This window comes from Ciconia boyciana, chromosome 2 (assembly GCF_034638445.1).
Source record: "Ciconia boyciana chromosome 2, ASM3463844v1, whole genome shotgun sequence".
In the NCBI taxonomy this organism is placed as follows: Eukaryota; Metazoa; Chordata; class Aves; order Ciconiiformes; family Ciconiidae; genus Ciconia; species Ciconia boyciana.
The window spans coordinates 115,248,678-115,320,766 of NC_132935.1; the positions used below are offsets into that span (position 1 = coordinate 115,248,678).

Genomic DNA, 72,089 nt, shown 5'->3' on the forward strand with positions numbered 1-72,089 from the left:
GGGGGAGATACAATTTCTCAGTGGCTCTTGGAAGAAAGCTCTTTCGTGATGAAATTTTTACTTAAGAAAAGCTCCTAAATCAATTGCTCCCAGGCGAGGAGGGGAGGAGGGAGGATGAGGGGGGCTGCGTTTTCTCCACTCAGCAGTTTCCCATCGCCCTCCTCTCCTCTCTCCCCTCCCCATCAGCAGGTTGCAGGCAGCACCCTGGGCCAAAAAAAGAGCTGGTCCCACAGTGAGGCACCTCGGGGTGCTTGGACAGGCAGCAAGGGCCCTGGCTGGTGATGCCAAAACACGTAGTGCTGGTCCCTTTCCACCATGTTTCCTTCCAGCAAAGCGAGAGCAAGGCTCCCATATCAGTTTAGCATACCAGAGATTTAGAGGGGCTTACCAGGCTGCTCTGTTTAGGGGATAAAAGATGGGAGCTTGGCAGGAATAAACATGTCACTCGGGGAGCCTGCTCCGCGGGGCCTGATTTCCCTCTCGTGTCGGCTTGCCGCTGGCGCAGCTCTCCAGATGCCGCAGCACTAATCCTGATTTATGCTGAGTTTTGGTGGGTGCGGGACCAGCCCCTGCGTAGCCCCCCAGGCACGCTGCTCCCCCTTGCCTGGGCACTCGCTGGCACTCAGGAGGAGGGAAAATGTGTCCTCCTTGTGCTGGCAGGAACAAAATGCGTAATTAAAGCAATTTTCTATCTTCTTGCGTGGGGCGCATGGCTTTGCACGTGTTTGTGAAGCATCGTTTAACACTGCTGGGACTCAATGCATGTGGCAGGGAGCCTGGCGATCCCAGTGTTCACTGGGATTGGGAACCGTGGGGGTGAGCTCTGCTCCTCTGCCGCTTCCCCTGAGGTTAGGTTAGCAAAATCAGCCGTGATTTTGAAGCATCCCTGGCTAGAAACATCTACAGGGCATGCTCTTTGTTGGCACTTTCTGCCAGTGAGGTAGCTCACGGTGGCTGCACCATCCCTGAGATGCACACCGTCTTGCGAAGTGAGCGGAGGACTGCTCACGTACATTCCTGACGGGAATATTGGAAGAACGAGGTCATTTATTTATGGCGGCTCTGAGATGCTCGTAGGAGAGATAACACAGCATCGAGCTGGCCCTTAGCAATATGTTTGCTTTCAAATCGCTAACTTTCCATTTACAAAGGGAAGGCTGGCACCGGTGTTTCCATGTTGTTTTTTTCACCGCTTTTGGCCTTTTGGTCTTTCCCTAAAGAGAAAAGCAGGGGAAAAAAATTCCCAAGACTTTACAAAGGGTCTTCGCAGGCTTCCCAAACATGTCTGCTCAACAGGACCAGTGGTCCTTCACCACCAGCCTGAGGTAGCTAGGTGCACAGAAACAACACTTCATCCTGCCGTCTCCATCGCACAATGCACAGAGCAGTGTCTCCCCCAGATCTTGACGGGAATTCTACCAAGGGCAAAGCCCTCCTGGAGTTTTTTTTGGAGGGAAGTTATCACTCTCTCCTTTCCCCACCCCTTCCCTCTGCTTGGTCGTGTCGGCGTGATTCAGCTTGAGCCCGTGCTCCCCGAGAAACTGCAAGGTCCCTCACAGATGTTTGGTAACACATCAACGGCACAGCCCAACACAATGTAATGAAATTCTCCCTCAATCTCCCCCAGACATTACCTAATTGATAAAGTGGCCGCCCCGCGCCGCAGCAGCTCCCTCCCCAGCTCGTGCGACACAGCCAGGCTCTGTTCCCTTTCGCCATGACATCATGCCGGCACTCACCGCCCATGCATCATGCTGCCTGCAAGCTTCCTCTTCCGCCCCAGATAAACACAGCTGACACAAACTCCCTCAGCAATACAAGGAAAAAAAAATAAAAAACCCCTCAACTTTCTGCAGCTCCTGCCCCAGGTCCTCATTGCTGCCTGGGTCGCACAGGCAGGGGAGAGAGCTGCTGGCCAGGGGCTCGGACATGGAGGCCGTCTGCAGTGGCCTCTAGCCTCCCACTGTTTGCTGGCAAAATCCAAAGAGAGAAAAGGCTCAAAAATGCAAAGGTTTCTGCTATAACTTCCAGACATGAATACCAAAGTTACTCTCGCTTATACAAGTGCTCACACATTGGCAGCGTTTCTACAAGGTCAAGTATTTGACCAAATGAGACCATCAGGCTCAAACTGGCAAAAATCTGGCCTGACTTGGTTGGCGGGGCTACAGCTAAATTTGCTATAAGTTTGGTTTACTATGTACCGCACTTAATGCAGAACTGGAAAACAAGGTTGTGCACAGAGAAAAATGTGTGCAAGTAGGTTTAGCAGCTTATTTTCTTGTTAGTAGCTTTTGATTTGAGATTGCCTCCCAACGTTGCCCCCCTCAATATATAGTTTACAATATCTTTTTGTAGTGTAACCTCCCTCATGATTTGAAAGTTGAATTCAAAGTTATCCTTCATTGTCTAGTCTATAGATTTGTCATGAAAAAGATAGCTGTAAATTCCTTATCATCCTTATCATCCTTATCCATAGTGGGTCTTAGCAAAGTTTTCACACAAATGTAATTACTGAAACTTGCAGTTACACACTGACCAAAATTATCTATAAAACTTGGTGGAATTTAGCAAATAAGATCAGAAAATATGGATCCAAATATCTTAAAAGTTTTATTTTCTAAATTATAAATTTTTCAAAAGGAATTTTAGTTCTAAAAAAAGTTGTGTTTCAATTCAAAATACCATTTTGTTGCAAAATCAAACACACTTTTTCAGTTATAAAAGAATGACCCCCCAAATCATGCAATATAACCCAAAATATGTATATTTGTGCATGTGCACACACACACACACACACACACACATGCAGAGAGAGACACAGAGAAAGTGGGAGAGAACCCACAGATAAAATTAGCTCCTTTTTATTTAAGTCAAAGCTAAGCCCGAACAATTTTTCCTTCTGGTTTCCTAGTTCAGATATCAAACAAAAAAAAATAGAGGTCGACTATTCACTCCTAATGCTTACACACAATATCCTTTACTTCCTCCCCTGCTGAAAAACCCACAATGAACATCCAGGCTCTGAGGTCTAAATCTGTGTCTATGAAACACAGGAAATAGTAAATTTTTGAGCCTAAAAGCAAAAAAAGAAGAATAACAGATCTCATCTGTTAATACAGATCGTGTAATTAATGCCCAAGCATTAATTACAAGCATTAATTGCCATGCATTTAACACAGGGCACTGTGGGGTATTGTGAGATGTTTAATGAAGTGGTTGCTCAGTCACCGTAACATTCCTCAACCCACAATTTCTCTGGCTGCAGAGGGCGAAGCAGTTTTGCATCCAGGACTGGGTTGCCGCAGTATTTCTCTTGCAAGAGTGAGAAATGGAGCCAGAGGTTGGGGCTGGGCTGCTGTAGGCAAGCTGGCAACATGCACGTGAGCAACAATATTTTCCTCACTAATTAATCCTTTCTAGCGAGAGGAAAATGTTTAGCTGTGAATGAGGGTGTGGGTTGCTCCAAAGCACGACCCGCTCCCCCTCAGCTGTGCCTGCTGGGCTACAGGAGCTGGCTGTGAAGCCCCCTAAGATGGAAGCACCGCAAGGAAGAGTGCTGCATCTGCTTGCATCTTCAATCCCTTGGGATTATTCTCTCCCGCTGCAGGAACACAGGACAGATGAGACACAAACAAGATTTTATTTTCCTCTCTCTCTCGCTCGCTCGAGGAGAACATGGCCATAACTCCACCGAGAATAAACAACCCCACAGCTAATCTTCCCACTCCTCAGGACAGTTTGTTGAAATTAGTGAAAGGATGCAGACGTTGAGCAGGCTGCTTGATAAGAGTTATAAGCACTGGTTTGTTATGATTAAAGAGAGGGAGCATAACTTTGCTGTCTCCAATGATTTTAAAACACAGCATTCTCCCTCACAGCTATCTTCCCTACCTACCCTATTTATGTTAAATAGATGCATGAGTAAGTGTGGGGATGTGCATATGGAAGGAAAATGAAAGGCTTCGACAGGGAGAGTGTTTTGTGTATTGTATACACTTCTTGAGGATGTGGCAATACGAACCACAAAATCAAAAATGAGAACAACTCAGAAAGCACCACCAGAACTCAAAAAACCCCCAAACAAACAGCAGAGCCTGGGGGTACAGGGAGATTATTTTCCTTGAAATATCAACATGGATGCCAATAAGGAAATACAGGTATCGGTTAACAACATGCATCTAGGATTACCCAAGCTTGCACGTCGAGCTTCATGTAACGAATGGTATGGGTAATATCACCTTGATCTTTCTCAGGTGCCCCTGATGCTAAAGTCAGGCTGCTAGTTTATTTGATAGTTTAACTCAAATACTAGCTCAAAGGTAACACCAGCAGCAGAGTATCACCAGTGCTGCTTTAGGAGTGAGAAATCAATGTCTGCTCAGGCAGGTGCCCCATTGCATCCCATTGCACCCCATTGCCTAGGGCTCTACCAATGCTGACAGCGGGTGTTGAGTATGTGAGCACTGGCGTGATCCATTTTCTGCAGCTGTCTGTGGGGGGAGATACGTGACACGTATTTAGGCTGCAGCTGCTCTGAGGCAGACCGGGAGACTGTTTCTATATTTCGTATCACCCCAAGTGCCGCAGGATCCCTGACTGAGGCTCCTCGGAGCTGTGGTAACAGAGATAACGGGCTGTCGTCATCTCTGGTGGCTAGAATAGACGTAAATGGAAAAATCCTTTGGCTAACGTTGATCTGGCACTTGCTGAATGTGCAGGGAAGGTAGAAAGATGGAGGGCAGTGACTAATGACGGGGGAAGATAGAAGTAGGATTTTCCATATCTGATTTCACAGATTCTCGATGGCTTTTTTTCTTTCCCATTGGCTTGTCAGTGATTTTGCTACCCCAAAGTTATCCATACCCCAAAGAGGCAACTCTACTACTGCCATTTGTTCTTTGACCAAACTGCACCTAAAAAGGAACTTCATGCTGTTGTTAAAATTACTGTTGAATTAAGCACCAATTCGTTACAATGGCTTTATTAACTGTGGCTATGTTTTTGGAGATAACTTTGGGCATAGATGATTCCAATTTAGTTTTAGGCAAATTCAATACTAATTGTAACTTCAGTACAGTTGAAGTTAAAAAAATCAGTCTGTAACATAAAAGTGAAAACAACATAATGACATTAAGTTTTAAGAAGAATATATCCGAATGGCAAAAGATTTGGAGTGAAAATCAAGCAGAAACTTGTCTGCCTTCAAAATAAAAAATTAATAGTTAATGGAGTGTGTGTAAATCTGTAACAGCTGTTATTCTTTAAGCCGTATAAAATTACTGAAAAATACGTATCATTCTGTCCAGCATATCAGTTGCAAAACTATTGCAGTGCAGTCTTTGTTACCACACACTTCGGTGTGGTTTTTGCTGGTACGGCAGTGTGGGAGCGGGACAGCAGGCACTGCACACCTCACTGCACACCCTGATGCAACACAAACCAGTAACACAGTATTTCTTATTGGGTCACACAGAAAATTATTATTTTCTTCTTATTATTTGTTTGCTTTTTGAAAGGTAAACATGAAAACAATGTGGTCTGAATTGCATGGGTTTTTACTTTATATATATAAAAAATGATGGATAGCTAACGGATATTAATTCTGCACTTTCTGAGAAGCGATGCAGGTTATCTAGCAACCAAGTGCATGAATACTGCCACAATTCCTGGGATTTCACTTTATGAACTTATTTTTTGCCATTATTTCTTGAATATACTCTAAAGTATTTCACAGAGGCAGGACAGTTTGGACCAAATCCTGTACACTATTCAAAGAGTCTGACTATAGCCCTTTTACGTACTGGTACCATGGAAATACATGCAGGTGTGTGCGTGTGCATACACATACTTATATGTACTTGTGTGTATATACCTGTAGTGTGCGTATAGACACACAGACCCACAGGCATCATATATTTTATTTTGCAATATTAAAATAATTTATTTGTAATAATAGAAAGGAAGAATGTGATGTGCTATTTCCTTTCTGTGCAAAATAAGCTACAAAGGTGGGCTTTTTAAATTTTGCTGTAGTGTTAGTTACTTGCAAGTGTTGTCATCTCACAGAACCATACAACTGGTGATATACCTTCAGCATAGCATACTTGCTAACCCCGTCACCTTTGTATGCCATGCAGTCATGTGTTTGTAATCAGAGGTCCATGGAGCTGGCAAGAAAATCACTCTCTTTCCAGCTGTTCTGTCCTTTTACCGGCATCACATTTGGAGAGCAAACTGTAAATAATAAGGAGTTGATGAAGCTTCCATAGCTAGCAAGTTTCCAACTTCAAAAGCTTTTCTGCTTCTGAAGTTAATGGTTGCCTTCCCTCTGGGTTCACTTTTCATGCTTTTACTATATGCCATTCTAGACCATTAATAACTATCGGTGTTTGTGGCTATCATACAAGGACTCAAAAACATATGACCATTCTTCATGGTTCGGAGTTGCAGATCACAACTGTGTTTTGTAGTAAAAGGCTAAATGAGTGTTTCACAGCAAAGCCTTTTATGTTACAAAACCACTGTCACTTAGAAGACGCAACAAACCTTTTTCAAGAATTGCTGGAGATTTCTGGACGTTTCTGGACATTTAATATGAGGCGAATACACCCAGAATCTGTGATAATTGAGCCCTTTCAGGTATGAATAGCCTCTTTGGCATTTAAGCTCTGGGGCTAAACTTGTGGGAGCTGATGGACCTTCTGTGTGAAGATCTACTCTCCACTCAATGGGACGTGCACATCCATGCTGACGATGCGGCAGCACGCACCAGCTACATCTCTTTCTTTTCTGCATGCAAAGCAGTCTTTGAGGTTAAAGAAGAAGGTGGGCAGGGAAGAATTTGAAGACCATTGGGTATGGTGTTGAAAGTTTATCCTCTCTAGAAGAGCAGGATTTTGTCGCAAGGCATAATATAGCCCACTACTTAAACTTCAGATGCGTAGTCATCAAACCTATTCACTTCAGATTCAAGTGTCAAGTTTCTAATACATAATATCAGCAACATTTTTAAAACAACAACTATATCCCCAAAGAAGAAAGCAAAACTTTTTTTTAGTTTTAAGTTGTCAGGCAACACTAAGCAAGTATTCCACTTCAGAGCTACGAAGTACGACACATGACCACATCGCAGAATCACAGAGCCGCTCAGGTTGGCAGGGTCCTCTTCAGATCACAAGGTCTGCCCCTGCAGCTCAAGCAGGGTCTCCTGAAGCAGGTTGCCCAGGATTGTATCCAGTTGGATTTTGAATATCTCCGAGGATGGAGACTCCACAACCTCTCTGGTCAACCTGTGCCAGTTACCCTTGTGGTAAAGGAGTGTTTCCTGATGTTCAGAGGGAACCTCCTTTGTTTCAGTGTGTGCCCATCACCTCTGGTCCTGTCACTGGGCAGCACTGAAAAGAGCCTGCCTCTGTCTTCTTCATTCCCTTCTGTCAGGTATTTATACACATCAATGAGTATAAATGTGTATAAATTTATAGCCTACTCAAGCCTACTCTTCTCCAGGCTGCACAGTCCCAGCTCTCTCAGCCTTTCCTCATATGTGAGATGCTACAGTCCCTTCATCATCCTTGTGGCCCTTTGCTAGACTGTCTCCAGTATGTCCATGTCTCTCTTCTACTGGAGAGCGCAGAACTGGACCCCGGACTCCAGGTGTGGCCTCACCAGTGCTGAATAGAGGGGAAGGATCACCTCCCTCGACCAGGTGGCAACACTCCTCCTAATTCAGCCCTGGATGCTATTGGCCTTCTTTGCTGCGAGGGTGCATTGCTGGCTCATGGCCAGCTTGTTGTCCAGCAGGACCCCATGGTCCTTCTCTGCAGAGCTGCTTTCCAGCCAGTTGCCCCCCAGCACATACTGGTACATAACCTCTCTCCATTGTAGATGGATCAGATCAGGAGAGTGCCACCTCCTGTGTGCCAGGTAGCAGCTTGCCTCATTGAGTACAATGCATCACTGAGGACAATGTAGAGAGAGGTCCACATGGAGAGTTGACCTCGCCCACACTGAACACAGTGGGCAAGATCCTGCTCATTGACACCAAAAGTTAATCAAAAGTAAATCCATCTTGGAAACCAGGCCCTTCCTTCCATCATTGATTGATCTTTGATGTAGAGCAGCAAAAGGACAAATGCAAATAAAAATCTCACCCTGCAATGTTCTTGAAGTGGACATAGCCTTTACAACTGAGATCACCTGTGAACGAAGATGAGGGTTGACAATGCAGGCACAAAATAGGAGAAACTTGGTCCCTGTCCTGAAGTATTACTACCAAATCATCAAGATAGTTCAGCATTTGAGCTGACATCTCATAAATGATTGCTTCTTTTTCTGTGATAAACAAATAACCTTCTCCCCCTTCGGTTTCTATTCTCTCTGATCTTAATAGCACATCCAAGCATATCAAACACCCAGGTGAATATGTTCACATCCCTGTGATCCAGCCCAGATCTGAGCATGAAGCCTGCCTCAGCAGTTCTTCAAGAACATCTGCTGAAACTGTTTACCAAGCTGAGTTTCTTGATTGCTTTTCTTCTCCCTCACATCAGGCTATGTTTACACAAAGAATTTCAGCAGTTAATATATAAAATCTACATATTTACAACTGTAAACCAGTTTGGGACAAAAAGCATAACAAATTCTTTCCAGTTTGCTGTTTTCTTATTTAGTTGCAATTCTGCCCACAGAATCCTTGCCTCAAAGATGTAGTGTCACCCCTTTGCTTATACTCTGCACGCATACAAAAGTTAGTAAAAACAATTTAGACAAATATTTTATAGTTGCATTGCTCAAGATAAAACACAGAGTGAGAAAGAGAATGAGGCTGTCAAGCCCTAATGATCATCGACATTCAAACACAGAGAGAGCTGTTTTCAAGACTCAATGGACAGAAGTGGCTCAAATCAACTGCCCTTGCATAGGCACCCAACAGACATGTCCCAGGGCACCTGGGACATTAGCACAAGGCTGGCAGATATGATATGAAAGTACGGGAGACCCAGCCCAAGTGACCAGCAGCTGAAACCCAGATGTGGTGCCCTGGGGACATACCAAACAGCACGTAGACATCTATGGGTGAACAACCGAATCAAGGCTGGCCATCTCACAACTGCCTGTAGGCAGGCAATGTGTGCAAGGAACTTATCCCCTCAAGTTCACCAAGTGGTTTTAAAGAAAGTACTCTTTGGTATCTGTTCCGTTACTTGAACACATTTGAATGATTTAAGTTCAAATCACCAAATTATAGGTTGATGCAGAGATTATCTTTCAGTAGTTTCTGCAGTTGCTTTCCACCCTGTATGAAATAGCTATATAGTGAATGAGACGGGCGCCAAACAAATGCCTCTCCTAAACTAGTCCACATGTAGGTGAGTGCCAGTTCTCAAAAAATCTAGGTGCTTTATGCATAGTGGAACATAATCAAGGGACCAAACTAGAGAAAACTTTCCCCAACTATGCCATATCCCTGCAGCTGGGGAAAAAGCTCCGTGTGCCTGCATCCTTTCTGGTTACAATGACCATTGTAGCGGGTCTTGAGTTAAAAACTACCATTGACATGAGATTTCATTTGCTTCTGACTGAAAAAAAACAAGGGAAAAGAAGAGACTAATTTCTTCAGAAATAAGTAAGAGTTTCAAGCATTTTTAAGTGAGAAAAATGAAAATATGTAAATTCATCACCATGAAAACTTAAGTTGTTCTCAGCTTTTTGCTCAATTGCCAAAACCCAAAATCCAAAACAAAACCAAAAAATTGTTCACACAACCCTTTTAAATTTAGATTAAATTAAATTAACTTTTGATTAGATTAAACTAAATTGGATGCGTCTTCTAAAAATGGAAATGAAACAAAGGAAGCAGAAATTTGACCACAATTACAGACAAGCTAGTGGTGGTAAACATGGCTTCCAAAGATGTTTGGGAATCAGATATCTACAAAGTTTCGTATTCAAATCTGTGCCAGAGCAACAAGCTCTGACCTTGATAAGACTCACTTAGGATCCTATCTGTTCAAGACAGTCTTTTAAATACAAAGGTGAGAAAGAACAGAAGCAGAAAGTGGAAGAAACAACCCTACATATTTTGTTGAGTAGGTCACTTTCCAAAAGTTGGCAGTTCCTGACCATCCCTGCCCCCCAAAAAGGTTACGCAGAAAATGTGAATAGGAGGTCTCACGTTGGGTTTTGTGGGGAAAAGCGTACATAACAAAAGACGACAGGACCTGCTAGTATACAAGGCTGTCAGCAGACATTGCCAGCTCTGAAGAGGTATATCTCACAGTGATAGAGCACACGTTTGCACATTACAAACGTCCATGAGCATATCTATTTTACATACAACAGAAGACTTGTATTTCAAGACGCTCTGGCAGACTAAAGCAGACGTTCCAGTGAAAGTACATTTATCCAAATAATATTTCTGAGTATGCTGCCACATCTTTGCCCAACACCATTCATACAACAACCATGACTAAATTTATATAGCAGTTATTGCTACATAAGCATGTCTTGCATTCTGCATGTAGGTGACCAAACCATCCTATGACTCTTAAACACCCATGCATTAAGGCAGCTTTCCTGCCTAGTTGCCATTGCATGTGACAAGATAAAAATAAAACCACGAGCCTCTTGTAAACTTTAATCACCATATTAACACCCATGAGAAAAGCTTTGGGTAATCCCAATCTTGTTTAAGAGGGTTCAGCTGTAGATACTTACAGGATGTTCTGCCCCTGCTGATTGCTCATTATCCAAAATTAGCTCTCAGAGCAGTCTGCCATAGTGTCTGGCAAAGTGGAAGCTGGACCTGTTTTCAAGAGCTTTTGACATTCTCAGGACCTCCGCTCTTCCAGGAATGCATGCCTTCACGGAGCAGGATGTTACACAACTTTCTGCAGGGAGAAGTCAGGAGCGTTGTTCCTCGATGAGGAAATAAACCACTGGAATAACAGGGCAATGATGATTTTGTTGCTTTCCTGATACTCACCAGTTTATTTGGGTTTTGGCTCCAGCTTAATGGTTTTCAAGGCTAACGGGTTAAGGCTCTGTAATAGGTCCAATAGGTCTTGGACACAATAGGTCCAATCTTGTAGGATTTTTGAAAGTAAAATCCCTGTTGATCTTAGTGATGTTCTCCCACCATTCAGAGAAAAAATGAATCACTTGTGCTTTCCTCAAAAAATATACCTGCACCGTCACTGAAAACCTTAGATTACAGAAATACCCTCAAAATGTGAATACACGTGCCTGCAGAAACAACAACTCTTAAGTCAAAGCAGAGCAAAAACCATATGTCTTTTATGTACATAAAATCTCTTCAGGGCAATCTTGTACAAATTATTTTAGATGGTAATTCAAATTCCTGTTAAGGCCAGGCTTACATTTTCTAAGCTCTGAAAACCTGTAAAAACAAATTATGTTTTGAGGATTTCTTCAAACTTTTCCTCAGACAAATGGAGGTTACAGTAGCTGTTGATTTAATTCTAGTAGGATGATGTGCTGATGTAGTTTATTTATTAGCTGTAACAACTTTCAGTGATACTTGTGGTAACTTTGAGCTGATAAAATGCTGGAGAGGTTTTTTTCTTACAGAAAAATGCATTTTTTGCCAAAACCTAAGATATTTCACAAGATTGCTCATCAGTAGAGATCTGATTATTTTGTATCAAGTCTTGTTTTGGCATTGTCAAAACATTTATGTTTGTGTGCTTTTCATTTATTGCTATATTATAGTAAAATATTTATTTTATATATGTTACATACACATTGCATACTACATTTAACAAAACCTGAACCAAAACTGATCAGAACAGCAAAACCAAAGTCAACATTTCTCACCTTTTCAAGATGAAGATCTGGTTTTCCAAGTGAGATATTTCAGTTCTTTCACACGACATATTTTTTCATGATTCCTCATGAAAGTTTCCTGTAGAACGCTCTGCTTCCACGGGCTTTGTGATAGGAGTGGAAATGTGCTCACTTCGAGCACTTAAAAAAAAAAAATCACATCCTCTCATTTAATTTTTTAAATTTTTCCTGTTTCTTTTCACTCCATATCATTAATATATTTTTTTAAACTTTGTGGTAACCGTTGCTTGGTATTGCTACATTTTTCCATATGAAAATTTCTTTTAATGTGGCCATTATGTAAATAAATATGTCTAAAATATACTTTGCTATGTTACAAAATGAAGCTTTAAAACATATGCTTCTTATAACTCTTATAAAAATTAATGAAACACTCATTCTTACACAGTGGGTCTAGCTTAACTTTGAAAAACTATCTGAAAACAGTAAACTAAAATAAATGAGATTGCTGTTAATGTAAAATATCCATTTGAAATACTTTGGTATTTAAATTTAGCTCATTCAGCCTCTGGCGTATGAATTTGGAAGTAAGCCAGTTTCTCTTAAAAATAATAAAGTACCATGTGAATCCAGAATGGATCATTTTGGAGCAAAGTTGTGCTTTTATTGCATCAACTGTCTTTGGGTGTAAGTGAGGGGAAAAAGCTTCTTAAATGTTAAAAGCATGGCGTAGGAATGCCAACAAAAAGATTTTTGCTTTTCCAGTTGATTTTGTCTGGCATTTCCCAAATCCTGTCAATTTACTCCCACGGAAGCTGTAGTCTCCACTGAAATAGCTGTAATTAAGAAAAGCGATTCTGGACTGGTGCTGGTCCCAGCCTGTGGTCACAGCACGGCTGGACGGCAGCAAGGAGCCTGAGGCAGGGCCGTGCACGGCTCCGGGCTGCACGCACCGATCGTCCACGAGTTACACGTGCAAAGGGCTGTTCCTCCAAAACACAGAGGAGGTGATGAGCATGTCCAGCAGCCCCGAGAGGTGGCTGTGTTGGGGTTCCCCTGACCCCACAGCCCCGATGCACCCGGGCAGAGCCAAGCAGGCGGGGAAGTGGAGTCCATCTTGGGGAGCAGGCATCAATCCTGCTCACGGTGGGTCTGTCTCCCTCAGCATAATGGGGGGAAAATGATGTTCATCATGGGGTGTCCCTGAGGTATGAAAGGCCTCGAGAAGTGCCACTGCCATCTCACATTTTAGGCTGGACCTGAAGACCTGCAACAGGTCTGCACGGGACTTGCCTCTACAGGCAAGTTGAAAATATTATAGCAACTGCATGGGTGATGGAGGAACCATAGTTGCTCATTCTGGGCAAAACCACAGAGAGAAAGGTGGGAGAGAGATGCGTGGCTCTCCAGTGATAGCAGGAGACAGAAGAAAACCCTACTCACTATAAATGAGCAAGACTGTCCAGTGAGTGTCTTTCTGACTGTGTCTTTGTGGTGACTCCTCCGGCAGCCCCTCTCCACCAAGCCCGTGCTCTGCCTGAGCGGGCATTGCATGAAGAAAAGGGATACCCCACGGCTCAGCAGCACGGTGATAATAACTGTGGGTGAAGCACCCTGTACAGTGTGTACAGAAATGCATGTTTTTCTCCGCTTGTACAAAAAAGGCAGAATAAGCAATGCATTTGTTATTCAGCAACTGGTGATGGAGCAGGTACATAGGGAAGAATTAAGGACAAAGTGCAGGAAAGAGGAGCAGGCAGGCACAGTTCAGCTTTCCCCACAGAAGGCAGATCTCTGGTTTTACAGTCCCAAATAAGACAGGAAGCGATGCAGCTTGATCGAAAGGCAGTTTGAACCACATACAGCTTCCATGTAGAGCAGCCTGCAGCTGGCCAGCCCTTACCAGGATCAGATCAATATCTGGCGCAGGCCACTACTGTTTGCTTTCAACTTGAGTCGTTAAGAAAGACCAAAGTTTTTCAGGTCATATGGACAATTCCTCCCTGAAGGAAAAGTGAAAAACATGAGTATTTGCCAAATTGAGGGATACAAAAATTATATAAAGTTGTAGTTGTTTTACAAGAAACAACTTTTCCAAACATTGTGCATCCTTATTAGGAACGGCATTAACCCACTTAGAAACAGTACTCTACATCAACGTTCAGGCGAATTTATTCTTGATCAGCCTGCTATTATCTAGGATACTTCTCAAATCAATCAAACCCTCTCGTAATGGAAATATTCCATAGCAAAAAGTGTCATACCTTGTAAAAAGGGGAATCCATTTCACTGCTGGATATATCACATCAATAAAAAAATCACTTATCACTGGACAAGAAGATAGATTTTTTTCAAAGTGGCTGGGATTTGGGGGGGAGGAGAAGCAGAGGTTATGGTTAATGTTATTAGATTAGGACCACTGTTTGCAACTTACCTTTTGAATGATGTATTATGTTATCCAATGAAGCAAATCTACTGTGGCTTTCATCAGTTTCTCTTTTAGTATTAACAGCAGTAAGGATGAAAGTCTGCATTTTGTAAAGAAAAAACATGAACAAATGAAAAAAAAATTATAGCTTGCACATTTTTTTTCCCTACTATCTTTGTTGGCATTCCCATTTTCCCTCCAAAGGGCCAGGCATGGCCAAGGATGAAGGTTGTGCCTGGGGACAGGACAGCTTTCCCCTACCTTTGCACAGGGGTGGTGATGCCTGTGCTCTGAAAACCGGTTTCCTACAGGGGCTTGTGGAGATGGGGTAAATCTTCCCTTGCAGCAGTGTGGTCGCTCAGAAGCGCAGAGGTGGGAAGGATGGGGGAGTCTGGCTGGTACAGGCATGCTGAAACCCGGGCCCAGCTCTTGGACAACAACTGAAGCAAATAAACCCAGAGTTACTAGTTTCAAAAAAGACCTGAGATAGCTGAGAGCGTCAAATGTGTGCCGCGCAGGCACGACTGCTGCAGAAGTTAGGTACGGGCTGACCTGAGAAGGCCAGTCGTGATAGTTCACCCTGCCTTCACTTGGTGCAGCACTGGTGGAAGAGACCAACATGTTTCAGGGTAAATAACCTGCTGGTTTGATTTAGCCTCTCTTTCAGCAAAACAAGGCAGATTTTCCTGTCGGAGGTTTGAAGCCACTGTCAAAGCTCACAGAACATCTGCCTGGGATTTGTCTGGCTTTTCCCAGCTCCTTTCATGCGGTGGTGAAAGAGAAAAGGCTGCGCATATTTGGTTACCTCTGCTGGTGGGGGCTTGCTAGCACTGTGTGGCCTGATCTGGTTGCTTAACATCTCCCCGGTTCTCTTTGGGAGTGACAGGCTGGCAGGTAAGGTGGGTAAGAGGACACCGTGCTCCGTGCAGGCAGCAGCGAGTGGGCGGCCCCAGCAGCCCCAGCGGGAGAGAAGCGGGACTGGGGCACTGAGCAACGGGTCCCAGTTCTCCCAAGCCCTCGCATCAGATAACAAAGTCCTGATTCAGCACTGGGCACAAAGAGGAGTGGAGGGACCCAGGCACAGAGGCCAACCATGCAAACCCGCTGCTGCCTGGGGAGAGAGCCCTCTCTAATGATGCAGCTACGAGGCATTTGCAAATTGGTACGGGGACAGATCTCCCTTACAGGACTTTGCCTAAGTAAGGATTCGTCCCAAACAAACTTATCACACAGCACCTTTTTAATCTAGGGCTCCCCTGCCTCTAGTTTTGCCTGGATGCATCCTTCTCCCTGTTTCCCTCCCAGCAGATCCTGTGTGTGCAGATCCCAGGGGGTCACAGCGGTTGTCCCATCACGGTAAGAGCATGCAGTCGGTTCAGTGCGTGCATCAAAGCCGACCCTGCGGCTGGTGGGCTCTGATCCAGCCCTGGTCCTGCTTGTCTGGCACATGCGTAGAAGGGCATGGAGATGCCAGGTACATGTGCTGTGGATAGCTGGGGAAACCCACACAGAAACCGAGCAGCTCTACTAGTAGAAAAAAAGCTCTGTGGGTTCAAATAAGCACAAAAGTGGCCAGACCCAGCCCTAAGCAATGCCAGCTTTTTGCTGGGGGGCTGTCTTGCTGGGAGCCTCACCAAGAGGAGCACCCTCAAGCTCTTTAAGAATGGGAAAGCTGCCATGAAACTCAGAGCCTGACCCGCAACATGCAGTGCTTTAAGCAGAGCCAGTGCCAAAAATGCTACACACCTGAAAAAGCTTCTCCTTCTTTAGCCCTAATACCCTCATGTAAGTGTCTCAGGACTCATGCGTGGGTGCTCTGGCATGACCAGAGGCTGACTGGGAGAGCAGGAGACTTGTGCTCTGTCCTCTGCACCTCCCAGCTGCCAGCGTCTCATCTCTTTGGTGGAGGAGCAAAGCTGAGTGGTAAAACTCTCACACAGGCCTTGCATGGCGATGCTAAAATGGCTTTTAGCCATTTTAAAATAGCTAAAACGGCAATGCTAAAGCTGGCGAAGGTTGCCTGAAGCCTCTTTCCAATGCGTGTGGGCATCTCTCCGAAAAAAGAGTGGCAGGATAGTGCTGCAGGTCCTCTCTGGCTGGCAGAGGAGGACAAGGGAAGAGGGGCGAGTGCAGATCCTGGCATTTTACATCTCTTGCTATGAAGTCAAGGATGAGTAGGGTGAATGTGAAATACCATTAAAAATTTCACGTCAACCCCGGAGAAATAATTTGACATCATATAATGATGTGTTCTCATGAATTCCCCCATAAAATGTTGATAAAGTCTATACTTTCTTACAACATACTGAAATTCATGGATCTGCTCCTACAATAGAAGCTTCATCAAAACTTCTTAACTGGCCATTTTTTAAACTTTGTGTAGCCCCATAACTGGAGACTTAATTCAGGTGAAGTCTGTGACAAACTGAGTATTACGGAGAAGCTCTTCCTACGGAGGGAGATTGTTTAAATTCAGCTCTTCTGCGGTTACAGGAAAAGCAAGAAATTCTGCAGAACGTCCTCTCACAGTTCTTTGTTCTCCCTAATGCTTTTAATTTCCATTCAATCATTAGTTTGAAGAAGCAGTTTGTGAAAAAACCAACACACACACACACACACGCAAATTCACCCAGAAAAATGATTGCAGAAAACAGACTTTTCCTCCCATATAAGATATAGAGTCCAATCTTACCATCCTTTTTTCCAGCAAAACTCTCCCTGGAGCTGAAAGGAGGGCAGGACTGACCCCGAGTCGTGGCACAGCCATCCACCCTACTTTTACTACCTGCTGGATCTCTCCCCATTCACATCAGGACCTCAGTTCTTTGGTGGTCTTCTGTTTTGACATCTGCTAACCCTTATCTCTAATCAGTTTTGCTGATAGACATTTCCCCTGAGTGCGGAGACACTGCCTAATAGATTTTTTTTAAAAACCAACTACTACTTAGTAGTCAGGAAATTATCTTTGTGGCCTGCAAGGGTGAGAGACACCGTTCCTAACATTCCCATGCAACATCTAAGTCTCACTCACCTTTATCTGATTTGCTCTATTCTGCTCTTTATACTCTCATAACATAATGGCATAATGACCACAATACATTTTTGTGAAACCTGCAATTAGGCAGAATGCACAATAACCCAAGGCACAGAATGATCAGGGAATGAACTGTAAGTAATTGTTAAATAATGTGTTAATTTACTACGGCTTGTATCAAGAGTTACACCGTCTGCCAGACCAAGGAACTGAACTTGGAATACGTTGCTTAAAGCAAGGAGGAGCAGTTGTAACGATTTGTCACTTGATGCAAAATTCTTCAGAAAAAAAAGTATCGTACATCAAAGTGCAAGGTTTGACAGAAAGAGAAATGGGTAAAATGAAATGTTTTGCCCTCAGCTGATATAAATGCTTACTAGAATACGCAGCAGCCCACATTTTGCTCTGATGGTTGTGCAAAAGACGGTGGCTCCCCAACAGATATAAATGCCATAGCACCCTGTAACAAGGCATGAGTTCTTGATATTTAGCAATGGTACATTTAATTTCCAGCTAGACAGCTATTGTGCACGATGGACAAAAAAATGAAATAAAAAGTGGTCCCAATGCCTTCCAAAACCTTGGAAACCATAACGTAAAGCAGAGTACTAGAAAGGATACTGTGAAGAAGTTATTATGCATTGGCAGGATGCTTGAGAAAATTCCTGACAGACTTCTTGTTGTTGATTTTAATAAAGCAAAAAGAACCACACAGATATGAGGAACTGAGTCCTGGGTGATTTCGATTTGAACTTTCAATGGGAGTGGGATGGTAAGGAATGTCTGCATCTGGGCTTTTAAATGGTAGTCTTTCTTTAAAAAAATCAATTTTTTCTGGGTCTATCAAATGTAATTTTTATTGAATTTCCTTCTGCTGGTTTGTTTTTATTCCATTTCAGTGAAAACAAAGAGCACACACTTGCAAAAACACGTCTGAGTCCAGACGGTCAGTGCAGGAAATTCCTGCAGTTCTGGTGAAAACTGGGACTGGAGGGAGGAGGGGGGCACATACTCAGCGCCTCTGCTGAAGGACTAGCTATAGCGTGAATCCAAGAGACACCCGGCTGTTTCGGGTCTGTCCTACCATCCATGAGCACACAGACAGGGCAGAGAGCTGGCGAGAGCTCAGGTGTGGTGACGTGGACTTTTACCCGATGGTTCAGGCGAACACAACAGCACCGTGCTGGGAAGGGGAAAACCCTAGCAAACACGGCAAGCAACCTGAAGCTGGGACTTCGAGGCAGCACTGGTGCAGGAATCCATAGGAAATCTGGAGTCCCCAATTCCAGTGCCGCAGTATAACTTGTTTTCACTTGTTTCTAAAGCATTGTGCAAATCTAAAAGCTGTTTATAAATTCACGTACCTATATTCACAACTGAAGTGAAGGATGATGCGGACCCATACAGCATCCCCAACATAACTCAGACTGCTCCTTTCCCCAGAACAGGTAACGACTCTATACCTTGCTAATTACAGTTTATAAGCTCATGTGATTAAAGTGAGTAAATACAGCAAAGCCAGAAATACAAAGTCTGTGCTAGATGTTCATGTTTTGATGGCTCCTCATCTCTGGGCCTTATCTGCAGTCTTACCCGAGTGGCTGGCAAGCACTGTCTCCAAAGTGCTGATGTCTCTGTGCAGTTGCGGACAGGGAAATAACATCAGATCTGCTCCCTGGGAAAAGGCTGTGCAGAGCCCCAAATTGTGCGGCCAGTTTTCTTGTCACTCCTTGCAAAGCGGTGATCTCATCCTTGCCGTCTCCAAATTTTCTATCTCCAGTGTAGGAGAGGGAGGCAGCAAGGGACAAGGGGAGAGGGAGAGGGAAGCTACGAAAAGAAAGATCCCATTGTTAGAGTGTTCTTATTTGTGTGAATGCTTGCCAAGACAACAAGATTGGGTCTGATGACATGAACTCAAGGGTCAGTGGGGAGCTGTGCAAAAATGCCTGAACTCCTTGTGCTCACAATCCTTAGGAAAAAAAGCAACTTCCAGATGTGAGCGAGCCTTCTTTCAGCCATCCAGTCCCCTAAACCTACCAGATTATACAGGCTGAAGAAGCGCCCATTTGCACGGCTGAGCAATTGCAATATTTGCCTTGGAGGGAGAACTGCATCAAAATCCCAGACCCAACCACCAAAGCACTTCAGGTGTGTTGGTATTGAATTGAAGTTGAATTACACTTCAGGAACATGGTCATAAAGGACAGGACAAATCCAAGATCCACCCTTAAGAAAAGGTTGGGAATGAACTGCAAAAGCCTAGGGCTGTGGTGTACATCTTGCATGAGCTGTATGCAGAGATCCAGCGTATCTCTCTGTCTAAAAGCAAAAACAAGACTGAAAATATTCAGGTACTAACATCTGTTGCCAGAAAGTCACATAAAAATGTCAGATACAAGCCCAGTGTCGGGCCTAAGTAACTCTCTTCTACACCATCATCATTTAGGAGGGAATTTATTCTGAGTTCAAGTCAGTTTACACCCACTGAGGATGTGCCCACCCCTGCATCCATCCATCTGGGTCTCACCGAAAGCAGTCACAGCTATCAGGGGAACTTCGTGCCGACGGGCTGATAGGATGCACTGACAGAGCAGATACAGCACCTGCAGAAGCCAGTATCATGGGTTGCACCCAGACAGGTCTTATTGCAACTAATGCTTGCTAGATACTGAGCTCAGAGGGAACTGCTGACAGTTATTAATTTTAAAACAACTCCAAAACTTGCAGTGCCTCAGAACCACTCATCTGTGCACAGATGCCAGTGAGGGGCATCTGCCTTGGTGTAACTGCGGCAGATGGAGAAACCAGGCCCCCACTCAGAGAAGCCTCTTGAAACCTCACCCTATCCTCAGGAAAACAGTTCATGTCATACTTAGCACAGGCAGTACAGCTTCATTGCCTACAGCTGGGCTCAAGCCTCAGCCTTTGGCTGGAAAAATAAAAAGAAGCTCTTTTCATATAATTTAGTAAAGGGAAAAAGTGTTGGGTTGTTTTGTTTGTTCCTGGGTTGTTGTTTTTTTTGTGGTAAAGCATTTTTTTGAAAGCCATTTTTGCAGCAGGTGCCCATGACTTTGCAGTGGATGAGCCAGTTCGGGTCCATGCCACCTCCTTTCTGCTCAGCCCAACACCATCTTGTTTCCTCGGCTCCCTCCTTTCCAAGGGTGTGATTGAATGAGTGCTTGTGAAGGCTGTAAGCACTTGCTAATTTGGGGTTTGTCTGGTAATAGTCTGGTGGGTCTGCGTTTCCAATGTCTGTGGAGCCAAACTGACGCTTAACTTGTACTCCCAGTTTTCCCCTCCTCCTCTGCAACTTTTTCCAGAGCCTGTTTCTTGCTGACATCCACCTCCCCGCAGCCACTCTCTCCAACTCCCCTTCTCTTTTTTTTTTTAAATCGACCTGGTCTTCGTTGTACTAATTAGATTATCTCTGCCTGAGGGACCTGGAGAGCAGCCCCAACAGAGCACAGCCTGGAAAGACAGGACACATAATCCCTGTTATCAAGGGGGCTGTCATTTGACATGTAGATCAACTAATTCTTTCAATACCATGGGAGCAATTGTACGTCTTAATATTGATTTTCCCCCCAAGATATGATCTCTTACATTCCTACATCAGTCTCGCTTGCCCTGGCTAAAAGGCTCCATTTATTATGAGGCAATACAACGCATGCATACACACCCCCCAGCTTCTTGAATTCACAAATGAGAAGGTGCTTCGTGGGGAGGGCGAGAGAGCGAGCAAATACAGCCAAGGCAAGTTAACACAACAATTTCAGGGAGGAACGGGGAATAAACCAAACCTACTGCACTTTCACTTTGCATTACGAAGTAATTAATTCAGAGCTGACTGACATCAAAGGCTGAAGGCCAGTCATGGGAAGGGGCATTAGCAATAAATCATATGCTAAAAGCAGTAATGCTTTGAGTCAAGCCATGTTGCTACCATTCAGCAGCCAGCCTGTTAAATAAGTTTCGGCTTGTTTCTCTTGTTCTTCCTTTCCACCCACCTCAGTATTAATTTCAAGAAGTGCTATTCATATTTTGTGCTCCATACAAATCACCTATAGCTAATTGCAAAAAGGAGAAACACAACAATGGAATGACCTTCACCTGAGACATCAAAATGCTTTAAATGATAATCAACAAATCAACTTGCACAGGCACAGACCCCTTCTTCATGATGCTCCTTTCAAGGCTAACCATGGGTAACTGGATTCTCAAGGTATTCATTTCTGTCAGTTCAGAGGACTTCTACAGTTGGTGCAACAGAACATTTCTCAGCTGTAGGTGGTCTACATTATCTTCCTAGAAATGTATGTCACAAGACAGCCTATGTTCAATTGCTTGCATGTAACCTTTTTTTGTACCAAATTACATTCATATCGTGACTCTCAAAAAGCAAGTTTGGATGATATAATTCATTTTCTACGCTCAGCCAAATTTATGTTAGAATGCAAGAGGAAAGAAATAATTCCCAAGTGAAGGAAGAGGGAAATATTCCTGCAGCTCCACCATCTAAGCAGCCCTCCTGACTTATACCAGCTGAGGACTACGCAGCTTTAACAAACAGCCTGTAGAGCCTGATGTTGGCACCTGTTAATACCATCCACAGAGCTGAACGCATTTTATTGCCAGACAGGAAACATTATCCACAGCACTGGGATCATGTCCTTCTCTTCCAAAAAGTGTCATAGGATCTCTCACTTCCTCCTGGACAGTCACCAGAGCCAGAAAAAATAGGACCTGGGTCCAGTGTCTCAGCTGAAAGCAGTCCTCCAGCAGTGCAGAGCTTCCTGTAGAGCCTGTACAACTCTGCCAGCATCAAAGACAAACACACGTCGCAGTCCGAGGACCGCTCTTGTTTAAGGACTCCCTCTGCCTCAGTTACCTCCTCTCCCCTCCCTACTAGCCTTTCCACTTCTGCTTTCCACGTACCTGACTTTTTCAGCTAAATGTTGGCCTGTTTTTCCAGACTGCAAGGATCCACACACCTAAATTATATTCAACATGTGACCAACACATGGACCTCTATAAATAAATATATATATATAAAAATCACAGACGTCTATACTTGTGCGATGCAGAAGGGTGATAAATCAAGAAAACACTTTATGTCCACCACCATGGTTCACAGATATCCACAAAAGGCAACTTCATAAAACAGCATAATGCCTTCAAAAATCAATTCTGGGCTGGATTCTCAATGGGGAAAGAAAAATCTTGTCTAATGAGATTTAAAAGTACCAAACCTGCCTGGCTCTTCTGGTCAGCAGTGTGGTGGGGATATGCTCCTGTCCTGAGAGACGTGAGGTCTCTCTGCTTCTGTGGCAGTGCACGGGAGTGTTAGCAATTCAACAGCACCCTGTAAAATAAGAGCATAACAGACACACAGGGCAAAATAGAGGCTCAAACCCCAAAGGACTTTCAAAAGCAGGGCCAGAGGCAGATGCAATATTGATGGGAGAAGGAGACGTGAGGCATTTCTCCCAGCCCCTGACATAGGCTTTGTGTGCTGGATGGTGCCACTGGAGAAGAAAGGGGGAAAGAAAGAGAGAAAGGTGAGGAAAAGTGAGAGCTTACGTTGTCCCTCCGTAACATTACCTCTGAGATCTCTGGGGTTGTTGGCTCCTTCTCCCATCACAAGCCCCAGAAAGCAGCATTGACAATAAACATCTTCTACTGACTGCTAATTTCTCCCCATTGCCTGAGTGGAAGGATGGAAAATACTTTCTATATCATGGCAGTAACTCAAAACCAGTATTGAATGACAGGCGTCATTTTTGGAAGGGATTTCAGGCAAACAATCACTGTGACTGAAGGGCGCGCTTAATCGGTGGCTTACATTTCACCCAGGAGGGATGAGAAAAGGGAAGGTAATGGCAGAGGGACCCTCTTGTCCTTTTTCAATGCATGGCCACAGCCCCATTCATGACAGACTCCAAAAAGGGGATGGAAATTTATAGGCATTACTGAGACATCGAAGTGTGCAGGGGTTTCTGGGAGCCAGTCTCTTAGGAAATCATAGCTCTGCAAGCACTTGGACCAAGAAGAACTGGTTTCCTATGGTTTTGCATCTTGCAGTTGTGTTTTTTGGTGTCCAATAAACTGAAAATTTTGACTGAAATGGTTCCTAATGTTGGGGGTGTGTGTGCTTTTCAACTCTGGTGTCTATGAAGGGTTGAGTTCACCATTTCCCTCAGTTGGGGCATGAATAAGTTGTTTATCCTCTAATCAGATTTTTACTGCCATGAAACTTGTAAGGATTAAACACCTTTGAACTGTTTGTTTACTGCTGCCCAATGATTTTGAAAGTTATTTTTGAGGCAGAGGTAGCCATACACACGCCATACAACGTGCACCATGAGACTCCATATACCCCATTTCCTTTGGGAGTTGGGCTTAAAAATGGGTTTTGCGTAAGGAAGCACAACAGCAGCTGAGAGACATTTTCAAGTTCTTTCTAGTTTGTTGTATTTTGGAAACTCACCTTATGCAGATATTTAGGGTTATTTTCACACAAATTAAAAACGATGCCCAAAATCTCAGTGAAACTCCAGAATCATGACACCAAAAAGACTGTTGTCACAATGGCAAGCTCTTGCTGTGCCATTTGGGGCTCAAGCCTGCCCACTTTGTGCAAAGTTTGAGAGTCTCCACAGCACAAGGCAGAGGTGTCCCACCTATTTGGAGACTCCACAGAATGCAGGACCCCTCACTCTGGTCCTGGAAGGAATGATATTTCTGTGGATGCAATGCCGCATCTGGCTAATTAGTGCTTGTACGAGGAGGACGCATTATCTTTGTCTCCCTTTCCAGCATAGTGAGGGAAGTTTAAGAACCCTCCATGGGTTCTTAAACTTTGCCCATGGGTTCCTAAACAACCTTCCATTGCCCTCCATGGGGCTGCACAGATACATCCAATGTTTCTTTGCAAGAGCTCAGCACTCCACCACAGTGCCCAGTGCCCGGAGCCAGGCAAAGTGCCAGGGAAGGTCCCTGGAGAGCTGCAGGGGAAGACAGCTTTCCATTACGCCTGCCAAGTCTGCGGTCCTAGCACAACTCTGCCAAGGAGGGGAAACCTGAGGAAATATGTAACGGCACATTCTTCAGCATCGCCTTTCCCCTCCCAGGTTTGCACCTACCATGGCTCAGTGCCACGGGGCCATCTGGGGTAGGGGAGAGCTGCACTGTACCTTTTGCGGGATTGTGTGCTTTAATGCCCTCTTTTTCCTTTGCCACAACCCAGTTTTCTGCTCCATACCTCAGTGGTGGAGCCAGGCCCAGAGATTATGCCCCCACAGGTCTCTGCAACCTGCAGGGTAACCAAGCCTAAATGCAAGCTTATTGAAGCATCTGCAATAATAAAAAATAAAAATCAAAATCCTACCAGCCTCCCATAGCCACTAGGGCATAAGAGCCAATTTCACACCATACGGGGAAAAGGACAGATGCAGCCCCACTCCGTGAAGGGCTCCAGGGCTTATCTCCTGCTGGGAGGAAGGTCTGGGATGTATTCTGCACATCCGCCCTGCAGCAGAGGAATGCAATTGGCGAGGGGTGGCTGCTATCAAGCCCGACACATTCAGCAAATTCTTTGGCTCTTGTCACCTACCCAATGGCTTTTCCTGCTCTTAACAGCCTGGTCGGCGGGGACCAGAGAAATGGGGGGAGCAGCAGGCAGAGCCGGTCAGCACCATGGTTTTTCTCAGGTTGGCAGCCAGCACTAATGCTGGGTGTCTCTTTGGGAGGTGTATCCTTGATAGAGGCCACCATTCAGACCAGGGTGGTAGAGAAGATGCTGGCCCAGATGAGGAACCATGCTCTTGCTTTGCTTCCTCCTCCTCTCACATGGGCCATCTACTTCTGGAGAAACAAATATCCTGTGCACCCCAAAATGCTGCTAGAACAAGAAAAAAAACCAACTCTAAGGCCAGAATAAAGCTTAGAGGCAGACACAACCCCAGGGGCTGTACTAGTCACACTGGTAAAGCTAGGTTTGCTACAAACCTGTTAACGTTTTCCTGCAAATTTTTGTAGAGGCTTTCTTGTATTCCAATGGATTTCTTCTAGGGGAATATCTATTTCTGGCCAAATTTTCACGTTTTGGGGGTAGGAAAAGGGTGAAGATGAATACACACACATACCTATCAACAACAACTTTTTTTCCATCCAAACTTTCCCCACAGGAATAATACACACTGCCCAAGAGATTGGGCAAAACAGCTCCCATGAGGTGTCTGAAAGATTATTCCCTTAATTCAAGAATGCATTTGCACCAGATCAGGCACGTTAGGTATCTTACTCTTGGTCTCCTCTCCTAGACATGCTAGAGCACAATAAAAAAGGCACTCACCTTGCATAAAAATCATTCAGAAGTTTTCCACATCCTCCACTGGAGAGAAACTCTCGGCAGAAGGAATTAAAAAATCTTTGATACGTGGTTGTTTTTGTCTTTGACAACAGGAATATTTCAGTGCAGATGACCTGACAACATGGCTTTGGATAGGAAAACAAAGATTATTTGAAACAGAATTTACATAGGCTAAAAGGAATTAACAAGTCTGTAAGAATATTAAACAATGGAGTGGTGGAGAGGAGAGACTCCCCCAGCACCCAGGGAGTTTCACAAAATAGCTAGGAATTCTCAGAAAAAAGAAAAAATCCCAGCCACCCTTAAGATATAACTGTATTTACCCTGGCAATTGCTAAATGTCTCATATCACAAAGCAAAACCAAAAAATAACAGAATGACATTCCAAATCACCATCTGAATGCAAACACTGCTTGATGGGGAAGGGGCAGAAGGCTGTTTTTTCTCAGATCCCAATTATGTCAGATAGCTCTAGATCAGGTCCACCAAACAAACCACCATGTCAGAAAGGCATCCTCTACACTGGCTCTTCTTAATAACCCCGCTGCCTTTCCTTCCCGAGCATAGGAAACGGAGTGGAAAAGCTGGGATCTCCAGGCTCCAGGGCCATCATTTTGTCATCTCATCAGTGTGCATAGCCACATCACAAAGGCATAGAAAACAAAGGCCTGATTTAATAGCTCAGAATTTAAAGGTGTAAGTAGGATAGTTTTTCTGGAATCCCTTTCACCGAAAAAGTTAATTCATATTCAATTAATTAGGTTCTTATCCTCACATACTCTGATTTCTGTGCATGAGGCTGAAGAGCTGGCAGCTCTGTGCTTTCCGATTGCCAAAGGACTAACCACCAAGCAACAGTCTGCTATTTAAGCTCCCTGCCATTTTTTTCATCACAAAATTTTATTTTCATCTGCTTTGCAAAACTTCGGGATGAAGTTTCCATGGCAGCTGTCTGAGGCTGAGCACATGGTATTTGCTGAAAATTCCCATCAAGATGGTCCTTGTTCCTTCTGAGAATATTAGCAGAGAAGATATATGCTGTATGCGTTATACCTACGCACGTACAGTGCAGCTTTAAGACCTGCAAGCTTTGAAGAAGCAGGTTCAGAAATTCAGGAGAAGAAAACTCCAGACAGTGTTTGTAAACAGTGCTTTAAGTGAGGTCAGAGTCGAAATGAAGAAAAACAAGGCAGGATCAAGTGGCATCCAGGGCAGGGGCTTGTAAGGGTAAGACTTTCACATACTTGCATTGGATGAAGAAGGGGTGAGCAACCAGATAAGACTATAGGTTAGGGAAGAAAGTGATGGGATGTGATGAAGAGCAGAGAAGTAGCTGGACTCAGGGGTGGAAGTGGGAGAGTTAGAGAAGGAAACAGACTTCTAAAACTTTGGAGTGGCAAGGATGGGAGGAACTGCAGGGGAGCAGGAGCAAACGCATCAAGGAGAGATGAAGGGCTGTCCACCACCAGCATTCTCCAGGAAGACATGCCGAGGAAGGAGAGAAACGCAGGCCACGTAAAAGGAGGATCTGAAGTTTGCAGGTGCAGTATTTTGTCAACCTGGATAAGCTAGAGCTGCTCCTCTTGGAGCTGTACCTCCCTCTAGGATGGTACCAAGGGAGGAGCTCAGGAGCCTGGTTGGATTCAAGAGCATTAACACTGGGAAAACTGGATGCTCATGAGTTCAATGGAAACATTATAAAAGTCCATTTCTTAAAATGGGAGTCTTGCATGCCGTTTCAAATGGTGCACAGACTTTTTCCAAGCTCTTCAATCCTGTGTGCAAGTGTTCAGCGATAAACTCATCACTCCTGGAGACCTACCTGTTTTTGTGCCTAACAAATTATTCATAAAGTAATATATTAATCTTCCCAAACAGATAAAAGTGTTGCACTTCCTTTACATACCCAGAGCACGCCCAAATTACCTATCCCAGTCAGTTGTAAAAGCAGATTTCAGGATTTAATGGCTAAATTTGCTAGATTATAACCAGCATGCTTTTTCTTATACATATCATTCAAAAATACCCCAAATAAAAATAAGGAATGCAAGCGACACTGCATTACATCCTGAGAGACAGTACATCATCTCAGTCTGGTATACATCAGTGGATTTTTATTCTTTCACGTGTTATATCCGGAGGTCAAGTGAGGGAGTGATTTTAACATACCCAAATTCTAAGTGTCAGACATCTGAAGCAGATTAATGATGTCTGCGTAAAACTCCCACTGATAAAATGCTACGGTTCGGAACCCATCTCCAGCCTGATTAGAGGACTAAAGCAATCTTCTTTCTTTCAATTCAAGCTTAAGCTGCCATTGTTTAGCTTATTCTTAGCAATGGCACAGCTGAATAAAACTTATGAACAAGAAGAGCTAGAGCCCTCTTCACTCTCTCTTGACTGCATCACAGCTGAGAGGAAATAAAAGGAGAAAAAAACCTGCTTATTTCTGCCATAAGGGCTCAAAAGATTGCTCTCAGATCACACTGAAGCTCATAGAAAGTAAATAATCATCTTGTGGGATGTTGAACACCCACAAGTTGCTGCCCTGTAGGAATTATGGCTTTTCATGATTGCCCCTTCAAGATGCAAAAGGTTTGCTGTAGATGTGGTGTTGGTCCGAGTCCTGGATTTTACCCTGGTTCTCCCACTGACCTGGAGAGTGACGTGGAAAAGTCATTTTGCTACTCTGTGCCTTTGCTTTGCTTCAAAGTCCCCATATTCTGCATTTGGCTCTCACCCTACTTGCACGCTGCCTAGGAAAACCTCGACTGCGGCCCGTGCATTCAAGGGTAACTAAATTACAATTAGTCACCCTGATGCCAGTGGGGTAAATCTGGATAGTCATTACTTCATTACTCATTTCTATATATTTGGCTGAGCTACTGCAAAGCCTATTTTTAAAATAAAGTAATAAAAATGTTGACAGAGGGCTGCTGCTTTTGGAAGAAAAAAATAATCAGGAGTTTCCCAGACTGAAGACTGTTTAGGGCACTACTCTCATCCATCACTTCGTATGGCTCCGTGATAACTGTCTCCTTACAATTGCAAGTCATTCTCTATCAGCGTACAGGGACAGCTCTCTAGCAAGACACAAATAGAAACAGGCACAAAGCTGCTTATTGGTAAATAAATCAAAGAAGAGGAATTGGGAGAAGGAAACAACACAAAGCTCTCTCTGTCAGGATAGCAGAGATTTATGTGAGAGATTCACTGATACTTCAGGCCACTGGTGCCATTTTCCAGGGTATGAATGGGTGGATCTTTTGCATAGGTTTTGCTGGGTTGACTTAAGTAAGTCTTGACAACTCTCTTTCCCTGGGGACTAGACTAAAAGTATTGTTTAGAAATCTAATATATGGTTTATTTACTCAATTTGTGCTGAGCACTACAGTTCCTTCAGGCCAGCTTCAGCAGTCCATTACTCCATTAATGCTCCATTACTGAAATTAGTGCTGTAATTGGAAGGAGGGAGGATGATGGGGAAGGGGACACTTTTTAAAGGAGCAGTTCCTGCTTAATCCCATCATGGAAGAAAGCATTAGAAAAAACTCAACTGCTCCCCCACAAGACCCTCCCTTAGGGAAAGGGGTAGGGAAGAGAAACTTCTTTCCAGTGGATGACAGGCAATAGCTGTGCAGTGAAGAGACCGGTCTGAGGACTGCACCACCCGGTCCCCCTTCAAATAGAGGACACAACAGCAACGTCAAGATGCCTCCACACAGAGTTCCCATCTGCCAGAATCAGAAGATACTTCTGCCTCTCCAGCAGCCATTTCACCCTAAGCTTCTGGTCCCTTGCATGGAGATGGCACTGCTAATGGGGCCGCTGGTGCAGTCTCTCCTCCCAGAGTCCGCTGCATAGGTAGACTGCAGCTGGCTGTTTCACAGCCTTCACAAGCCCTGGAAAAGGAAAGGGGAGAGGCGCAGTGCTAGAAAGATGGCTTAACCGTGGAGGGGGTGCATAAAGCTGAGTTTGTTTCCCAGCGCAAGCCCTCCTTGAAGGTGTGGAAGATGTAACTGCGTTTGGGGTGGCAGAGATTCCTTTCGCTGTTTTGCTTCACTCATCCATCCCCCAAAATACTCTGCAGCATGAAGGAATTCGGGATCTGTGTACGAATATTTATTAATTAGCTAAATTACAACAAGGAAATTTCATGGATGTTATATCCAAGAATTGTATATGTGCATACAATCACATAGTTTGCAATTTTTCAATATTAATTGTAAGCTGGTTACCAAGTAACAAATACCCTGTACAGTTATTCTGGATAACTGAAATATATACTGCAAATATACATATTTATTGGTTTAGTTAAATAGAAGACCTGTCAGAAGACTAGCAGGAAGGTAATACAATAGCCTTAGAGAGGTCATCTGTTAAAAGAGATTAAAGAATTCCCAATAAGAAAAAATGCCAGAGCTTTTAGCTGGGATGCTGCTGCTTCCATTTTCCAGCCAGTGACAGGATTTGTTTTGCCAAGGCTGGAACTGGAAAGTCCCAAAGGAAACCAAAGAATTAAAAGATTTTCCCTACGCGGGTGAGAGATTGCAAGGACAGGCAATAATCCTGAATTTGTTCATGAGGAGCTGACTGACACAGAGATAGACTTTGCTGGAGGGGTCAAAATAGTAAAACTTAGCTGTCCACCATTACAGCATGGGAGGACTTAGGGTAAAGTGCACATCATATCCTTCTCTTCTCACATTTGGCTTTGTTCCTATCACACAGACTCAACAAGATTTGCCCTGGAAAAGCTGTTTGATTGCAGGGATAAGCCACTGCTGTGGAAAGGTCCCCCCCACAGCCCGACGCTGTCCCTGGCACTAGCTGCACCCCAGTGAGAGCTCAGCTGCAGGTACAGGGTCCGTCACAGGGAGGAGAAGGTAGAGGCTGAAAGAGGCACCCCCTGGAGAAACTAGGTCTCTCCTTCTCCCAAAGAGAGGTCTATTCCCATGGCAAAAAAAAAAAAAACAAAAAACACCTACCTAAAAAGAAATCAACCTGTTCACAAAAAAATCAACCTAAAAAGAAATACAAGCAAACCTTGCATCTTATATGCTTATGAAAAAGAAAGTTATCTCTCTTCCTTTCAGACCTCTGTGTTTTGAGGACAGCACTGCACCCCTTACGGGCTAAAGAGAAGATGCTACTCCTTCAGGCTGTGCTTCTGATCAAGGTGGCTTGCTCCTAAACCTCTCCCAGGCTGAGCCACGCGGGTGGGATAAGAGTTTGTCACCCCTTCCTTGCCCAAAAGCTGAGCTGTAGGTGAAAGCTAAGGATGCAAAGGACAGCTACATCAGCAAGCATGAGCAGATCGGCTGTGGGGATGGCTGGAAGCCTCTCCGCAGGATACGTTGCCTTGGGAGAGCCAAGGCACCCCGGTGTCCCGGGTTGCTATCTCTCTGAGCATCTGGCAGTGTCTTGGAGACCCATGCATCTCCAGTGGCTGCCAGGAAGCAGCCAGGCACCAAATCCCCCCTGCTACCAAGCCCTTGGCTGAGAAATGCATCAGCATGCCAAGTTGGTAAATATACTCCTGTTGGTGAACGTCACTGAAAGAGGACTTTTTTAGAAAGATGCAGATGGGCATTTCATCAAGGTGGAGACTGACAGGATACAGTGGAAATAGCATTACAAGAATAATAAAGCCTCCATTCTCCATCTTTCTAACTTTCAAACTACCCTGGATTTCTCAACAAGGGCTCCAAGAGCAGAGGGAAAACTGGGAGGGACAGGTGAATGCCCCCTCAAGAATTAAATCCCAATTAACACGCCATCAGTGATGAAGGACACATTTTACGTGGTCGATTAAAAGACTCCCCCCTATTGATCTTTGCAGCTAATCATTGTCCTACCCCTGCTTAGGGAGCGCAGACACAAACCAGTGATCTAAATTTATTGAGACTCCTGGCAATCAATAGGTCAGACTCCCAGAGAAGCATTATGCAGAAAGCATCTCCACTGACTCATCATGGGCTGGCGAGCCCCAGGTCTCCGGCAGGTCCCTGAAGCTGTTCCCCTCTCTGCCCGGATGGTTCACGCGAGGCCAGGGCTGCTCTGCGTATGCTCCTTGTCAAAGCCCAGACAAACTGCCCGCGACAAAACAACAGCCTCGGCAATTGCTCTCGCCTTCGGCTCAGCATCACAGCATGAGAGCCAGGTACCTGGAGGCAGCAGACGGCCTGCCATATGAGCCCTGCAGTTTTGATTTAAACAAAACAAAAGTGAGTAGCTGTAATTTCACAGATGGGAGCAATTCATTAGCTGGGAAAAGATGTGGTTGCTCTAATCAGGAGTGACTGGGGAGCTTTTGATGCAAATGGCCATTTGCAGCTGCCTCTCCCTGCCTCTCACCAGGTCAGTGCAAGGCAATATACTGCGAGATGGAAAAATCAAACTGTGTATTAATTTGATAGCCTGCAACAGAGTGACAGCATTGCCAGGCAATATTTCTGGGACCTGCCATGTGCCCAGGTGATCTGCCACTTCTGGATTTTATAGTACGTGATAACAAGAGGATTGCACACTCCATCAAATCACCTGGACAACTGCCATTCATATGACTGCAGCTGAAGGGTCAGAACTAAAACCCCTGCAAGTGACTGACCTGGGCACCCTGACTGTCCAGGACTGAGATGGCAGAGGTGGCAAAGACAGGCTAAAAAACAAGCTTTGTCATGTTTTAATCAGTCATCATCTCAGCTTGAATGCCTTGTGCAAGGCTGATGGTACAAACCAGCCTTTCCTTGTTCTCCAGTTACACTGCAGCAAAGCATGTCCTCTATAGCACTGCACCCTGGCCAGTATGGGTAATCAAAGGGTGAGGAATATTTTTGGTCTGGAAGAACTTTTCCTGGTTGGTAAATGGCAGGCATAGTGAGGAAATGGCGGGGGGAAGCAGCTATAAAGAGGACCTACCCACCTCAAAGCCTGATTTCAAGGATGTGGTACTGAGAGTGCTACTGAGAGTGGAGGGCAGCACATTCTGGTTTCTGTGCATGGTGGTGTGGATGGCTTTTGCCTGAGTTAAGGCTTCAAAAGAAAAGGCCTGCATGGCTCAGCCTGGGATCTACAGGAGTTGGGATTTCAGCACATGGACACAAAATAAGGGTGTAACCTTCTGGGAAGAGCAGTAACCCCTGTAACCTTCTGGGAAGAGCAGTGCCTAACCTACTTCAGCTGAGTTAGCTGAGTTAGGTCAAAACTCAGGTCACAGCAGGACTGATCCAAGAGAAGACTGTTGAGAAGTCTCCTGCTGACTGCAGTAAGCTTTGGAGAGAGTTCTCATTAATGTGGCACAAAATCTAGCAATTCACTCACGAGCTCGAGGTGAAAGAGGAAAGAAAAGGAAGTGCCAGGTGGTAACCTAGGCACTGTGGTGCTCTCGCTTTTCCCCAACTACAAACACCTCCTGGTACCAGGGTTTCTACAAGAATTAGACATAGCCCCAGCATGGACCCTTTAGAAGATGCCTATGCAAACTGGTCAAGAAAACCATTTTGCCATTCCTCCTTCAAGTAGAAGTCCTGTTTGTGGAGTAAATGAAAGAAGCATGGATATTTGTTTCCTCAGTAATCTCCAAGAGCAAGTTGCAACAATCTCAGGGTGATAAGGAATGTGGGAGACATGGCAGTCTGGTGTGAAAATGCACAGTGGAATATTTAAAGAGAGAGGAAGAAAAACTCCAGACAAGTGAAATATTGTTTCATTTCTTACCCAGCAGGCAAAGAAGGCAGCGCCACTATTATTGCATAATGTCCTCCTAATCCCCCTCTGGTGAAGTGGCATCCCACAACAAACACCTTTGGGAACAAGCACACAGGCAGAAAAGGGGTAAAAAGATGGGAATGGGCAGGGTCATTTTAATTTAGGTTACTGAATGATGCAAGAAAGCTGCCTGGGGGAGAAGTCCTTAGAGAAAATGGTAAATCTTTATATTACATGACATTAATTACACTTTTACTGTGAGCTAACCCTATTACAGTATTGTGTATAGCCACAGAAGACAGTACTTCCATGGTGTCCCTCCCAATAAAGAGCTGTCCTGCAGGAGGCCCGGGGCCCAGCCATGGGGTTTACTGCACTCCGTGTCACAGCTCATAAAGACTGCTTAATGCGCTTCCTTGCAAGTACTTTTCTTTACGACTTTTACCAGATTAGAGGCATGGGGAGGAGCAGGATTCTCATTAACTTATTCTTTAATAAGAGGTCCTTTAACGTGGGCTGCAAATGAGATGTAATACCTTGGCCCAGATGTCCCGGGTAGACCTCTACTGGGGGACTGTAAAAGCATTGCAACATCAACAGTGCAGAGTGTCGTGACTAGCCATATCGCTTGTGGTGACTTATCCTCCAGCATAAGACCTTGGAGCGCAGACCTCAGCATAGCTATGGGACCTAATCCTCAGCCTGCATTCAGAAAACTGACAGAAGTTAGTTCTTCGGTGTGCTGAGGGGAGGCCACTGGGAGACCAGCAATGACTACCATGGACTCAGGTGGCAATGGACAACAGCAGAGGTTCAGGGCTGGAGCGATGTTGCTGGTGTTTTGTTGGAAGCAATAAATGTCAGAGAAACAGAAAGAAAAAAGCAAGAGAAGACTAGAGGGCAAGAAAAGTATGATTAGCCAGCTCTGAGAAGATACCACAAGAAAGAATTTGGTCCAACCACTATCATGTAAGGGCTTCAGATCGTGAACAAGAGAAACAGTCTCATCGCATTTGATCCCTCTTTCTCTCAGGACAGTAGGGCTTGGCCAACACAAATTAAATTGCATCAGGTTTCCCCTCTCCAAATAAAACAACTTACAAATCCCCTATCTAAGCACTATTGTGCTTGAAGCAAAAGGTGTAACAGAGATACCAAGCAAGGTACTCAACAGCAAGATCCAAACAGACCAAAACGGACAGGAAAGCTACATCAAAGCAAAGGTTTTAACAGAGACCTCAAGGTGCCCAGAACTTACTCTGGCACTGAGTGATTGCAAGTCTCTTTCTCCCTGATAGCTGAAGGAGCCACTGACAGGTTGGAAATCAATTAACCTGCAGAGGTGTTTGGTGCCAGCAAGAGTGTGTGAGCTGCTTTAGGAGAGCAAGAGCGAGCCAGAGATTTAGGCTGGTCCCCGACATGGGTGAGGCAGCTTGCAATTTGTCTGAGCCACTATTCAATAGCAACTGAAACGGGCTGTCCCAAGAGCCGTGAGCAGGGATATGTGCAGGCAAACCACCTCACACAGTGCCCGAGGGGCACAGCCTATGGTTGGCATGCCAGCCTAATCAAAAATGCTTTTTCAAGACAACTATGGGATGGATGAAAGGATGAAAAACAGCCAGTTGGTACTAGAGAGACAGTGGGTCTTCTAGATCCAACTAGCCTGAGCTGAGGACTATCTGTGCACTGCAGAGGTAACCCTTGCTGGAAGTCACTGCAACCCCTGCTCTACCAACAGAACTTCACAGGGGACTTCTCTAATCCCAGGCTTCCTGCACCAAGCTAACCCTCTCATTTTTCTGGAATTGAATGAATGCTGGCACAAAATATTGGGTCAGTATCTTCCAATCAGCTGAGAATGACAGCCAGTATCGGGAAAATACATTCTCCTATAGGCTTAGCTAGATTTGAAAGCAAGTCTGCCCATAGGCTCATACTGCAATTAGTACGTGGATGTACGTACAGCACACCAGCAGTGGATTTCTCCTCAAGTACTGCAGACATCCTGTGCTGGTTGCTCAGCAGGGCAGCATGCTATGCAACTCATGCTATGGCAGACTCTTCCAAAAATAACTTCCTGCCCGCTAGAAACGCTTTGTGCGCTTGCATGTCCAGTTACTGAGCAGTAATCAGTGCAAGCACATGTACGTGAGGAATGCAACCTGTGTACAGCACTGAAGTTGAAATGTGGACTTTGGATGAACACTTTGCGGGTATGTAATGCTTTTCCAGGCAAAAATGAGACTTGGTCACTGACAGATATCTACAAAACCCCCTGTTTTTACCGTTAGAAGAAAAAAAAAATTTCAGCAAGAACTTTGGAAGTGAAAAATGCTGGCCAAGTGTAATTCTTGCTATAATTCAGTGAATTCAATTAAAAAAAAAAAAAGAAGACATACCTGATTAATTCATTTTGGAAGTTGCTTTTTCTTTTTCAAACCCAAAAACAGTAGAGCAAAGCATAGGAGATACAAGAGGCCTAGGAATGAGGGATGTACAAATTAGATATGCTGCTCTGGATCAGCCATTTTCCATAACAACACTCCCTCAGAGATGGTCATACAGAGGAATTGAGAAAAAAATGGGTAAATAAAGATGTAGGGCAGTTTTATGTCCTGTAATTGACTGTCAATACTACTATGAGGGAGAAACATGACCTGTAAAGGAAAAAAAAAAATTAAAACTCCATGCTGGGCTATTTCTTGCATGAAACACCCCTTGATCCAAATTGCCACCTAGAAGCGTGTGCAAATCTCTATGACAGTTTCACCTGTGTAGAAAAACTTCAGCAATCCTTTCAGAGACCAAACTGCCACGGCTGGAAAAGACAATACTTCTCACATGGGAAAAATGATGATACAGAAAAGACCCAACTATGTTACAAAATTCTTTGAAGGTTACACTGCCCCTGATACCACCATTTCACTGACAAAGGGAGAGCTAGATAGTACTTTTCTTGAACAATCCATGATATTTTTCTCCTAAGCAAGTTTGCCAAAGAGAAGCTACTTGAGCAGCAGGGCCCCAGTACTACATGGCCCCAAAGGGCAGTCATTTTCCACACCATCTCCTGGGCACCTTTTAAAGTTCTCCCAATTTGGCTCAAAATTTTTATCTGTGATATTCAGCTTAAAAGAGAGCATCAGCAGAGCAAACATAGCCTGCTTTGCTACAAATGCATCTCATAGTCAGGTTCCTGGGTACCTCCTTCAGCGTGTGCCCTGGCAAGGCTTTCCCAGGGCTGGGAACTTCATAGCTCCTTTCTACAGCGAGGTCTGGTCATCTTCTCCCAGGGACACCCCTGGTGATGTCTCTCTCCTCTCTGGGACTGCCTGCTTTCACAAAACTTGCAGGAACAACCTACCTCTGAGATCTGGCCTTTTCTAGCTGGGTTCCCATCCAACCTGCCAAGTCCAGGAGTTGCCGTGGGGGTAAGCACACGCAGCACAATCACTCCATCCTCACTTCCTAGAGAAATGGTGGAGAAAAATCCCAAATGCACGAGCAGGAGAAACATGAAATGGCCAAATAAAACAGGAGAAAAAGATGCTCTAGAAAGGGGAAGAAGAGCTCAGGGAAGGTTCAGACTCTTGAACTAGAGAGAAGCTAAGCTAGTACCTCTGAGCTTTATCCCCACAGCTCTCCCATCTGCTTGCTTACAGCTCCTGCTTCCCCATCCCAGCCCACCCAGCAGACAATCCCTCGTGCAACCTGCCTTGGTGAACTTTTAGCTGCTCTAGATGCTCCCATGCAGGGGAGCCACCACCACTGGAATGGGTAAGGAGGCTGTGAAACCCCAGTGCCACCGTCTAGCAGATTATCAAGGGGTTTTTTTGTCTTGCTTCCCAGCCCTTGAAGGGAGCCCTGGGAGCAGAAGGACAAGAGGGAAAAAAGGAAAGGGAGGAGAGAGGCTGCGGTGGGAGGAGGGGCAGAATGGAGTTATGCTCACAGCTTTTCACAGCTGAAAACAGACCCCACTGCTGGTAATGTGAGAGGGCTGGAGCAGGCGCCAAATGGATAAGGCTGTAGACAGTGGGGCCAGAGCGCTGATACTTGCCAGTACCTGCAGATAGGAGACAAATAATTGGCACATGTTAAGAAAAAAAAAAAAAAAAAAAAAAGAAAAAAAAAAAGAGGGGGGAAGAAAAAAGAAAAGACAGGGAGAGAAAGAGAGAGAGAGTTGTTAGATGTCCGTATTTTCTAAACGTGTCTGGCAGGAGCCCCTGCAAGGAATTTAATCAGCAAGAGTTGTTTAAACTGGGCTTTGAAAACAAGCCCTGTGCTGCTAGTAATGAACTTCATATCATCTGCAACTCCTGTTTGCTGACGACATTCAATTTGTTAATTCTGCAGCTGGTGATAGGGGTCAGATATGAAAGTGACGATTGTTTTTTGACGTTCCAACCCCTGCTCACATCTTTCTAATTAATCCTTTTAGGAGCCACCAGCAGATCAAGAGAAGTGTGGGGAGGGAGGGAGGGAAGGAGGAAGAGAGACGGTTTTTCCGTGCCTGCCCTGCGGCTCTTCACCTCCCAGTCTGGTGGAAAGGAGGCGCAAGGGCATACCTGCTACTTGGTCCTATGAGCATGAGCCTTCTCAGGCTGTCTTAGAAAACTTTAATGTTGGAAAGGTAGGTATTAAAAAAAATGAAGGCTCACCTTCCCCCTAAAATAGTTCATTTTAAAATCTGGCAAGTATTTCATATTAACTATCTCCATGGGGGATGAGGTGGGTGGTGGAAGAGGTGGTGGGGTAGGAAACCATTCTCCCACTAGCTTACTCTGCTGATATGGGGCTGGTGAGATCTGCCAGGGGCCGACTTAAATAGCTAAGGGTGTACAAGCGACACATGGACCCAGCATTGCAGTGCAGGCTGGTAACAGCCCCATCAAACAGAATAAATCATGGCCTCAGGAGGTCTGGCAGTGCCCAGGGAGTGAGGTGGGCATGGCCATGCAGGTGCTGCCAGGGGATCAGGACAGCCCAGCCATCATGTGGGCTCACGGTGCACAGATGGCTTTGAGGGAAACAGCAAAAGGGCTGGTGGGCAGGAGATGTTGCTGGCCCATGCAGTGAGCAAACAGGAGTGCTTTGCAGTTGCCAAAGGCTTAGTCTCCCTCCAAGGAGGTTTTAACTCAGGAGCCAGAACTTCTTACCTAGAAAGTTATTTAGGGTGTTAAAGCTACTGCAATGATCATGCATGCCTTGGAGAGGGCCAGCCGGAGCACAGCAAGCACATGTGGACAAGGACAGCACCATCGAGCGAGAAGGACAACCAGCAAAAGCCACAGAAGGCTGGGCAATGCCCCAAGGTTGGTCTTGAACAGATGAGGCCCTGAAGCAGAGACATGTCTCTGAAACCACTTGTAGTTGGCATCAAAACTGTTCATGCTGTGTTCCTTGCATTTTGCTCATGGCATTAAGCTTATCCCAGGATCATCTGGTCCCTGGTGGGTTCTGCTGCAGGTCCCTAGGTGGGCTGGCAGGAGGAGGGAGATGGTTGCCAAAGCTGGTCCCAGTTCACATGGACTTTGTCATGGTGCCCTGTAGCAGAACTTCAATCCAGGTGTGGTGCAGTGAGGCTTGTGTCCATCTGCAAAGGTTGGATGAAGAGGCCTTGCAAGGCAGAAAAGCCAGCAGTCAAAATAGGGGAAATTTTATGAAAGGTGAGAAAAGTAAGAGTGGAAAATCAGCTGAGTGACAAAATTTTGAGAAGAGAGGAAGGCCTGAGGTTATGCACAGAGCTTGCTGGCTTTGGGGAAAGGCAGAAGAAAAAAAAACTCCCTCTGATTAGCGCTAGGCTGAAAAGAAAGAATTTTTTAATGGAGGAACTCGGTCTTTCTTTCCCAGTCCACCTCAGCACCAAGGTTTGAACTCACGTGAAATAAATGAGCACCAGCCTCCCTAGAGCAGGAGAGCCCTGGCAGAGGCTGGACCTGTTCTGGGTCAGAGCTGAAGAAACAGCTCTGGGTGCCTGCTCCCGCAGGAAGGTCCCCAAGGAGCAGCACCCTGGGGGTGCTGGCACAGCTGGGGACACACACCTGTCTGTACGCTCTGTTCCAACAGGACCCGACACTGAACCTTTGGTTCAAGTGCAGTGGCCCTGGTTCCTCTCAAGCAAATGGAGATCTACCAGCTCATTCTAGCTGGGTATCTGTTGGACCCTGCTTTGTCTGTGGCCAAAAAATGCAGCCATTTGATTATATGCTGTCAGCGCTCTGGTTTTCTTATAGAAGAAGTTTTCACTTGACTCACTTTATTAATCAACAAGTACTGCTGTGGCCTCATAAAGGTTTATCCATCCAGTATAAACTTGCAGTATCTGGTATTGTGAAGAGAAGTCCAACCAACCACCATAAACATTTATCTTCTTTTTTTAAACCGACTTTATCAGTATGAATTGATTTGCACATAGAAATAAGGTCTATTGCTCTTTCACTCCAGGCTCTAAAAAAAATCAGTAAAACAGAGGCTCAGTTCTGCTCTTGGCATGTCTGGAACAACACTAGCTTCAATTAAATTAGCCTAAATTTACAATAGTAGGCTCATGAGCAAGCTTTCCCCTTATGGTATCTCTTCAGTTTTTTCTAAACTTTGTGCAGAAAAGCTAGGAAAATACTGGGCAGGGGGAGAACTGAATGCTGCAATTAATTTGATGAATCACGTGAAAAGATTAACAGCAAAATAAAAGTACTGAGTGGCACTCACCCAAAAAGGATATTATGGATGATCATGCTCTGTGATTACCACCCAGGACAATAAGACTGATCATCTCCCTTGAGGCCTAATGTTCAAAGGGTTAGTGTCCAGCATGCACTTAGTGAGACATCAGATCTCATGAAGTTGATTTTAGTAGCACACTCCAAAATGGAGACACCAAAAAGTTCATTGCTAGCCGCTTGAAATCTCAAATCAAAAGCCTTTCAGGCACCAACATCATGTAGTCATTTGCACAGCCGGCAGGTAGAAAACCAGATTCCACATCCCAGTGACAACAGGAAACTGCCCTGTCCTCTATCAAAAAGAATTCTTTGACTTCTGTCATTTGGTTGGTTGACTCTTGGTTGAATTATAAAAATAAGAGAAGATCACCAAAGACTGATGTTAGCATAAGGAACTCTGCTAAAAAAAAAGGATACACTAAAATTTACTTAATGGATCAATGAATAAAATTACACCGAACAAGAACCATGTGATCTGCAAAGGTATTGTTAGAGGTGGAGGTATCTTCCTACCGGAGCACCGCTACCTGCCACTAACAGGTAGCTCACTACTGAAGCCTGCTGGTAAAGGAAGAAGAGTATCCGAGGGCTGCCCGAGGTTCCTGGTAGACACCAGCCCCACAGAAGACCAAGAGCTCTGCTACATCTGCTGGTGATCAAGGACAAATGACTGGAAGGAAGAGGCTGCACTAGGACATCAGCAATGCAACTATTTGGGACCAAACAGCGTTTCCCCATCAGATAAGCAGAAAGCAAGAAAACAGAATCATACATGCCTGAAGGAAGGGGCCATGCAGTGAAAAACTACTAGAAATGACAGAATTTCTCATTCTGTTTGTAACTACATGCGTTGTTATTTGTTAATACACTTTCACCTGTTGCATTTGGGAACATGAGCATGGCTTTCACTCATGCAAGATTTATGGGCTTGACTTAGCTGCTCATGAAAAACCTGGTGGCCCTGAACTTCTCTGCAAGCAGCAATGCAAACAGTGGCAAGTGGTTCGTGGTATCCACTCTGCTTAGCTACAAGCACGAAGCACTTAGTGAAAAACATTATCCTTTCCAGTGTTTACGTTCAGCTCAAGCACATCTTAGCCATTTTATTCTCTGTATGGCTAAGTCCCACAGGTACCCTGTCATGTAAAAGACATGTTGTTTATTATTCAAGTGTTAACAAAGTACTTGAGTGAAAAAGTAATCTATTTTCAGGGGGGAAAAAAACCAGCCAAAGCAAGTATGCTAAGAATCGCCAGCTCCAATAGCAACAAGAGTATCTTTTACTGCTCAACCCACTGCAGAGGCGTCCCCGTATGAGCCTTGTGCAGGCAGTTGTACCCCTCTAGCTGCCTCTCAAACTATGGCTTTCCACTTACTACACCACTTTGCTCACTCTGCCATTCTGGCAAGATATTTCTTTGAAATCCAAACAACACTTCCTTTTATTAAATAAGCAGATGCATGGTTATAAATTCTATTTTAGGACAATAGTTCTGATTTTCTCAGGTGAGAAAAGGCCTTTACATCAACCCAGAATGCCTAACATCATAAGGAGTCACTCCCACACATTGTCACCCTGTTTTCTTAAATGTTTTCATTTTTTTACCAGACATGTCTCTTGCCACAATATGAGGTTTTAATAAATGAAAAGATATATATTTTAAAGAAACACACCGTCTCTCCGAGACACATACACAAAGAAAAAGCAAAGCATTTCTAGACAGAAAACAGCTAAAAGGAGTAAATTCAACAAGGACAGTGTTTAAGTAATCAGCATTCCCAGATAGGTGATGTCAAAATGGTAATTATCCTTCCAGAGCTGCCTGAAAATCTAAAGCAGGAGGTAAGCGTCCAAAGAACTGTACTGCACTGCTCTCACCCTGTGCGGGTAGAAAGTACATCTGGAATAATGTGGTCACAAAATGGTTCATCTTCCACAGACCTCTGGGGCTCTATGGAAAGGGTGTAGGTGGTCCAAAGGGACATAATTACAAATAAAGGAATGAAATTAAGCACAGTAACATTTGTGCTGTTTATCAGGACAAATTCCCAAGCAATGAGACATAGCTGACGTGAGGAACAGTGTCCTTAAGGAATCAATGAGAGCTCCATTAAAGGTTATGTTAGATAAAGAAGGCTGTGCTACAACTTGGAAAGAAAAAGTTTCCAAATACTCTGATTTCTTCTACAAGAGTGAAATGGCAGACTCTCCCCTGGGCAGCAAAGTTTCAAAAACACCTTTACATCTCTGGCTTGTTTAGGTTACTGCTTGGAGAGCAATGCAGAAGAATTAGATTGTGATAAAACAGCATTATTCAGCAGACAAGTGTTATCTTAGGCACTTCGGACCAATGTTATCCTCTTGCATCCAGAGCATAGGCCCTATGATTAATCATTACATCTGCCTTGCCCCATTGCTGCAGTCTTGGACAGGCTCTGAGGATGCTGCTGCAGTACAAGCAGTTAAAAGCAGGTTGGTTGAGGTGGCAGATTCCCACTTCGTATATAATGCTATTTGTCCAGGTCACTTCTATTTAGGTGTCTAGCCGTGGACAAGGAAGTCTAGCTTTAACCATGTCCTTCAAAAACATTAAGATTTATTACAATAAATAATATGCGTGTGTATATATATATATAAATATATATAAAGTCCTTGATGTTTCCAATGTTTGTATTCAGTCATACTAGCCTGAATTCAGACATGTCCTTCCCAGGTAACACATCACCCTCACGGACATTTGCAGACTTGCTTCTGAGGTGAAATCATGTCCCATCTCCTAAAAGGGACAGGACCCATATTGCAGACCATAACCTGCAGGTTTGGGTTTTCTCTTCTTTCTTTCAGCCTGAGAATGCCTACAGAGTTTGGGAGGCTATGGTTCAAGAGGTGAACACAGGATTGGGAGAATAAGGACAGGTACATGAAGCTACCGACTGAGCTATCTAGACCCATGTTGAGGAATCTGAACGAAAACAGCTTGATCTAAAAATAAACACATAAAAAATGAGACCCTTCCAGTGAAAAGTGCATAAGGCACACCACTTGGGAACAACAGATGACAGGAATAACTAAATCAGCCTCGTAGCTGTTTGCAACATGTGTTGCAGAGCAAAGAAAAAGCCTTAATTGTTGCTGTGAGCAAACACCTACACCAGGGCCTGGACATGTTAGAAAGACAGTCCTTTGTGTCCAAATGCTGTTAAAATCTTCATAATTAACATTATCAATAGACATCAATTTTCAATACTAAGATTTTAACAGCACTGCACAGCAGAGACCAACTCTCCAGTTATTTAGAGAAATCAATTTCCCACTTGGGACCAAAAAGTTATCCATGCCGACACATGAAAAACGGAGGAAGCAACAGAGAAATAGCTTAAAACAATACTGTCATTGTGCAGCATCATGAACACAAGATAATTTTTCTTCTCTCCTCCTATAATGAGAGGTTTGATCTGTGTCCCACAGGCTGAAAAGGGACAAGTGACCCACGTACCAGCGGGCCCAAATCTCTCGCCAGCAAGTGCCAATGCATTTTGCATTAGCACTTCACACGAGGACACGCTGAGTCCCAGCACCAACGGGGCTAGGGGGGTGTGAAAAACCTCCAGAATATGCTTTCTCACAGCCTGACAGATAACTTGCCATGAAAGCCAAAGAGAGTCATATCGTCCAGGACATAATACCCCATGTTATAATTCAGTTGTCAAAGAAATGAGTTGCTACTCACAGGTTACATATGTAATCCTTAAAACTACTATTGAAAAGTACTTTTTATTTGAAACAGAACTTTGCTCCTCATGCAGGCTATTCCCTAAATCCACATAAAATCTAGCTCGTTCAATTGTCTCTAGAACAACACAGCTGAGCTCATCTGGTTTGAAAAACAGAAAAGAAAAAGACCTGCTTACTAAATGTTTTCATTCTATGGAGTTTACTTTGTAAGAGTACCAGGTAAGGAGAGGAAAGCAGATAGAAATGCTTTAAAATACAAATACTTACTTTAAAAAAAGGAAAGGGTTAACATCAAGGAGGTTATTTTATCTCCCAAGGTCAAATCCAAGATGCTCTGAGCAAGCAGCGGTTGGGGACAAGGCTAAAGTAGTAGGTTTCTCTTTAAAGAAATGCAGACCAAGTAGCAAAATATAGACTGAAAATTAAAGTGCAAGAAGAGAAAAATGCTTAAATTAGCTTGGGGAAGTCTATCTATCTAAGTCTTGCCTATACTAGACAGGGCTTGCTGGAAAAGGGAAAACTGCAAAACTACCAGTAAATTGCCCTACTGGAAACACAACCTTATATTAGGGAAAAGGAGCCTTTTGACTGGTATAGCCTGATACGGTTCCTTCAAGCAAGTAAGCTAAGCTGGGGAAAGGATTCAGCTGCTGCTGAACCATTTACCTGCACCTGCAGCTTGATGGAGAATGGTGTTGGCTTTGCTGGCAGTTAAAATCTTGGTATTTAAAACTACCACTGGCATTCTTGCACACAAGCCCAGGGAGGCAGTAGCAAGTTTCACAGACTGCTTTTCAAAACAATACGATGTCCTGGGTGGCAGCATTTATGACTTCTACACACCCTCCCTAAAAATTTACCTGCAAAAAATCACCTGCAAAATTTTAAGTGTAAATATCCAGAGGGAGGCAGAGATCCCAAGGGAATGGGGGGAAAGTAGAGGCTGTGGCCTTCTGTCCCTCGGCTTGGAAGGATTTGAAGCCCTCTCTAGCCTGTCAAAAGAGGGTCCTGGTGCAAATTACCCTGTTTCACCTCTTGATCCTTCCCCATCTTGCAGGTGCTGTATCTCAAATACAAATTTTGAGCATGGGTTCAAAGCCCTAAGCCCTTCCAGATTCCCCTCACCCAGTTGGCTCAGTACCTTTGGGACAACAGGGGACTATTTCTGCAATCCAGTCTCGTGATTTTACACTTTTCAAACCTGTCCGTCTACCTCCAATCCTTCCCCAAGCCCCATCTCAAAAATCTGTTTTTAACGCATTGCAATAGAACTACAGCAAAGGCTTGTGAAATGCTGGCCGAAAGCACATTTCTTCACCTGATTCTGCAGCTTGTAAATATTACAATTGTGTTCTATCTGGCCTCTACTTTCAAGTTTCTAATAGAAACTATGGACAGGCAGACACCACCATTTTGTGGCCAGTGCAACGCAGATGGCCAGGGATGCTGTATCCATTTCCTCCCAGTATCTGTTTTTGCCAATTCTCGTTTTGCTGTTCCCATCAGCGGGGATTCCAAGATGGCTTAAGAGAGTTAGGCATCCAAGTCTCTGTTTTAGACTGATAAAGCACACTGCTTGCAATTTTTTTTCAAATGCCCAGGCTTAATGTAACAAGAAGAGGGTCATTTTAGCTGATTGCCTCTTTGCCATTTGTAAGTGAAGAAACCTATCACACAAAATAAATCAGTGGGGGTTTCTGATAAAGACACTAGTCTCCATTCAGTCAAAGTGTTAACTTTTTCCAGGACAATCTTGATTTTCTACTACCAAACTATGGGTCTCAGAATTATATTCTGCATTGCAGATTTCATATTTGTGGCCTGCAGTCATAGGAAAATTATCCTTCAAAAGTTAATTCAGTAGGACCGCAGTAAGCGACTTGCTGTTCAAAACAATAGGAACAAAACATTTATTCTTTTCCCTAGCTACCATGGCTAAAAAACAAAAATAAAAAAATAAAATAAATCAACTTTATCTTCTAGAAATGTCACATTTGCTTTGTGTCCTTCAGAATCCATTGATTTCTTCTCTCTTCTTCCCCTGGAGTAATTGCCCAAACCTTTTCTGCCCATCCACACTTTCTCTACTAGAAGCTGCAGAAGCATTCACTATTAGTGTGTGTCAGAGGTGTTAACCTAAAGAGACAATATTAATGAAATAAACCTGTCTGTACAGCCTCTTCTATCCTTTTTCATTCTTACTTTTCAGGAGACAGGGAGCAGAGGAGGGATTTCTACAACAGTATTGTTTCAGATTAGTATGAAGAAAATCCTTGATCCTTTCTGTGTGCTTGGAAGCCTATAGTAATCATATTAATCCAGGGTCCTTATTGCTGGTTAATGGAATTCTTTTAATATTGACCCAAGTTTCTAGTAAATAGATTTGCATTGATCTGGTGATGTATAGAGCTCAAGTAAGTCTATCTATGTGTAAGCAAATTAAAAACTTTAAGCCTATACAGCCAAACTGTATAATCCCATGCTGAAAAATTGATCCTCTGATACTCTCCTGGGGACATTTTTTTTTTCTTTTTAGGTAAAGAGACACCTTCGATTTCTTTGACAGAGGAAAAGATTAGCATAATATTTGAGAGAGAGACACATAACATATTTCACACTCAACAAAATCCAGTTCAAAGCCACCATAATAAGTCTTTATAATTAGAAACTGCACCTTGTATTGGGTAACACAGCACTGATCATTCAGCAGTTGGAATGAATATATAACTGTGTTGCTACAGCATCACTTGTTTTCCTGCCTGAGCTCAGAGTTCAATTTTTTTGAAGGAAGAAGGTTACCACAGCTTTGCAGGAACAGCAGCCGTCACCAAATTCAACACCAGCCTCACCCAAACCATTCCCCTTTGAAGTCAAGCTGGTCTCAGTGTGCCTTATCCCTGTCCCAGGATAAAAATGGCAAACATATAGATGTCAAAACACTTAGTAAATAACATTGTCCTTGCTGTATAAATATGGTGATACTGAAGATTCATCCATGAAACCTGTGGCAATAGTAATACAATCTACAAATCTGCATGAGAACCAGGCTCTGGCCACCACCATGGCTGTTCACGGCCACTGAATGGGGAGGACCGGCACAGCAGAGCGAGCGGCTGGTGCTCCAAAGCATGGTTTCCAAAGATGCTGCACCCCAGGGGGGCTTATCCCACATCCAGCAAGAACTGCGTGCACTTTGCAGCCTCTCTTCTAGGGGAAGGCACCAGTACAGTCTTTCCTTTTTCTCCCACTATGTCCGTTAATTAAGTTCATTAATTAAACTGGAGATAATCCCACTTCACTATCTGACTGGGCCAATGGGTTGAGAAAGCAGCTAAGGAGCGGGAAGGCAGGCACACGCGTACACCCAAAGAAGTGGGATGATTTAAGCTTTATTTCCATAAGAAATTAGGCTAAAAATAATTGTAAAGCCTAAGTCAGTTGCTCAGTTGCCAACTCAGTTTCACACGCATTTTGACCCTCCAGCACATCTGTGCTAGATGTAATCCTTGTCTAACGTATTCCAAGCTACTAGCACAACGCTAGTAAAACCACCACCATATCCAAGATGCCAAGCTGCATATAAAGATTAGCCTACGTTTTGGCAACCCAGACAGAGCACCTATAACTTGGAGGTCACTTTTATGTTACCCAGTCAATACATGCATATACCTCTGTTGTGCACTTATAGTTTGTGAGCACAGATAGAGTAGAAAAAACACAGAAGCCTGGCAAAAAAATGGTGGTCAGGTTGGCAGAGCTCATACAGCATTTGCAGAGGGGATGGAGGACAAGCAACATCTCAATGCTTACCTTACTGGGTGGGAAGATTTCAGGTGGATCTGTTCAAGAAAGGGAAGGCAGCATGATTCTGTCATGTAAAAGGCCACCTTTTTAGAAACACTAATTAGCATCAAACACTGACCAATAATCTTTAAAACCTCCTTGTTATAAGTATGAACAACTGCAGCTTTGCAAATTGAAGCAGGTGTTGGAAGATGTGGAGATCTTCTGACTGGAAGATCCGTATCTCCTGTTTCCCCATGGGTAAGCATTTCCATTGCTTACTTGTCAATATCCAGATTCATTCAAAACAGCACATCAGCAAAAATAGTATCTTTTTAATTACTGTATTGCACACCACAATCCCTGCATGTATTTCAAGAAGTGTTTTCATTATTTGTTATTCTGATTCACACTGCTAAGCCGAGACCGAGGACTGATACCTAGACTCTATTCTCCTGTGCATGCGACAGCTCTGCTGGAGAAGTTGCAAATGCAAGGTCAGGGGTGGTTTTCTTTTGATAGGTTTTCCACATGCTTCAGTAAAAGCAGTGTAATACCTTTGCTTTCATAATGAAGTTGTGTGCTTACTTCTCAATGATCTCTCAAACACACACACACACACAATTATAAAGTGCTAAAATAATTTTCCTGCAGGTCAGCTCCATGAACTTGCTTTGGGGTGACAAGGGTGAAAGCCTCCATATCATCACCAGTCTTAAACAGTTAGCAGAATGAATACAGCTCATCCCTGCACCAAAGGAAACATGCTGCCTGCCAGGAGCTCAGGACTGCATTATGGCTGCCTTAAAATCAGTGGAAATTTAATGGGATACTAAAGAAAAAATATCAGCATGGGGTTTTAAAACCAGTTTTATCACAAAAGCAGTAAATTCCTGTCTGCACAGAGCAAAAGAGCCTCGCCTTTCACTCCCTACTAATGGTAGGCACTACCTGCTATATGTTTACCTGCAGGATCTCCGGGGAGCATAGGATGCAAACAACCTCTCTTTCTCCAGGTGCAGGAGTCAAACTGAAAAAAAAGGCGAGTACTACACCCTGACCCCTCAGCAAGGCGAGGGGCTGCCTTGGCTGGCTGTGCAGACCCTCAGGGCCAGGGCTCTGAGTCCTTGAGTCCTGCCTATCTCGGTCTTCTGCCCCAGCCCCGAGCTGGAAGGTGACCTGCAGGAAACTCAAAAAAAGCCATTACTGTTTTGTGTCAGCTCAGAAAACCGCAACAGGGCCAGCCAGGGGGGAAAAAAGGCTGGAGAGGAAATCAAGGAAATTCACTTTGGCAGAAACTAGCAAAGCCTTTTTCTGAATGTTAACTATCTAATGTAATGAAGTCTAGAGATCAGTAGAGACAATTGTCACTGCCAGCTTTGATGCCAATCACAGCTCCAGAGTAGAAGCCAGCAAATGCATCCAACATACAAAGGGGAAAACAAAAACAAGGCAAGGATTTGACCCTTTGCTCTCATGATCCTTTAAGAAGAAAGATCACCTTTCAAAACTGTGGGGAAAAAAGTCTTCCCAGTCAGAGTAAGTCAGCAAGAAAAAGGAGAGAGAAATCACAAGGCAAAAGAGTACAGAATTGTATTTTCTCTCTGTCGGTCTGTTGTGCCTTTAGGGCCATCAGCAGGAACTCTTACGGGCTGAAAACTTCTATGTGGGCTGGGAAATTAGGGAAGATTTCTGTAATCCACTTCAGGGGAGCAGGCGTGTACTTCCCCCTCACAGGCACCTGTAAGTCTGCTGTGCCTTCATGGCATTCCTCTCCACCCAGGGACACACTGCTCCTGTGCTGGTGGGATCCCGGTATCCTCAGCTCCATCACTGCCCTCACTACATCCTTCAGAAGGCACATGGTGAAGGAGAGTTTTTGCATCTCTGCTAAGTATATACAAACAACGTCCAAACCTCTGTGCATTGAGGGTATAGCTAAGCAAATTAATATAGTCCCATTTCTTTCAAGCAGGTTTTTCCATAGAGATTTTCAATGAAAATATTAAGAGTCATTTTGGTCACTGATCAGCAGTCCTCAGACTGGAAATTCATTTTTATCTCCATTTCATTTTTAAAAAGAAAGAGCAAAAACTTGTTTTTTTTACTTCACCCTGCAAATGCAGAGAGACAGATTCTCCCAGAAATTCTGCATGGCCCACTGGCCACACTTTAGCAGCCTCTGCTCTTAGGTTGGTAAGTACAAATGCTGCCCATCATGAGGACTTGGAGAGTTTGGGATTACCCACCGATTTCCTGTGTGCACGTGATGGTCACCAAAAACTCATCTCCCACACAGATTCCTGTGTTACTACTGTCTACAAAGACTAACACAGCTTGACGGAAAGGTACCAGATGCTTTCTGGGTGCTCTGAACCTGCTGCAGGCATCTGGGCACGGAGAGAAGGTAGTCCAAGACCCAGATTTTAAAGACTGCGACCGGAGTGCAGCACTTTGGTGTACCTCAGGGCACTCAGCCAGCTTCATCACTAGACAAGATTTAGTCAGGAGCTTAATATAGATTCCCCAAAATAAAACAAAGTTACAAAGATGGCCAAACAACATTGTTTGGATTATTATGATTTTACTTCCCAGGAAGGACTCTCCTTAGCACTTCCAGTATTTCAGCTCCCTCGGGAGGGTAGCTGATGACTTCCACTTCTTTCCTGAACATCTGCAAATCTAGTTCCCACTCTTACTGTTAAACATAGTTTAACATATCATGCTGGACAATCTGCTCCCTCCCTAGCCAAAGGACTGAACTCTTCTTTCCTCTCTTTCTCTTGATGCACCCTTCCTTCTCTGAAATTGGGCTCTGGGGAAGCTCTGTAAAGGAGAACAGCTTCATCCCCCCTCCCAAAGATTAGGAACCTCAGGTGTGCCCATTTCTTGCTTTACATGACTTTTGCTTGCCTACAGCCTCCTTAAAATAGTCACATAATGAGAAATTCTGATGGTACTATAAGTGCCCTTAGATTGCATAGTGTTCCACTTACTAGGAGGCTTGCATCGAGTTTCTATTGGGCATGCAAACACAGAGGGTGATTTCGGGATGGGATTTCCCTGAAGGTACAGTCCCTACTTTGTACTCGGTTAGCTTTGGAGGAACTCTGTCGCAATGCACAAGCATCCATCCTCTCTCCCATGCTGGGATACTAATGAGAAATACAAGATCCTAAATTCTGTTTGACTTTCCCTTGCCTTCTCCCCTGTCTTTCCACCCAAGCTGTAAACCTGAATCCCAAATCATATGATCCAAAGGTCAGGACCACATGGATGCATAAGGACAGCCCACAACTGTACAGTGTGAAATCACCCATTTCCAACCTTCATCCATTTCCCATGTGTCTCATTAGAGCAGCACTGATGGCAGTCACCAAACTACACCAAGACTCACCATACACCAAAGCAATAGACTTTGGCAGACATAATCCTATCCAGGCCAGTCATGTATTTTCCACAGAAGCTATGCAGGAATGCCCTATGCCTGTCACCGTTTAAGAGGCATTTGGACAATGCCCTTAATATCATACTTTAACTTTTGGTCAGCCCTGAAGTTGTTGGGCAGTTGGACTAGATGATCATTGCAGGTCCCTTCCAGCTGAACTATACTATTCTATGCTATTCTTCTTCCTACCTCCTCCTTTCCCTACCAGTACATGCTGAGGAAATCTCTGATGACATTTCTTCCCAGCCCTGTGCTAGCAGAAGGCATTAAATGGGTAACCATGTCCCAGTCTAGGAATTGGCTCTGTCACGTTGCGGGAAGGAGGCATGTACCTTCTGATGGGGGTGAGAGCTGTGCATCATCTCAAGATAATTTGACCATCTGAACAAATTTGCAAAAAGCAAGTGTGAAGCGTGGTTTTTGAAAGCCACCTGTGTTCATCCAGCTGAGATGGGTTTCCACAGGATGGCAAAACCCAACATCTCTGATACTGGCAAGGCTCAAAGATCAAGCCCTCAGTCTGAAGCAGGATGTGCTCCTCAATGAAATGGTTGCAAATCTTTTTGAGGTGAGCAATACCTGTTCATTTCCCTGTGGATTTTTTTTTTTTCTCCTTGTACTCATTTTTAGAAATGTCTGAGCTGTTTCCCTTGGAAAAACATGCTAAAACAAAAGAGCCTGAGAACAACAGTAGTCCATCAGACAGAAGGTCCATCTGGCCCAATACTTGGTCTCCAGAGGGGCAAACCATAAATGTCTAAAGAAGAGCATATGAGCAGTGCAAGTCTACTTCTGTCAGCGTCCTGGGGGTGCTCATAGGCCTCTATTCTATTCTATTCTATTCTATTCTATTCTATTCCCTGTGCTCACGATGAGTTGAATAATGATGAGACTATTTGCCTGAAATGTCAGGGGTTTTTCATCTCCAAAAACACTTTCAAGGACACATAACACAAAGAGTACAAGTGGAAACAGGATTTTATTTTATGCTATTTTATGTTATTTTTCTGAATCCATTTCAGAGCTGATGCTCACAAGCATTAACACAACGCACATGTGTAGCCAGGAGCAGGCTGATGCATTCTTCAGTTTAGCTTGAAAAAACATCCCTTGCAGTCTGGCAAAGGCAAGCCACAGAGCTACAGAAAATAGCAGCAGGAACAGAGGCCAAGCAGGCCCTGTTTCCTGAAGAGCGAGAACGTGAAGAATGAGGATCAGGACCGACCACACACAAAAGAAGAAGAAGAGGTGTGTGGTACCGTGGGGTGTTTTCAAAAGTATGACATGTCGATGACAAGAATACTTTTTGCCTTCCAAAACTTGCTCAGCTGCTGTGCCTCTTGGCCAGCGATGCATGAAAAGCGCTCTCGTGCCTGCCCTGCGCTTGTATTGCACGCAGGGAGAGCTGGAAAGTGGCAATTCCTGACGGGGCAGCAAGCCTGGAGCCCTTCCAAGCACAGGCTGTTTGCACAAGCAAGAACCCCTGGGGAAATGGAGCCAAGGGACGAGCAGAGCTCACTCCCACTCCAAACTTGCAGTGGGCAAGAGAGCCCGAGAGAGCCAGGGCACGAGTGGTGCCTTGGAGCTGCAAGAGCAGCAGGCAAGAAGGCAGCCGAAAGGGCCCAGAGGAGCCCTGACAAGGGGCTGTGCTCAATGCTACAGGGAACAAGAAGCAAGCCCTGGGGGCCACCCTGGGGGCCCACCCTGGCAGTCTAGAAAGCCTCCTCCCCGCGCATGCGGGGCACGAGGGCCACCTTGGTGGAGCATGAGCAGCAGGCACCTAGCCAAAATGGCCCAAAGGAGCCCTGGCAAGGGGCCGTGCTCAGTGCTGCAGAGGAAGGCAAAAAACCCCCAGAGACACTTGCTAGCCCACCTTGGGGGAAAAAAAGCCTTCCTCCCCGCAGCTGCAGGGCACGAGAGGCCATCTTCGTGGTGCATGAGCAGCAGGCAGTAAGCTAGCCAAAAGGGACCAGAGGAGCCCTGACATGTAAGTGGTCATGCTCAGTGCTGCAGAGGAAGGCAAAAAACCCCCGGGGACCAGTGCCAATCTTCCCCAGGGGAAAATTCCTTCCTGACCCCAGAGCTGGCGATCGGCTATTCCCTGAGCACGTGAGCAAGACCTGCCTCCTCGTCCCCAGAGGCTGCTCACGCCTGCCAGGAGATGCCCAAGCCCTATTCTCCCTCGACCTGGAGCCATCTCAGGGCCTTCTGAGAGTGGCCACATGCCCCTGGCATGAACAACTGTGGGGGCAAGAATCCTTCCCGTGCCTGCTCCACGAGTGCGTGCTCCAAAGCACTGGGACACCTTGCAACATGTCTGCATCCCATTTCTTACTGCTGCTGCCCCTGGCTCCATGGGGGATGAGGATGGTGAGCTCCACAGTGCTCCTCAAGAAGGCATTGCCTTGGTGTTGCCACTGCTATCCAGCTGAAAATGCCTGAGGGCCTTGGGCACCTCCAGGGGTTGGTGGTTCTTCTCCTCATCTCCTGAGGGGCTTGCGCCTGTTCCCCGAAGGCTGAAACAGGATTTCCGTCCATCAGATGGACTTTGAAAGGTAGCCCTGCCAGGAGCTGGCCTTGCAGTGGAGAACCTCCAGCAGCCTCATCCAGCCTCTGGTCTTCCTCCCTCAGCCCCCACAAAGTAATTCCACCGGCTCCTCAAGGATTTCCTCTCTGATGTCTTCGGGCTGCCCCTGGGCCAGCTCTGGCAGCAGGACATGGGAAGATGGTCCCTTTTATCCTGCCCTGGGGCATTGTGACTGCTGCGTTGCTGGGTGGTGGCCCTGTGACATGGGGGTGATGGGGCCCCCATGCGCAGCCCTGCCCACCACCCCTCTGTCCAACATCCTTTGGAGGAAGGCCTTTGGGGTGCTGGCCCCGAGGCAGTCCCCATGCCAGGAGGCCCAGGGGGCTGTCCCTGCCCTTGGTGGCCATGCACTGGGCACAGCTGCTGGGCATCCCTGACTCCTCCTCTGCCACTCAGCTCCCAAGGACAAACCTGGTGCTGTTGCTCTTCTCTCAGGCCATGGCAGAAACCAACCCTGCAGCCCAGAGACCACCCCTATTAGCCATCCCCTCTCTGTGCCAGAGCTAACCTCCATGAGGCCACGCAGCGAGGAGGACCAGGGACACAAAGCCTTTTCCGGGGGTATAACGGGATGGTTTTGGCAGCTGCAGCCTGGAGGAAAGCCAAAGTGTAACCAGAGCCATAGGCTGGGATGGATGGTGCCAAAAGACTGACGTGGAAATAACACAGGCTTTGAAAAACCAGTGAGTGGAGGTGACACTGGTGTGGTGGATAGGTTGGTCATTTTCAGACCTAGAACATTTGGATCCATGCCCAAAGCACAGCCGGGCAAATGACGACTCTTCCAAACGGCAAAAATAGCCCATGGCTGCTATCGTCGTCACATCCCTTCTTCCACTAAAATCAAGCAGCGCAGCTCCTCTATTAAACACACCCATTGGCCATGTTTATATGGGATACAAAATGCACTTCAGCCATGGGGTAAAACTTCTATGGTTAATTTGTGACTTTAACCTTTTGCAGAGGAGAGGGAGAGGGAGAGGAGAGTTCAGTTGGAAGGGACCTACAATGATCATCTAGTCCAACTGCCTGACCAATTCAGGGCTGACCAGAAGTTCAAGCGTGGTGTTAGGGGCATTGCCCAAATGCCTCTTCAGGCTTGGGGCATTGACCACCTCTCCAGGAAGCCTGTTGCAGTGTTTGACCACTCTCTTGGTAAAGAAATGCTTCCTTATGTCAAGTCTGAACTTCTCCTGACAGACGCAGCTTTGAGCCATTCCCACACACCCTGGCACTGGGTACCAGGGAGAAGAGATCAGCACCTCCCTCTCCACGTCCCCTCCTCAGGAAGCTGTAGAGAGCAGGGAGGTCGCCCCTCGGCCTCCTTCTCTCCAAACTAGACAAACCCCATGTCCTCAGCTGCTCCTCAGAGAACATGCCTTCCAGCCCTTCACCAGCTTTGGTGCCCTCCTCCGGAGGGCACATTCACAGACCTTCACATCCTTCTTAAATTGTGGGGCCCAGAACTGCACACAATACTCAAGGCGAAGCCACATCAGTGCTAAATACAGCAGGATAATCACCTTTTTGACCGGCTGGTTATGCTGTGTTTGATGCACCCCAGGATGTGGTTTGCCCTCTTGGCTGCCAGGGCACACACTGCTGACTCATACTGAGCCTGCTGTCGACCAGCACCCCCAGATCCCTTCCTGCAGGGCTGCTCTCCAGCCACACCTCTCCCAATTTATACTTGTGCCCAGCATTAGTCCGTCCTAGGTGCAGAATCCAGCATTTCGATTTGTTAAATTTCATCCCATTAATCAAAGCCCAGTGCTCCAATCTATCCAGATCCCTCTGCAAGGCCTCTTGTCCCTTGAGAGAGTCAACAGCACCTCCCAGTTTAGTATCATCAGCAAACTTGCTAATGGTGCATTTAACTCCTTCCTCCAGATCATTGATAAATATATTGAACAGAACTGGCCCTAGAATTGAGCCCTGAGGAACACCGCTGGTGACTGGTCACCAGCCAGATGCAGCCCCATTCCCTACAACCCTTTGAGCTCTGCCCTTCAGCCAGTTCTTTACCCAGCACACTGTCTATCCGCTCATCTCACAGTTGGACAACTTGTCCAGAAGGCTGCTGTGAGGGATAGTATCAAAAGCCGTACTAAAATCCAGAAAAACTACATCCACTGCCTTCCCTTCATCCACGAGGCGGGTGACATTATCGTAGAAGGATATTAAATTAGTTATACGGGACTTTCCCTTTGTGAACCAATGTTGACTGTGCCTGATGATTGCATTGTTCTTTAAATGTCTTTCAATAGCACCCAGTATGATGTTCTCCATATTTTTTCCAGTACTGAGGTTAGACTAACAGGTCTGTAATTTCCTTGATCTTCTCTCATGCCTTTCTTGTAAATTGGAATAACGTTGGCTAGCTTCCCGTCAGCAAGGACCTCCCCAGACTCCCAAGACCTTTGGTAGATGATTGAGAGGGGTCCTGCCATAACATCCGCTAGCTATGTCAGTACTCTGGGATGAATCCCATCAGGTCCCATGGACTTGTGAACATCCAGCTGATACAGTGGGTCCGTTACAATTTCATTGTCCACAAATGGAAAGTCACTGTTTCCACACTCATGGTCCTGTGACTCAGGGGACCGGGCAGCCCAAGGTCTGTCAGTATTATTAAAGACTGAGGCAAAAAAAGCATTGAATGCCTCCTCTTTTTCTTCATCCTTATTTGTCAGATGACCATCTTCAACAAGTATCTTGGCTGGGTGATCAATAGTAGGCACCCACAACAATATCTGCTTTGTCTTCCGTCCCCCTAATCCTCACCCAGAGGCTCTCAATCACATCATCCCTAACCATAAGGGCTGTACAGTCAAATCTCTCCCTTACATACAGTGCAACTCCTCCACCTCACCTGCCCTGCATATCCCTCCTGAACAGCCTATAGCCCTCCATCCCATTTGCCTACCTCACTTTGTGGGAAGATGTTCAGACCTAGCAAATCTCCTTTTCCTTTAGTATTTTGATTAGGATTTAGTATTTTGAGTACTGAAAGAGTAAGGAAGGTACTGTTCTTGTTATTTTGTACATTGGTGGCAAAACTGGTATGTACATTCAGACTATTTAAATAAGGGTATTTATACCATATACATTCATTTGGTTGTGGTGATGCCAGAGGTGAAAGAAAGGGGTTTGGTTCCCTCTGCACAAACTTTGCAAAGATGTAGAGAGCATGCTGTTTATGGTGAGCTCTTCTTCTTGGAAAGAAGTCCTGAATTGTTTTGTGTTCTTTACCTTATTTTTCCTTGCACTTCAATAGCTCCTTTCCTCCTTTGGCATAGGAAAACACCTGTTTCTAGGACATGTCCTTGCAGAACCCAAGTCTGTGTGAAGGAGAAGTTAAATTTTTACCTCTTTCATCTCAGGAATGAGGCTTCTGTCTCAGGACTTGCATCCCTCAGGTTTGTTGTCCTGATGTATGCATGTTTCCCAAACTTTGGTCATGAGGGCACAGAACTCAGCATTGTGCCCCACTGGGGTGTGGAAACCTTCTTGGCAAGCTGGGATATGGTCCTTAACAAAACACATCTTTCCCCACCTCTCCCTAAGTTGCTCTGTACCAGTGGGTAGCGGCTACCTTGGTCATATCACCTGCATGCTGTGGAGCACAGAAGCCACCTGTCTATAAGAGGGACAGAACTCCACTGAAATACATTATTTTTTCCATTGGCTGCATTCAAATCCTAAACACATTTCTTTGCCTCCCAAAACCCAGAAGTATCTCAGATCAAGGGACAAACCTTCATATAAAATGAGAAGGCTCTCCTAATTGTGAAAGTTTCTTATCTTAAAGAGATAATTGGTGAAATATATATTGTTAGAGCACCCATCAGCACTGCCAGAGGTCTGTCATTTCCATTACAAGCCAGAGTACTGAAGATAAACCTGAATTAGGCTGTTATTGTCCCTTGTGTTAGAGCCAGCCCCAGCACAGAATGTATCAACTCATGTACATTAATTATATTTTTAACTGAATTTGATCTCAACTTACTCAAATTCAGAGCTTTGAAATGAGGGTAGATACAAACAAAACCAGAAAAAAAAATTCTCTAAAGAAGGGCAAAAAAAATATTGTTCTGGCTATTCATATGGTCAAGAAATATCCATTCAAACTAGCCAGGTTCACAGAACTGATGGTTTGAATACAGTGAGCCTATCTTATAAATAGTGCTTCTTGTATTTTAGGTTGGCAGGACAAAGACTGAGAGGGGAGATAATTGTTCCTCTCTGTAATGACAGCAGAACAGTATGTGCTAGAAGAGAGGAAGCTGAGGCATATCTGTTGGTTTAGTATATAAAACCCAGCTTTGTACAAAGTTGCAGTTGAATTTACATACATTTACTTTAGAAATTATGTCAGTAGAGAGCTTCTGGATCACTGATGCTGCTGTCGTGGTCGAATGTTGCAAATTTGCTCTTTCAGAGATTGATCAAGGGCAATCTTAAGAGCAGGTAGGTTTGCTGCTGTCCTTGCTGCCATTGGAAAGCCATGCTGGAGCCCCCCCTTCGACATCCCTTCTTCCAATTTCCAGCCAAACTCTTTTGTGGTCAGTTGTTCTCATGCCAACATTTTATTTTAGGCTAAACAACAATTTTTCCTCCTTGCTCTTTGGTCCCCTCGTGTACACTGATGGTAATTATAGCCTCTTCACAGATGTCTTTTTGCTAGACCAAGTAAATCCTGCTCTTGCAGTCCCCTCTCAAAGGGTTTTCATTTTTCTGGGCACACTATCTGCCCTGTCCTTCTGTGCGCAGGGGTGTCTAGGACTGTATGCAGTATTTCCTATGAAGTTGCACTGATACTTTGCCCAGGGCTATTGGTTTTCCCTCCTCTGCTGGAAGTGGATCACCTGATGTGATCCTAAGTTGTATTTCCCCTATATTTTCCCCTTCCACAGACTATTACATGAGTATTCATAAGTAATCCTGTCTGTCATTAATTGTCACTATTATTTGTCCTCTACATCATGCTTCAAGAGAGTTTCCAGCCACCAGGAGAGCCAAATTCTGGAACAGACTCAACTCCTACGACGGGGCGGGGAGCAAAAATCCTAACTAGTTTTAAAACTCAGCCTGATAAATGAAGAGGAATATATGATGTGACTGCCTGAAATATCACGAGTCTGGACCTCATGATCCATGAGGACCTTCCCTATCCTGAGTCCAGAATTACTAAATATAATATACGATAGAGTCACTAAAAATATCCAGCTAATCAGTCACATGCCAATAACATTTTAGGTGGAATTCTGAAGAGTAAGAACGAGCTGAGTACCTAAGTCCCTTCAGCCCCTATAGAAATCCCGGATGCTTTTTAATTATACTTATTTCTATTTCCAGTGGTGGTTACAGAACTATATTAACTCAGAAAGTTCTCATTTCCTGGTATTAATATGCTGAATGCGCATGACAGAAAGTTGTAGAACAAAAGGAGTATCCATGTTTTCAACATGAAGAAATGAAGAACAAAGGAGAGAATAGAAATTCTGTGCAGTTGCAAAAGCCAGAAACTGATCTCACCTCTCCCAATCCTCCCTGCAACACCTAATTTGTGTGAACATCTCCCTTCCTGTGTTGTGCATCTACTGTTGAGTGAGTCAGAGGAGGTTGAATCCGGAAACACATTTCCCATTTAGATCTGAAACCACTTGGCTCCACGGTAGTCAATCTCCGTTGCATAAAGCAGACACTGAAAACAAGAATAGTCCTGAGGAAGTTGTCTCCTGTATTCCCATGTTTCCTGCTATTCCTCAGTTGTCTCATTGTTCCATTAGAATAGCATGGATATGACAATGAAAGTCTCATTTAGGGCAGCGTTTTCTAAAAAACCTACTTAAGTGCCCAAATCTTATTTTTAGAAGTAAGACATATATGACTAGCTCCAGTGAGGAACCAAGATATCGAAAACATAATTATAAATAGCAAAAATGCAATACAAAATCACAGCCAAACACTCCCCTCCCCATTCAGCCCCTACCTGCCTTCCTTGGGCACCTGTGGATGATTTTCAGGTTCCCCGGTTTCATGTATCCGTACCGAAGCACCACAATATTGGCTTGATGTCCACCATGTGCCTACACTCAGCTAGGCTTCAGAAATCAGGTATTTGACCCCCAGGGCTCTGAGGAGGGGAGAAGTAGAGGAGTGAGATGCCCAGATCACACCTATATACACCAGCAGTATGAGGCTCTCCAAGAAACAAGTCCCATGGCAGCCTGGGGATTACAACATGCAGGATGGCAACTCAAGAACATAGTAAACATATTATAGACCCGAGACCAAATCCCTCCTCTGACTGAGAGGATCCTTTGTCCCCCACAGCATACCTCACCCCAGAGCTTCCCGGTTACCCCAAAAGAGGACATTTTATTGCTTCAGATGTTCTGCTTAATAAAAAATCCTAATCCTTTAATTGAAAAATGCAAGAGCAAGATTTGGCAGTCTGGCCCTTGCTGTAAGGATGTTCTATGTACTATCCAGCAAGTGTCTAATGTAAAGAGTTCAGCATGGTGCTTTCATTTCTTTCTGCATAAGACCCTAAGTTACTTCTGAAAACAGAACTTGGATGTTTTTGACAATTGTTTTTTTATCTATCTAATAGATTTTTGAATTCAACTAAAAGTCTTTACCTCCATAATTTATTGTGGCAGTGAGTTCCGTAGATTAACTATATGTGACATAAAAAGGCATAGTTTTTTACCAGTTTTAAATTTATTGGCTTTTAATTTAATTAGGTATCCTCCTGTGCCTCTTTCACAAGACAGGATAAATAGGAGAACCTGCTGACCTTCTTTGTGCCATACATTATTTTATATACCTTTGTCATGTCACTTCTTATTAGTCTCTTTACTAAACTAAATAGCTGTAATCTTTTTAATCTCTCCTATTATGGGATACTCTCCAGCCTCTAATCGTTTGCTTTGCCCTTTCTGAAAAGTTCTTGGGTATTCAGGTCTTTCTAGGTATTCATTTAAAAGTAACATATAATTTACAAGAATTTAATCTTTAGAAAGTCTTGCATTGTTTAGACAACTAGGTTCCTTCTGTTATCTATCCTTTCTATACTGGTGCAGGTTTATCAGGAAAACAGTACCTCTGGGAATGATCTTTGTTGGTAGCAGTATTTGCAAACAAGAGAGACCAAGCCCAGCCTCAAATACATTATGTATGTGGGGCAACGCTTTGGGGTGTACCCCAGCTCGGGGCTGGTTTTACATTCACGATTGGTTTGAAACTGTAGTCAAATCCATCCCACATGCACCTCTCCAACGCTGATGCCCAGAGTGTGCTTCAGGTGACCTTACCAGACCTTCCCATAGCACTTTCTGCCAAGTTTCTTCTCAACGACTGTGGGTTGGTGATTTCACTTCCTCTTCGTGGAGGTGGGTCCCAGCCAGCAGCTCACGACAGGGAATCCCGGCACTCAGCACGAGCAGCTCACCCAGCGCTCCCGGCTCGGGTTCCTGCTGTTGATGGAAACTAGAAGAGATAATCTCCAGTTTCAGTATCTCTGAGTTATCACATTTGCTGAACAGATAGAAATTCATGCAAGCGTTGAATGGATAGCTCAGTGTAGTGTCAGTGCCAAAATGCAGCATATAGTTCAGGAGTTTGAGAGTCATCAGAGCTTTCTCATCTCTCCCAAATATTTTTGGGTTCACAGTTTCTTTTTTAGCAGGCAGGGATGCTAGGTGAACTCATGTAGGTTGCTAGCCCCAGCATAGGATAATATCTACCACCAGGACACAGCAGCACAAAACAAAGGTGTTCTGATGGAACTCAACTGTAGCTTAGGAGGAATTATCTCCAGGTATTATAGCTCCTTGTCTGCATTTAGACAGTGTTTGTTCTGCACCCCAGAAAGGTCTCACTGCCATCATCACATTTGTTTTAGGGTTCAGATTCCATTCTTCTACATTATAATTTAAACATTATAATCCCTCTGTCCAATTGACTCACAAAGGCAATGTCCCCCTGTCTTCATCCTTAAACCTCCCCAACAGGGACCTGCCTTCTCAGGGCCTGGTAGGCATGCCGCCTGAGCTGCTGGGCCCAGAGAGGGATGCAACATCCCACTAGATATTTAAGCTTTGCTGAGGGTGAGCAGTCATGATGCCAGGTCATCCCACACCAACAGCTTCTGGTCTGCAGGTGCTAAGAAGAAAATGAGTGAAAACTCTCCCTCTCTTTTTCTTAAACAGAAAGGCATCATTTTTCCACATACACAAAAAGCTGAAACTCTGGGTTCACTCCAGTTGCCTAACCACAGGCACCTAGTACCACTGGAGATGCCATAGGTAGTGGCCAAACCCACGGCAGGTTGGGAGATACAACACAGAAACTATGGCAGACCCTCATCCTTCTGATCAGTACCTTGATACCAGCTGCTGCAGCCCAGGGCATCTCAAACAGCAATTCTTAGGTACTCAGGCTGAGCCTTGTCTCAAGTTGAGTCCCAAATCAAGCACCAAAAAAGTATTTTTTGTGGAAAGTGGCTGACTATTCACAGTTCAGCCGTCTTCAGAGCTGGCTTGTTAAAGAGGGTCTAATCCAAACGATTACTTTCTTAATATAACACCCACTGGAAGGGGACAAGAAAGACCTAGAGCAATCTCGTTTATGTGGTGTTTCTAAAGCAACAGCACTCCCTAAATTGTGTAGGCAAACAGAGCCATCTACAGGGGAAACCATTCTGGTTTGGCAAGAAAACAGATCCGATGAAGCAACGCTTGATCCCGTGCAACCAGCACAAGGGCAGGACCAGCCAAATGCTGTGTTACCAGCAGAATGATGAAGGTTATACAAATATCTTCTGTATAACAGAAGTTTTGTGAATCAGGTTTAGAGTCTCTCAAACTCTTTTTTTAAATAGTTTTAGCAAGCCAATTTCACAGAATCACAGAATCACAGAATCGTATAGGTTGGAAAAGACCTTTAAGATCATCAAGTCCAACTGTAAAAAATTTCATGAACATTCAAACAAAGCAACAACTAACTTAGTTTCCCAGTGACTACATCCTCACATTAGAGTTACTAGTAATTGCTGGAAGACATTTCTACTGGGACACACCTTGTACACCTACCCAGGAGACAGGCTCTGTCCGAAGCTGTGGTCCCACCCCACCTTTTCACACCCAGGTCCTTTCCATCAGCCCTCTGCCCCTCGGTTACCTGGGGCAGTATCAGAGACATGCAAGCTAGCAAGCAAGCTATACCTAACATAGTTGGCTACAGAAGATGTAAAACAACTCATCTTGCCTGCTGTACAATGGAAAAAGGCAACATCTGGCACTTTTTTGGTATTTAATAGTGTATGTTCAGTTCCCTGCTGGTGACTGTTACAATCAGTAGGTAAAAATTTGCAGTCTCACCAACAGCACAGGGAATGACTCCTAGTCTCCTTTCTGCCTCCATGGAAAAAATCTCAGAGCTGAAGTCTCCTTAATTCATTTTCCTATTGTTTGACTGTCCCGCTACATGACTTCAACAGAGAAGACATTAAAGGAGAGTGAAAGGAAGGAAAAGAAGAGTTGGCCGAAAACAGTGACTGTTTGGACCAGGGTATCTGGAAGTCTTAAGACATTGTAGCGGAGCAGCTGCTTAAAATGCCATGTTAGGAAATATAAGACATAAGGTCTTCAGTGTCAGGGGCTGCTAAAACTTAGGGAAACAGCTCTAAGAGTTTCCCCATGTTCAGATGATAAAGGATGTTTTGTTACATTAACACAGGGGCCTCCATACTTAGCTGGATTAAGCCAATTAAAATGGCACGAAATCAATCTTTCTTTAAATACTTAAAAGCAGAGCAAAAATTAGGTTGAGCAAACCCTCCCAAATTGATTTCCATTTCTGTAATGACTGATTTATGTGATATATAAAGCTCAGTTTCATATCTAGCTGGACTTCTGAATGTTTGTATGTTCTTACTTATTCAATCATATTCTCTTGGAGGATTATTATTTTAAACTCATCCAGACTTGAGCTTTTTGAGTTATTAGAAAAAAATTCCATAGACTTACCTTTGGCTGAATTTAATAATAGTTTTAATTCAATTAAATCTAATTGAATTACATTAAATGCATCCTGCAATTTTATATGTACTGACTGAGCTGTACAGTCAATGGAACAAAGTCATCAGTGTAACAGTATAGCTTTGAGCTTTAATATTGTTGATATAGGTCATAATATAGGAAACTAGGACTTTTGTGGGTAGAAAAGATTTCCCTTGGTCTAGATAGTCTCAAGTTCTGTGTCAAAAAGAACAATGGTTGTGTCTTGTACTTTATAGTTTCCATCTGGTTCAGATATCACACACAGAGATACCAAACAACGACCCCTCATGAGATGGCTATTGACTTCAGTGGGAGCTGGATGGCGTGGGAGGGTTAGAAAGGAGGATCATGTATATGGGTTGTCTGGAGCCTTGCTAGCACAGGACAGCTTGGGTCCACCACTCTCCTTGGCCAATTATATCTGAAGACAAAAACTAGTGAAAGACATTTTGAAATCTTTTTGAAAGGGTTTTGCTGCTCCTTCTTCTGTCTTAACAATGAGTTTAAATGAAAAACACATGGCAATCAATTAGATGTGAACTGTAAGCTCTCCCAGACAAGGGCTGCTCTTTTTGTGTATACATACAGGGTGAGATATGTTGCTGTTAATTTTAACTATCTAGGAGTTGCGTCTAGTCTAAAGCAGTTGTCCAGGCTTCCGCTGAACTCTTTGCAGAGAGTCCTTCTAAGCAATCCACCCCATCTATCTTTGATGACATATATTTTAGGACTATGGAAAAGTTGTGCACTGACTCATATTTATACATTGCCTCATACAAGCAAAAATGCTGTTTTAACCCCATCTCCTTGCCTTGCCACCCATCCAGCCCCAGTTACTCATAGCCTCAATAGGTGGAGAGGAGGGGATCTCCTCTGTCAGGATGGCACTTTTGCATTCCTGCTACTACCCTGCTTGGTTAAAATCAGTCCACCTGGGGGGAGAGCCTCCAGGAGGCCCAAAAAAGGAACCGAGTTGTGGAGGTGGAGTGCTGTTCCCCAGGGGCTGATGCGACCGGAGGCAAGAGCTGTGCAAGCAAGGAAGGTGCAGACGGTACAAGTCAAACAAGTATCTCTAAAAGGTGAGCTGGACCTGGAAAGGAAGGAGAGATCTCTAGAGCTTGATCTCAGGCAGGTTGTGCAATTCTTCCTCCAGCACATCTGAAGCCATTCTCTGCTCCACGTTGCCTGGGAATTCAATGAGTGCTCTTTCTACTCCATCATCCAAGTCACTAGCGAAAATACTGAATACGACCAGACCCAGGGTAGAGCCCTTTAATACTGATTCCCACTCACTGACAACTGTACAGTTTCCGACCAGCTGCATACCTGAAGTGTTAGATCTTCTCTTCTCCTTTTCAAGGTGTGTCAAAATAGTCTAGAATAGATATTTTGTTGAAATGTGGTGCAAAATCAGATCTTACAGAAAGCCATGGCTAAAAGAAAGGCACTTCAGTAGTTAAAGTTTAGCAAACGGGTTCATTGCTGAGATTTTTACATATGCATTTATGCCCTTTTTATGCCTGCTCTCTGATAAAAGTAAGCGGCAGCTATTTTAATCAGTACAACAGCACTTCATACCCAGAAATCTCCACTGAAAAAAGTCCTTTGCCTTCCAAAGGCACAAATGTGTGAAAGAGGTCAAGGAAGCAATATTAAATACCAACAGCTGTTTCACTCAGTATGCTAAACTTGGTTAAAACATACAACTTCCCTTGACTGTTATTTTTTTCCTAAAGGGATAAGCATAAATCTAACTTATGTTTCTATTTTTTATAGGAAGCTGTGTAATTTTCAGCTCATTTTAAAATATTTCTTCAGGGACAAACTCACAGTAGACAGGCTTGATGCTTGCCTCTGATTTTCTGTAAAAAGAACGTGTAACTCCTTCAGGTAATGGGAAGATAAAACAAGTATCTGGTTGATCAGCTAAATTAGAAAATGAAGAAAAACATAGAAGTGGGAGTTAGTGGCATGGTAGGCACATTGTCTTTATGAGAACGTACGTGTACATTTGGGATAAGTGCAGGGAAAGGGGCTTCTCTCAGAGATATTTACTTTCTAGTAACAGGAAGAGAGGAAAGAAGTAATCTAAGGGATTATCTGCACCAGATAAAAAAGCTTGGATAAACTCCCATGCCTATTAACAGCTCATCTCCAAGAAAACATAGTGGAGCCCACAGACAGGGTAAAAATGGATGTTTACCTCATATAAAATTTTCTCCCAGGCTCTTCTAGTATGAGGAGTAGGAGTAGATGAGGAAATCTGTGGGGAAGAGGTCTATGGGGTTGCCCTTCTCCCACCCTAAACCACCATCCTTCCTCCCCCTCTGAGCTCAGCAAACCCATGTAATGCTCATGCTTTACTTTGTGTAAAAGCAGGGGGGGAAATTAGCTTTCATTGCACTTAGGGAAGGTTGTCAGTGGTGGGGGAAGCAACTGGGAGACAACTTTTTCTGCTTCTCCATGACCGGCCCACATAATGGCTTGCTCTGGCTCAGAGTCTCAGGTTTTCCAAAATGCCAGTGAGCTCTTCAGTCAAACATACAATGTTATCTTCATTGCTGCTAATTCCACTGCACAACCCTGAGGAGATACCTCTACATTGCAGCCTGAGCTCATGGCTGGCTCTATACATGCTGACCACGAGTTTGATGCAAGCTGGGCAGGACCGCAACAGATCCTCACTGGCCATCTATGGGGGCAAGAGAAGAACAGAAGTCCTCACAGGCATGAGAGGGGGTTCCTCCTTGAGTTCTCTCAACTGGATTCCCCTCTTCCAAGTATGTTAATGCAAAGTAGCACTGTAAGAAGCCAGACATATAAAGCTTGGCTACTAGGCACTTTCCTTACCACACCAGTCACTGTGCTGAGTGGGCATCCGCAAAGTCAAGAATTATAGGGAAAAATGCTGATAGCTAAACATACTTAAAAGGACAGAAACTCAGCTAGGATAAATGAGTGCAGCTTTGACAAAGTATGTGGGTCTGGCCGTAGCAGTTTACATTTTTAGTGCTACAGCTCAGGCAGACTTTGGGATGAGGAGATGTACCACCCTGTCCCGCTTCGCAGCTGGGCAAGCTGCAGTAATCCAGTACTTCATTATTTCACACTCGAGTGGTACCTGCCAGCCAGGACAGGAATTTCTCATTTAGTTTTAGGGTTGATTCAAGTTACTTTGATAGCAGGTTTATGGAACAAGCTTTCCTCTAGGTTTTGCTTTGTGTTTCCCTGGTATCTTGAATCAAAAACTCTCACTTCAGGCAAAATGGGAGAATTAGTCTCCTATTCGTGTCAAATGGGTCTACGTGAGAGCCCTAAATATCACTTCTGTGACTAAGTTATAGTAATTCCTGAGGGTAAAGGGAAATAACACTACTGCCTATGTATACAAACAATGATTCTTGATCTGTTTTGACTGGTCTCTCTTCCAGATCAGAGAAATTTCCTGCAATTTTGTTTGGTGTGATGGGTAGAGATCAATCTTGTACCCTAAGACGCCTTGGTAGGGATCTATCAAAAGTCACGTTTTTGTTCAAAGACTTAAGGTTTGCACAGGTACAAGAGAAAAATAAAAACAATTCCAGGGCAAGTGCAAATCATGGACTTTAATGATCTATGAATACATGTGGTTCTTAACACTAGATTACATAGAATTAATCATACTGTTCTCTGAGGAAAATGTACAAGTTTGAGGAGTTCCCTGAAGTAACTCAAGTTTTATGCGTTCATCTCCAGTGAATATAGTCTTAATTTATACAGAAAGCCATGCTATTTATTGGTCAGATATGTAAATCATATTTAGTTCAGACTACATAACTAAATAAATTCAAATCACAGTAGATACATTCAAATCACAGCACCACTTTTGTCTGCTCAGGCTTCAGGATGGAGCTTCTCTCCCCCATTATTTTCATGGTCTGCTCTCACATTTTATTGTAACCTCAACATTTCCAGAGAGCACCAAGGAAAAAATATTATATTTCTAGCCAGTTACTCGATTGCCAGTACACTAGGACTTTATATTGATTTTCTGTCCTCAGCTGCTAATGTGGTGCACTTCTCTCTAGTTTTCTCCTCACAGGTCACTAAGATTTATGGCTGACCCGAAAGAGATGAAACCAGAAGGCAGACTGCTGAATCGCCACTGCCGGAAGCCACCTGCTGCTGACCGACACTGGGTCACACACATCTTCTGAATGCTTCAGGCCACACCAAAAGCTCTACTGGACATTTTGCTTCTCATGTGGGAGGGCTTGGCTTATTCTTGCCATATTTACTGGCTGGCTAATTCACTTCCTCCCCACTCTAACCAAATTGTAATTGTTAGATAAAATGCAGTGCACCTGAACAAACAATCTGCTTCAGAAAAGGCAGGGTCTTCACTGAGACATTGCTTAGCAAGGCACTGCTTAGAAAGATGTCTCCAAACTGGGTAGTCATTGGTCTTTCATTACTCTTTCCGGGAAGAAAAAGGTTCCAGTATATTTGAAGGGGGTTTCACAGAATACTGATAAATAAACCAACACTGGGTTGGGTGAACATGGAAGGCATGATAAAACTTGCAGCTGCAGTCTGGGGAGGGAGTGAGGGAATGTAAGGGATGCACAAAAGAAAGGAAGGGCTGAGGTTAGGATCCTCATCTGAGACACAGAGGAGGCTTGGGATGAAGTGCAGTCCCTGGCCCATGGACAGTTGAGGGTTAGGATTAGGGTTCCTAGTGAGTAACCTAGCAGCAACGGTGCTGGGGTGCCTGCAGAAGTATCTCAAAAAAATAATTAAGGTCTCATACTGGTGGTCTCCTTTGTCTCAGTGGATTAGGGTCCTGGCTTGTGAATCAGCCTAGGATTTGGGTTTAGGCTGACAGAAAGACCAGGGCTACAGCTGGTGTGGGGCTGGAAGGGGGCTGCCAAAGGAAACTGAGGGCTGCAAAATGAATAGGCCCCTGAGAAAGATGTTTCATGCAATTTTACTACTAAGAGCCAGAATATTACTACTAAAAGCCAGAGAATTGCACCCATGGTAGATGTCTCTCCTTGAACTATGGAAATAGCTTGTCCTGGAAATTAACAAGAAGATGTAATGGTTTAATCCTCATGCGTACTGAAAAAAAAAGTCCACCACAGATTCCTAAATACATAGAAACATCAGCCAACTCAAAAAACCCACAACTCCCCCAAAAAACGTGAGCTGAAATAGTTGGAAGCTGGGACAGCATGTGTCAATCTTTTTGTACTAAAAGTCACGTCAATATTTTTGTACTAAAAGTCACGTTCAGATGAGGGGATGGAGATGAGTCCCTTGGTTGCCAGAACAGCCCCCACCTTGCTCTGCCACTGTGCTGTGGATGGCCAGAGCAGGAGGAGGCTGGACAGAAAGTCCCATGACTTGGTGGGACCACAGATGATGGAGAGTGTAAGTAAAATGGTATGGGGCAGAACACAGCTGAACCTCAATGAAGTTTTGAGGGAACTGGAAGAGAGACTGCTGCCAAGTGCCCTTCAACTACAGACACACGTGGGTATCCCTCTTGCCACATGAACTGGGCAGCCCCGTTACTGTACGAGCACACCCCTGGGCATACTACGCCTTATGGTCACTCTGGGCACAGGACCTGGGGTGGGATGCACCCTCAGCTCTTCTCCCCTTCCAGGTGTGCCCTATGCTCAGGGAGGAAAGGAAGGTGCTACACCCACCCTCCTCTTCACCTTTCCCTTGGGGTGAGGGTACTTCACTTCAAATTAAAGCAGCCCCCAGACTGCGACAGCCGAAGGGTTCCCTGTGAGCCATGCCTCTGGCCAAGAGCTTCCCAAACATCCAGGCCTCAGACTGCTGCACCCTGCAGCCCGCTCAGTCCCACCCAGACCAGGTTCTCCTGCAGCATCCCCAGCACCACAATGGCAAGATGACTGGGGAAGCCTTTGAGCTCCTGCCTGGCAGTACTGTCCCCAGTCCTCTGCCGGCAGCCTGGCTTTGCCGTGCTCTGGTAGCTAAGGGAAAGAAAGGGGGAGACTGGGAGTGAAGCACCTTTACGGTTTTACCTAAAGGGAAGCATAGCCAATGAACCCATGCGATTTGGTTCTGTTCAGACATTTTGAACCCATTATGGCTGAATGGGTCCTAAATGTCCCCAAACATGTTCCCATTATCCCTAATTAAATTAGTTTATTGAGCTCATCAATGAAAAAACATTATACAATTAAAACATTTGCACCCAATCAATTTTAATTGTATTCACTACAATTGCCTGTGCCAAACCAGATGCCTTCTAGCCTGAGATAAGTGAAGGAAAAGCAATTTTTAAAACTCTCATTTACTCAAGTTTGATCTGATCAAGCAGTGCCACAGTCGGGTTTTTTTTCCTGGGAGAACGCAGCAGCTGCCGCCTCCCCCGCTGCCCGCTGCCCCGGTACCGCCTCCCCCGGTGCCCGCTGCCCCGGTGCCCGCTGCCCCGGTACCGCCTCCCCCGGTGCCCGCTGCCCCGGTACCGCCTCCCCCGGTACCGGCTGCCCCGGTACCCGCTGCCCCGCAGCGGCGGCGGCAGGAGCGCGGGGCCCCGGGGCGGGCTCCGGAGGGACAGAGCCTCCGCCTGTGTGTTAGCACCACCTAGTGCTGTCGGCGGCAAAATGTCAGCGACCGGCGGGAAAGGCCGCCTTCCGATGCTTCGGGCTCCCTGAGGAGTTAGATGGCTGGTGCCAGAAGACTCCTGAGGGCTTAGCGGAACCTGGGCACCAAAAATGGCACATCTGAGACCCACCTTCACCTTCCCGGAGAGTCTTTCCCTAGTTATCTCACACTGCTTGGGTTGAGGTCATCGATCAAAGCTGGCTTCAGAGCCCGTCACAAATGACAGGTAAAAAAAACATCCATCGGCTTTGACCTCCATCACTGAGATTTAAGCCAGCCTGCTTGCCTTGCATTTCTGTCGGGCTTAGAGCATCAAGACATACAGTAACTCACTCTTCTGCCCAAAACCTCTGGGGGAAGGGGGATTTGGCTTCCTCCGTCCCCATCCTCAGCCACAGCAAAACACGAGGATGCCTTGCAAGTTTTTCTTCTGCCCACTGGCAGCCCACATCTCCCACATGAGGCTCTGGGCAGGAACAGCCCAGGCCACTGCTTCCTTGCAGAGCACAGCCAGCGGGGAGGTGGTAGTGAAGTGTCTGGTTTTCATCCAGCACTTGTTTAACCTAAGGAGTCCTTGGTAGTCAGCACAGACCAGGATTAAGTCTCTGACCACCAGGTCACAGTTCTGCTTTCCCTCCAGTTCAGTGTGCTCTTCCACAAACCAAAAGCAGGGGATGACTGACCCTAGAAACCTTACAAGCTGCATGTTCTGACCCTCTCCCGACACATGGGTGGGAATCGGGCAGACAAGGTGAGCGAGGCTCAAGGTCCCGCTGCCTGGGAGGCATGCCAGTAGGCTGAAGCTTTATCACCAGCCAGATCAGCCAGCAAGGCTAGAAGAAAGCATCGCACCCAATGCATGGGTAACCGACTCGCAGGAGGCAGCGCCAGGCTGGGAATCCAGCTGGAAAGCAGACCTCCCCGCAACCCGGAGCCAGGAAGCTCTGATCTCCTATTTTCTGGGTCAGTGCTTTCACTACTAGCTTGAATACAAACAAGCAAGAGACCAGATTCTCCGGTGTTTACATCTTGAAAGAACAGTTAACCATAAGCAGCCTGTGCAGTTTATATGTGTGTCTGAGGGTAAAATACTTAATTCACATGGTCTGTTCAGGTTTAGGTTGTTTCTGCCTCTCAGACTGATGTGCATTTCCCCATATCCAGAAACAATTTTCACGTATCTGTGAACATCTGGATTAAAACCTGAGGCTCTTAGAGATTTTCAGTACCTTCAAATTAGAGAAGAAGCTGGCAGGATTCTGCATATGGAGGCATTTTTCTTTTTCTTTCCTCAGTGACTAAGCAGAGCCCTGCTGCAAGTCAAACCTGTGGTAGCACATGGGAATTCTGGCTCACGGGCTCATACAATATTTGCAAGGCTGGCTCTACATCTGAGATCTTTGTGCCAGTTTTATATTAACAGACAGCCTCTCTCTCTTTAAATATGAACACTAATTTACTCTGAGCTATCTTCTCCCACTTGTGCTTGAAGATCTCTAATCTCCTTTGCTCCTGTCTCCAAATCCTTCCCATCAAACTGATCACTGTAGAAATAGCCGTAATTGATAGCAGGTGTTTCAGACGTGTTTACTGCTCTGTGGCACCACTTGCCTCATATCTTGTCATATCATTCTCTCTTCCAACATCATGAACTTATGCTCACTGATCCTGAACGGCTGTACAAGAAGATTGATTTAGAGATGGATTAGTTTGCAAGTATTCACTGCTTCTCTTAATAATCGAAGAAACTCAATAGATGTGAGCA

General features: G+C 44.7%; 1 long non-coding RNA gene across 1 annotated transcript; it reads right to left on the reverse strand.

Annotated features, from left to right (window-relative positions):
• Nucleotides 1–14,657: 14,657 nt before the first annotated feature.
• On the reverse strand, nt 14,658–22,601 carry LOC140647052 (uncharacterized). The gene is made up of 3 exons (XR_012040644.1): nt 22,520–22,601; nt 18,864–19,097; nt 14,658–14,676 (listed from the first exon to the last, which is right to left on the reverse strand). It is a non-coding gene; the product is annotated as an uncharacterized lncRNA (long non-coding RNA).
• Nucleotides 22,602–72,089: the final 49,488 nt, after the last annotated feature.